General features: G+C 31.8%; 2 protein-coding genes and 1 long non-coding RNA gene across 3 annotated transcripts in view; 2 read left to right on the top strand and 1 right to left on the bottom strand.

Moving 5' to 3' along the window:
• Positions 1–32658: 32658 nt before the first annotated feature.
• LOC112749143 (uncharacterized) lies at positions 32659–34970 on the bottom strand. Its single transcript, XM_025797411.1, has 2 exons — positions 34757–34970; positions 32659–33104 (listed from the first exon to the last, which is right to left on the bottom strand). Exons 1-2 carry the CDS (start codon positions 34968–34970, stop codon positions 32659–32661), a joined length of 660 nt encoding a protein of 219 aa, XP_025653196.1.
• Positions 34971–41908: 6938 nt separating this feature from the next.
• On the top strand, positions 41909–44989 carry LOC140179553 (uncharacterized). Its single transcript, XR_011873072.1, has 4 exons — positions 41909–42073; positions 42165–42219; positions 42348–42462; positions 44699–44989. It is a non-coding gene; the product is annotated as an uncharacterized lncRNA (long non-coding RNA).
• Positions 44990–69810: 24821 nt separating this feature from the next.
• LOC112751078 (uncharacterized) overlaps positions 69811–72089 on the top strand; it is a 3754-nt gene continuing 1475 nt past the window's right edge. The window contains exons 1-3 of the mRNA XM_025800096.3: positions 69811–70773; positions 71071–71285; positions 71786–72068. Coding sequence (XP_025655881.1) covers positions 70444–70773; positions 71071–71285; positions 71786–72068 — 828 coding nt within the window. The 5' untranslated portion in view covers positions 69811–70443. The remainder of the gene's footprint in view (positions 70774–71070; positions 71286–71785; positions 72069–72089) is intronic.

Here is a 72089-nt window from a genome sequence, read left to right as displayed (position 1 = left end):
GAGTTCAATTAAGAAGTTAATTTTTTAAGTTACAATTTTTTTAATTTATTTTTATTTTAAATTTTAAATTTTAAATTTTAAATTTTAAATTTAAAAAAATAAAAATAAAAAATTAATTTACAATAAAAAAATAAACTAATATTAATTAAAGTTAATTTTCATATATTTATTCATCAATTTTATATTGTGTTGACTTATTTATTTGTTCTAGAATATTCTACTACACAAATATTTATGTAAATCACATTATGGGCTTGATTATATATATACTATAAGAAAATGAAATATTTGTAACAAAAATTTTCTAACAAATTTAAAATTGTTATAAAAAATTAATTTTTGTAACAAAAATTAGTGATTGTTATATAATAATAATATTTTGTAACAACAATACAATTTGTTACAAAATGTTTTGATATTTTGTAATAATTTGATTTTTTTGTTACAAATTATTTTGGCTTTTATAACGAATCGGTGTGTTGTTGCAAATATTCAAAATATTTTGTAACAAAATATTCATTTGTTTTAAAAACTCCAATTATTTTGTAATAAAAAATTAATTTGTCACAAAATTCAATATTGTTTGTAACAAGTTATTTATTTGTCACAAAATATAAGAATTTTTGTAACTAAAAAAATTATTTTAAAATGCTAAAATATTTAAAATAATTTTATTTTGTTTCCAAAATTTAAGTTTTTAAAATATTATTTGTATTAATTAATTATTTTTTATGAAAAATCAAAGATTAAATGATTAATTTTTAAAAATGGTATATATTATTTTATATTTTTTATAAAATTAATATATAATTTTTATTAATAATCAAGTGTTAAATGTTGATTAGAAATTAATTTTTAAATTAAAAAATTATTGTTAAATACAAATAAAAATCGTCCTAGGGCTTGTGGGTTTGGGATTTGTACGTAAATCGTGCTAGGGGTAGAGGGTTAGGAAGAAACACGTAAATCGTGCCAGGGTAGAGTGTTTTAGGTTAAAATGCATAAATCATCCTAGGCTAGGACGATTTACGTGTTATTCGTAACACAAAGTGAGCTGGGACGATTTATGCCTTATTCACGTATGCAATTCATGCATAAATCGTCCCAGGGTTCAATGATTTATGTATTCATTAAAACACACAACCCTAGGACGATTTATATATTATATGGTTTAGGAGATTCACGTTCAAAAAAACTATTTAGAGGAATCATGTAATATAGAAGCCCAAATATTTTATTTAAATAAAAAACCCTTAGATCTTTACTTAATAAATTATTAATTTAAGTATAAAATAAAAAGAACGGTAATTTAGGATAACTAAGCAAAATTTTATTAATTGAGGTGTGCCAATAGTCCTTCTCTCCATATAATAATAGATAAATATTCAAATAAAAACTACACTTATAAAAGAGGTAATTTATCATTCTTATTTTAAATATGTTTCACAACAATTAATTGGCTTCATTATTAACTATTTAAATGATGATATAATTGAGTAATGCATAGTTGAAAAAATATTATCAGCAATATATAATTATCTTTGATGAACTAATAATAAATAAATAAAAAATATTGAAAGAGTTCAATACCTTACTTAATTGGGTCTTGTGAAGATGAATGTTAGTCTACTAAAATATCCTAGTTTGGTTGTGGATTAAATCTCTATGTCGTAAGGTCTAAATAATAGGTTGGTTTATTATCGTGGTCAGTGACTTGATAGGTATTTTTAGTTCTATGTTTGTTTTATTTTGGTTTGATTTTGTAAAAAATTGATATGATTGCCTATGTAATTGTTATATTCCTGTTAAAATAGTTTTTAGAAAATAATGTTACTATAAGCATTCACTGAATATCATAATCAATCAAGCTACTCCCCCACAGCTCCAAGAAGGATATTAAATTGAACCATAGCAGGAGAATTTTAACATATACGATTAAAGATAAATGAACAAATTGTAGGCTAGTTAGACTATCCCAAATATTATAAAATCATCCTAAAATTGTAGCTGTGGGCTTGTTTAATCAACTTGCCCACCTCAAAAAAAAAAAAAAAAAGAAAGAAGAATGAAGTCAAGCTTGATTGCGTACCCATAAACAACTTAAATATTCAAATTTCTGCCTGGAGCTTGTTTGGTTTGGGTTGGGCTTCCCAGCCTGAACTTTGTCCAAAAATATTTTAAATTTCTAACAAATGAATGACCAAAAAAAAAAAATTCTAACAATAGATTTCTTGATTTAAACCATAAATGTCTACTCATTCATTAATTTATTAAAACAATGTTACGTCCATAGGGAAAATGACATTGTTATAAAGAAATATTAGGGCAAAAAACCCTAATAAGCCAAGGGTAGTTTTAAATTACGCATATAAACCAAAATGAAAATCGTTTCAGCAATGAGCCAATGCATAATTTAATGTAATTCGAACCAGCCTGGTTCAAACTACATTCACAAGTAAATCGAACCAACCTAGTTCGAATTAGGGTGGAAAATAGTTGTACATAATTCGAACCAATGTGGTTCGAACTCTATATGCTCATAAATCGAACAAGGCTAGTTCGAATTAAGCAAATGATAACGAACCAAGTAATTCGAACCAACCTGGTTCGAATTACTCACTTTTTGGCTCCAATAGTAATTCAAACCCACCTAGTTCGAATTACTCATTATTCGGCTATATAAGGAGTTCGAATCAGCCTCATTCGAACCATTGCTCCTTTCTACTACCCCACCAAATCCCAGAGAAAACGACACAGATTCGATCCGACAAAGACCTGATCGGAATACTCTGCCGATGGGGGACGATCCGGCAAGGTTATATCGGTTGGACGGAGTTGCTCATATAGTCGGGGTCATCAACGACGAGGTTAGTACATAAAAAACTTCGTGCTAGCGGTATATGTGAGTTAGTAGTTTTGCATGCGGTTTTAGTGGCGGTTTATGTTAGCAATCGAAGTGGTATTGCTAGTGGTTTAGTTGAGAGGTTTTGCATGCGGGTTAGATGGTGGTTTAGTTGGTGGTTTATGTAAGTGGTTTATGTTAGTGGTTTATGTTAGTTGTTTTATGTTACATGTTTTACGTTAGCGGTAGGTGTTGGTTGTTTTATGTTGGTGGTTTAGTTGGTGGTTTATGTTAGTTGTTTTATGTTAGTGGTTTGTGTTAGTTATTTTATGTTAGCTGTTTTATGTTAGTAGTTTACGTTAGTTGTTTTATGTTAGTGGTTTATGTTGGTTGTTTTATGTTGGTGGTTTATGTTAGTTGTTTTATGTTAGTGGTTTGTGCTAGTTGTTTTATGTTAGCTGTTTTATGTTAATGGTTTAAGTTTAGCTGTTTTATGTTAGTGGATTTAGTTGTGTGGTTTTATGGTAGTTGTTTTCCATGTGGTTCTCGTTAATGGATTGTTATGCGGTTTTATTTTGTATGATGTTTTGTTGATGATTTATCGTGTTGGTTATGTTTGTCGTTGGTTATGAAGCTGGTTCTAACAATGCGGTGCATGTATTGCGCAGCTGCATCAGGAGCATGCGGCGACAGCAGGGCATGCGACTCGATGACAGATACGTTCCGTACTTGCAGATGGCCGGATTATACCATCTTGCCAGGCTAAACGATAGATGGTTCCGCTTAGATGAGGCCCTTGTCAGTGCCTTTGTCGAGCGATGGCGTCCGGAGACGTACACGTTCCATATGCCGTTCGGAGAGTGCACGATCACACTTCAGGACATGGCGTACCAGTTGGGTTTGCCAGTGGACGGGCGTTACGTGAGTGGCTGCCTATCAGAATTCCATATATACATCCAGGGTGGCCGTCCAGCTTGGGTGTGGTTCCAGGAGTTGCTTGGAGTGGTTCCTCCTCCCAGCCAGGTTCAGAAGTACGCAGTAAACTGCAGCTAGTTCCAGGAGACTTTTGGAGAATGCCCCGAGGGAGCCGATGACAAGACTGTGCGGCGATATGCCTGTGCGTACATCATGATGTTGTTGGGGACGCAGCTGTTTGCCGACAAGTCCGGCAACCGCATTCACATCAGATGGCTTCCCTACGTAGCTAGGCTTGAGGAGATGGGTACCTACAGCTGAAGGTCTGCAGCACTGGCATGGTTGTACCGGTGCATGTGCCGAGTGGTGAACAGACATGTGGTCAAGTTAGCGGGCCAACTACAGCTACTTCAGTCTTGGATCTTCTGGCGATTTCCTCGGTTTAGGCCTGCAGGGTATGAGACGTTCAGCTGGCCATTGGCCTCGAGGTACTCTATTCAGCCTTCTCTACGTGTCGAATGCAGATGGAGGTAACCACCCTCCGTCAGGAGCCTCAAGCGCAGCCTTGATGCCGTTATGCCTATCCGATATAACCAGCAGACCCGGCTGCGGTGTCACGTGCTGTCGAAGGTGGGAGAGAAAGAATGTCCAAGACTCTGCATTCTCACCCTCAACTAGTGCGAAAGCAACAGGTAGAATGTTGGAGTTGCCGTCTTGTACAATCGCGATGAGCAACGTTCCCCCATACTTGCCATACAGATGGGTGCCGTCAATGCTAACTAGCGGCTTGCAATGACGGAATGCCTCGATGCACGGTGGAAACGTCCAGAAAAATCTGTGAAAATATGCTTGAGACTCGTCTACTTGTCCACCAACTCGAACGGGACTCGTCCTTAGGACTGCTGGTGCACGAAATTGTGATGTCCAGGCTCGAACAATCCCTGGCAACGTGAGCAACTTGGTGCGCGTAATCGTGATTACACACTCATAATTTGTCACAACTTCGATACAACTAACCAGCAAGTGCACTGGGTCGTCCAAGTAATACCTTACGTGAGTAAGGGTCGAATCCCACGGAGATTGTTGGTATGAAGCAAGCTATGGTCACCTTGTAAATCTCAGTCAGGCAGATATAAAGTGATAATGGTGTTTTCGAATATTATATAATAAAATAGGGATAGAGATACTTATGTAAATCATTGGTAGGAATTTCAGATAAGCGAATGGAGATACTTTCGTTCCTCTGAACCTCTGCTTTCCTGCTATCTTCATCCAATCAGTCTTACTCCTTTCCATGGCTGGCTTTATGCAAGGGCATCACCGTTGTCAGTGGCTACATCCCCTCCTCTCAGTGAATAATATGCTCACGCACCCTGTCACGGCACGGCTATTCATCTGTCAGTTCTCGATCATGCTGGAATAGGATTCACCCTCCTTTTGCGTCTGTCACTAACGCCCAACAATCGCGAGTTTGAAGCTCGTCACAGTCATTCAATCATTGAATCCTACTCAGAATACCACAGACAAGGTTTAGACTTTCCGGATTCTCTTGAATGCCGCCATCATTCTAGCTTACGCCACGAAGATTCTGGTTAGGAGATCTAAGAGATATTCATTCTAGCTTATTTCATGTAGAACAGAAGTGTTTGTCAGGCACGCGTTCATAGGGGAGAAGGATGATGAGCGTCACACATAATCATCACCTTCATCACGTTCTTGGGTGCGAATGGATATCTTAGAAGCGAAATAAGATGAATTGAATAGAAAACAGAAGTACTTTGCATTAATCTTTGAGGAACAGCACAGCTCCACACCTTAATCTATGGAGTGTAGAAACTCTACCGTTGAAAATACATAAGTGGAAGGTCCAGGCATGGCCGAGATGGCCAGCCCCCTAAAACGTGATCAATAGTCTCCTAAGATGAACTATGGAATAAAACTGAGACCAAAGATACCTAATACAATAGTAAGAGGTCCTATTTATAATAAACTAGCTACTAGGGTTTACATGAGTAAGTAATTGATGCATAAATCCACTTTCTGGGCCCACTTGGTGTGTGTTTGGGCTGAGCCTGAGTGTTGCACGTGCAGAGACCATTTGTGGAGTTGAACGCCAGTTTCTGTGCCAGTTTGGGCGTTCAACTCTGGTTTTGGATCCTTTTCTGGCGCTGGACGCCAGATTTGTGCAGAAGGCTGGCGTTGAACGCCAGTTTACGTCATCTATTCTTGGTTAAAGTATGGACTATTATATATTGATGGAAAGCCCTGGATGTCTACTTTTCAAAGCAATTGGAAGCGCGCCATTTCGAGTTCTGTACCTCCAGAAAATCTACTTTGAGTGCAGGGAGGTCAGAATCCAACAGCATCAGTAGTCCTTTTTCAACCTCTGAATCTGATTTCTGCTCAAGTCCCTCAATTTCAGTCAGAAAATACCTGAAATCACAGAAAAACACACAAACTCATAGTAAAGTCCAGAAAAGTGAATTTAACATAAAAACTAATGAAAACATCCCTAAAAGTAACTAGATCCTACTAAAAACATACTAAAAACAATGCCAAAAAGCGTATAAATTATCCGCTCATCACAACACCAAACTTAAATTGTTGCTTGTCCCCAAGCAACTGAAAATCAAATAGGATAAAAAGAAGAGAATATACTATAAATTCCAAACTATCAATGAAACAGAGCTTCAATCATATGAGCGGGACTTATAGCTTTTTGCCTCTTGAATAGTTTTGGCATCTCACTTTATCCATTGAAGTTTAGAATGATTGGTATCTATAGAAACTTCAGATTTCGAATAGTGTTATTGACTCTCCTAGTTCAGTATGATGATTCTTGAACACAGCTTCTTTATGAGTCTTGGCCGTGGCCCTAAGCACTTTGTTTTCCAGTATTACCACCGGATACATAAATGCCACAGACACATAATTGGGTGAACCTTTTCAGATTGTGACTCAGCTTTGCTAAAGTCCCCAATTAGAGGTGTCCAGGGTTCTTAAGCACACTCTTCTTTTGCTTTGGACCTTGACTTTAACCACTCAGTCTCAAGTTTTCACTTGACACCTACACGCCACAAGCACATAGTTAGGGACAGCTTGGTTTAGCCGCTTAGACCAGGATTTTATTCCTTTAGGTCCTCCTATCCACTGATGCTCAAAGTCTTGGGATCCTTTTTATTTGCCCTTGCCTTTTGGTTTTAAGGGTTATTGGCTTTTTCTGCTTGCTTTTTCTTTTTCTTTCTATTTTTTTTCACCTATTTTTTTTTTCTGCAAGCTTTGTTCTTTGCTGCTTTTTTCTTGCTTCAAGAATCATTTTTATGATTTTTCAGATTATCAAATAACATGTCTCCTAGTCATCATTCTTTCAAGAGCCAACATATTTAACATTCTTAAACGACAACTTCAAAAGACATATGCACTGTTCAAGCATACATTCAGAAAACAAGAAGCATTGTCACCACATCAATATAATTAAGCTAAGTTCAAGGATAAATTCGAAACTCATGTACTTCTTGTTCTTTTGAATTAAAACATTTTTCATTTAAGAGAGGTGATAGATTCATAGGACATTCATAACTTTAAGACATAGTTACTAACTACTAATGATCATGTAATGAAGACACAAACATAGATAAGCACATAACATAGAGAACGAAAAACAGAAGAAATAAGAACAAGGAATGAATCCACCTTAGTGATGGTGGCATTTCCTTCTTGAGGAACCAATAATGTCCTTGAGCTCTTCTATGTCTCTTCCTTGTCTTTGTTGCTCCTCCCTCATTGCTTTTTGATCTTCTCTTATTTCATGGAGCATGATGGAGTGCTCTTGATGTTCCACCCTTAGTTGTCCCATATTGGAACTCAATTCTCCTAGGGAGGTGTTGATTTGCTCCCAATAGTTTTGTGGAGGAAAGTGCATTTGAGGCATTTCCGGAATCTCATGGTGATGAGCTTCTTGTGCCTCTTGAGCTCCATGACTGGGCTCTCTTGCTTGCTCCATTTTTTTCTTAGTGATGGGCTTGTCCTCTTTGATGAGGATATCTCCCTCTATGTCAATCCCAGCTGAATTGCATAGGTGGCAAATGAGGTGAGGAAAGGCTAACCTTGCCATAGTGGAGGACTTGTCAGCCACCTTGTAGAGTTCTTGAGGTATAATCTCATGAACTTCCACCTCTTCTCCAATCATGATGCTATGGATCATGATGGCCCGGTCTATAGTAACTTCAGACCGGTTGCTAGTGGGAATGATTGAGCATTGAATAAACTCCAACCATCCTCTAGCTATAGGCTTGAGGTCCAATCTTCTTAGTTGAACCGGCTTGCCTTTGGAGTCAATCTTCCATTGAGCTCCTTCTACACATATGTCCATAAGGACTTGGTCCAACCTTTGATCAAAGTTGACTCTCCTTGTGTAGGGGCGTGTGTTCTCTTCCATGTATGGCAAGTTGAACGCCAACCTCACATTCTCCGGACTAAAATCTAAGTATTTCCCCCGAACCATTGTAACATAGTTCTTTGGATCTGGGTTCTTACTTTGATCATGGTTCTTGGTGATCCATGCATTGGCATAGAACTCTTGAACCATTAGGATGCCGACTTGTTGGATGGGATTTGTTAGAACTTCCCAACCTCTTCTTTGAATTTCATGTCGGATCTCCGGATACTCATTTCTTTTGAGTTTAAAAGGGACCTCAGGGATCACCTTCTTCTTGGCCACAACATCATAGAAGTGGTCTTGATGGGTTTTGGAGATGAACCTTTCCATCTCCCATGACTCGGATGTGGAAGCTTTTATCTTCCCTTTCCCTCTTCTAGAGGATTCTCCGGTCTTAGATGCCATCAATGGTAATGGAAAAACAAAAAGCTTATGCTTTTACCACACCAAACTTAGAATATTGCTCGCCCTCGAGCAATAAACAAAAGAATAGAAGAAGAAGAAGAAGAAATATGGGGAGGGAGAGGGAGATGTGGTTTCGGCCAAGAGGAGTGTAGAGGGGTGTGTTGTGTGAATTTGATGAAGAATGGAGGTCTTTATATAGGGAAGGGAGGGGGGGTGAAGGTTCGGCCATATGGGTGGGTTTGGGTGGGAAATTGGTTTTGAATTTTTGAAGGTAGGTGGAGTTTATGAAGTAGGTTTATGGGGAAGAGTGGATGGATGTGAGTGGTGAAGAGGTGATGGGGAAGAGAGTTTGAGGTGATTGGTGAAGGGTTTTTGGGGAAGAGTGTTTATGGGGTTGTGTGAAAGAGAGTGGTGAGAAGAAGTGAGTGGAGGTAGGTGGGGATCTTGTGGGGTCCACAGATCCTGAGTGGATCCTGTGGGGTCCACAGATCCTGAGTGGATCCTGTGGAGTCCACAGATCCTGAGGTGTTCAAGGATTTACATCCCTGCACCCATTAGGCATGTAAAAATGCCTTTGTACCCAACTCTGGGCGTTCAGCGCCAGGTTGGTGGCCATTTTGGGCGTTCAACGCCCATTTGTGTGCCATTTCTGGCGTTGAACGCCAGAACCATGCCTGTTCTGGCGTTCAGCGCCCAGAAGCTGCCCATTTTGGGCGTTCAGCGCCAGAACCATGCTCTGTTCTAGCGCTGAACGCCAGACAGATGCTCCTCCAGGGTGTGATTTTTCTTCTGCTATTTTTGATTCCGTTTTCAATTTTTCTATTTATTTTGTGACTCCACATGATCATGAACCTAAGAAAACATGAAAAACAATAAAAATAAGAATTATATGAACATTTGGTTGCCTCCCAACAAGCGCTTCTTTAATGTCAATAGCTTGACAGTGGGCTCTCATGGAGCCTCACAGATGTGCAGAGCTTTGTTGAGACTCTCCAACACCAAACTTAGAGTTTGGATATGGGAGTTCAACACCAAACTTAGAGTTTGGTTGTGGCCTCCCAACACCAAACTTAGAGTTTGACTGTGGGGGCTCTGGTTGACTCTGCTTTGAGAGAAGCTTTTCAAGCTTCCTCTCCATGGTTGCAGAGGGAGATCCTTGAGTTTTGAATACAAGGGAGTTCTCATTCCATTGAAGGACTACTTCACCTCTGTCAACATCAATCACAGCTCTTGCTGTGGCCAGGAAAGGTCTTCCTAGGATGATGGATTCATCCTCTTCCTTTCCAGTATCCAGGACTATGAAATCAGCAGGGATGTAAAGGCCCTCAACCTTTACTAAAACGTCCTCTACTTGTCCATAAGCCTGTTTTCTTGAACTGTCTGCCATCTCTAATGAGATTTTAGCAGCTTGCACCCCATAGATTCCCAGTTTCTCTATTACAGAGAGGGGCATGAGGTTTATTCATGAACCAAGGTCACATAGAGCCTTAAAGATCATAGTGCCTATGGTACAGGGTATTATGAACTTTCCAGGATCCTGTCTCTTTTGAGGTAATGTCAGTTGATCCAGATCTCTTAGTTCATTGATGAACAAGGGAGGTTCAACTTCCCAAGTATCAATGCCAAATAATTTGGCATTCAGCTTCATGATTGCACCAAGAAACTTGACAGTTTGCTCTTCAGTAACATCCTCATTCTCTTCAGAAGAGGAATACTCATCAGAGCTCATGAAGGGCATAAGGAGGGTTAATGGAATCTCTATGGTCTCTAGATGAGTCTCAGATTCCTTTGGTTCCTCAGAGGGAAGCTCCTTATTGATCACTGGACGTCCCAGGAGGTCTTCCTCCTTGGGATTCACGTCCTCTCCTCTCCTCACAGGTTCGGCCATGGTGCTTATGTCAATGGCCTTGCACTCTCCTTTTGGGTTCTCTTCTGTATTGCTTGAGAGAGTACTAGGAGGGATTTCAGTGATCCTTTTACTCAGCTGGCCCACTTGTGCTTCCAGATTTCTAATGGAAGACCTTGTTTCATTCATGAAACTTACAGTGGCCTTAGATAGATCAGAGACTAGATTTGCTAAATTAGAAGCATTTTGTTCAGAGTTCTCTGTCTGTTGCTGAGTTGATGATGGAAAAGGTTTGCTATTGCTAAACCTGTTTCTTCCACCATTATTAAAGCCTTGTTGGGGCTTTTGATCCTTCCATGAGAAATTTGGATGATTTCTCCATGTTGAGTTATAGGTGTTTCCATAAGGTTCACCTAAGTAGTTCACCTCTGCTATTGCAGGGTTCTCAGGATCATAGGCTTCTTCTTCAGAAGATGCCTCTTGAGTACTGTTGGATGCAGCTTGCATTCCATGCAGACTCTGAGAAATCATATTGACTTGCTGAGTCAATATTTTGTTCTGAGCCAATATGGCATTCAGAGTATCAACTTCAAGAACTCCCTTCTTCATAGGCGTCCCATTGCTTACAGGATTCCTTTCAGAAGTGTACATGAACTGGTTATTAGCAACCATGTCAATGAGTTCTTGAGCTTCTGCAGGCGTTTTCTTTAGGTGAATGGATCCACCTGCAGAGGTATCCAATGACATCTTAGATAACTCAGACAGACCATCATAGAATATATCCAGGATGGTCCATTCTGAGAGCATGTCAGAAGGACACTTTTTGGTCAACTGTTTGTATCTTTTCCAAGCTTCATAGAGGGATTCACCTTCTTTCTGTCTGAAGGTTTGAACATCAGCTCTAAGCTTGCTCAGCTTTTGAGGAGGAAAGTACTTGGCTAAGAAAGCCGTGACCAGCTTATCCCAAGAGTTCAGGCTGTCTTTAGGTTGAGAATCCAACCATAATCTAGCTCTGTCTCTTACAGCAAAAGGGAAAAGCATGAGCCTGTAGACTTCAGAATCTACTCCATTAGTCTTAACAGTATCACATATCTGCAAGAATTCAGTTAAGAACTGAAAAGGATCTTCAGATGGAAGTCCATGAAACTTGCAGTTCTGCTGCATCAGAGAAACTAATTGAGGTTTCAGCTCAAAGTTGTTTGCTCCAATGGCAGGAATGGAGATGCTTCTTCCATGTAAATTGGAATTAGGTGCAGTAAAGTCACCAAGCATTCTCCTTGCATTGTTGTTGGGTTCAGCTGCCATCTCCTTTACTTGTTCGAAATTTTCAATCAAGTTGTCTCTGGATTGTTGTAATTTAGCTTCTCTTAATTTTCTCTTCAGAGTCCTTTCGGGTTCTGGATCAGCTTCAACAAGAATGCCTTTTTCTCTGTCCCTGCTCATAAGAAAGAGGAGAGAAAAAGAAAGGAAGAGGAATCCTCTATGTCACAGTAAAGAGGTTCCTTATTGTTAGTAGAAAAGAAGAAGAAGAAATTCGAACACAGATAGAGGAGGGGGTTCGAATTTGGTGATGATGTGGGGAAGAGATGTTAGTAGATGAATAAATAAATAGAATAGGATGAGAGAGAAGGAGGGATTTTTCGAAAATTATTTTTGAAAAGGAGTTAGTGATTTTTGAAAATAGTTTTTGAAAAATATTTAGTAAATTTTTTTTTCGAAAAAGTTTTAAAATAAAAAATAAAAGTAATTAGTTAATAAATAAAAAAAAAAGAAATTTTTGAAAAAGAGGAAGGATATTTTCGAAAATTAGAGAGAGAGAGTTAGTTAGGTAGTTTTGAAAAAGTTAAGAAACAAACAAAAAGTTAGTTAGTTAGTTGGAACAAATTTTGAAAAGATAAGAAGTTAGGAAGTTAGAAAAGATATTTTGAAAAGATATTTTTGAAAAAGATGAGATAAGAAGATATTTTTGAAAAGATAGGATAGGAATTAGTTTTTGAAAAAGATTTGATTTTTTTAAAATCTCAATTAATGACTTGATTCATAAGAAATCACAAGATATGATTCTAGAACTTAAGGTTTGAATCTTTCTTAACAAGCAAGTAACAAACTTCAAATTTTTGAATCAAAACATTAATTGATTATGTTATTTTCGAAAATTTGGTATCAAAATAAGAAAAAGATTTTTGAAAAATATTTTTGAAATTTTCGAAAATAACTAAGAATTTTGAAAAAGATTTGATTTTTGAAAAAGATAAGATTTTCAAATTGAAAATTTGATTTGACTCATAAGAAACAATTTGATTTTAAAAATTTTTGAAAAAGTCAATCCAAATTTTCGAATTTGATGAGAGAAAAAGGGAAAGATATTTTTTTATATTTGAATTTTTATGATGCAAGAGAAAAACACTAAAAGGATGCAATGCATGAAATTTTTAGATCAAAACAATGAATGCATGCAAGAATGCTATGAATGTCAAGATGAACACCAAGAACATTATGAAGATCATGATGAACATCAAGAACACATTTTTGAAAAATTTTTAATGCAAAGAAAACATGTAAGATACCAAACTTAGAAATCTTTCATGTTTAGACTCTAACAAACGAAAAATGCACATGAAAAACAACTAAAGATGCAAAACAAGAAAACATCAAGATCAAACAAGAAGACTTACCAAGAACAACTTGAAGATCATGAAGAACACTATGAATGCATGATATTTTCGAAAAATGCAAGATGCACATGCAATTGACACCAAACTTATAACATGACTCAAGACTCAAACAAGAAACAGAAAAATATTTTTGATTTTTATGATTTTCTAATTTTTTTTTTGGATTTTTTCGAAAATTATATGAAAAAGAAAAAATAAGGATTCCAAAATTTTTAACATGAATTCCAAGAATCTTGCATTCTTAGTCTAAAGCTTCAGTCCAGGAATTAGACATGGCTCACTAGCCAGCCAAGCTTTCAATGAAAGCTCCGGTCCAAAACACTAGACATGGCCAATGGCCAGCCAAGCTTCAGCATGTAAATCAGGAACAGCAGCAGGTGGATTAGCAACAACTAGCTTGCTCTTGATAACAAATTGCAAGCCTCAGTCCAAATGAATTTAGACATGACTTTACAGCCAGCCAGGCTTCACATGCTTCATGAAACACTAGAATTCATTCTTTAAAAATTTTGAATAAAAATTTTTGAAAACATTTTTATATTATTTTTTTTTTTTTAAAACAAAGGAGAAAATTTTGAAATATTTTTTGAAAATTTTTTGAAAAGAAAAAAAAAATAAAATTACCTAATCTGAGCAACAAGATGAACCGTCAGTTGTCCAAACTCAAACAATCCCCGGCAACGGCGCCAAAAACTTGGTGCACGAAATTGTGATGTCCAGGCTCGAACAATCCCTGGCAACGTGAGCAACTTGGTGCGCGTAATCGTGATTACACACTCATAATTTGTCACAACTTCGATACAACTAACCAGCAAGTGCACTGGGTCGTCCAAGTAATACCTTACGTGAGTAAGGGTCAAATCCCACGGAGATTGTTGGTATGAAGCAAGCTATGGTCACCTTGTAAATCTCAGTCAGGCAGATATAAAGTGATAATGGTGTTTTCGAATATTATATAATAAAATAGGGATAGAGATACTTATGTAAATCATTGGTAGGAATTTCAGATAAGCGAATGGAGATACTTTCGTTCCTCTGAACCTCTGCTTTCCTGCTATCTTCATCCAATCAGTCTTACTCCTTTCCATGGCTGGCTTTATGCAAGGGCATCACCGTTGTCAGTGGCTACATCCCCTCCTCTCAGTGAATAATATGCTCACGCACCCTGTCACGGCACGGCTATTCATCTGTCGGTTCTCGATCATGCTGGGATAGGATTCACCCTCCTTTTGCGTCTGTCACTAACGCCCAACAATCGCGAGTTTGAAGCTCGTCACAGTCATTCAATCATTGAATCCTACTCAGAATACCACAGACAAGGTTTAGACTTTCCGGATTCTCTTGAATTCCGCCATCATTCTAGCTTACGCCACGAAGATTCTGGTTAGGAGATCTAAGAGATATTCATTCTAGCTTATTTCATGTAGAACAGAAGTGTTTGTCAGGCACGCGTTCATAGGGGAGAAGGATGATGAGCGTCACACATAATCATCACCTTCATCACGTTCTTGGGTGCGAATGGATATCTTAGAAGCGAAATAAGATGAATTGAATAGAAAACAGAAGTACTTTGCATTAATCTTTGAGGAACAGCACAGCTCCACACCTTAATCTATGGAGTGTAGAAACTCTACCGTTGAAAATACATAAGTGGAAGGTCCAGGCATGGCCGAGATGGCCAGCCCCCTAAAACGTGATCAATAGTCTCCTAAGATGAACTATGGAATAAAACTGAGACCAAAGATACCTAATACAATAGTAAGAGGTCCTATTTATAATAAACTAGCTACTAGGGTTTACATGAGTAAGTAATTGATGCATAAATCCACTTTCTGGGCCCACTTGGTGTGTGTTTGGGCTGAGCCTGAGTGTTGCACGTGCAGAGGCCATTTGTGGAGTTGAACGCCAGTTTCTGTGCCAGTTTGGGCGTTCAACTCTGGTTTTGGATCCTTTTCTGGCGCTGGACGCCAGATTTGGGCAGAAGGCTGGCGTTGAACGCCAGTTTATGTCATCTATTCTTGGCCAAAGTATGGACTATTATATATTGCTGGAAAGCCCTGGATGTCTAATTTTCAACGCAATTAAAAGCGCGCCATTTCGAGTTCTGTAGCTCCAGAAAATCCACTTTGAGTGCAGGGAGGTCAGAATCCAACAGCATCAGTAGTCCTTTTTCAACCTCTGAATCTGATTTCTGCTCAAGTCCCTCAATTTCAGTCAGAAAATACCTGAAATCACAGAAAAACACACAAACTCATAGTAAAGTCCAGAAATGTGAATTTAACATAAAAACTAATGAAAACATCCCTAAAAGTAAATAGATCCTACTAAAAACATACTAAAAACAATGCCAAAAAGCGTATAAATTATCCGCCATCAACTGCAACAGTACCAGGCATCGTCAACTGGACTCCCAACACCCACCTAGGGAGCTCGTTGTATGACTCATCCCAGTCACCGTAGATGAGGGCAATAGCCTTCTGCTTCGCCAACCAGACCCTCCTGTAAGTCGGCCTAAACCCAAAGTGTGATGCCGTGGCATTTAGGAGCACCTTAATGCTGACGGATGCATCAGCCCTAACCATTGGTATAATAAACGCCGATATCACATGATAATCCAAACTGCTGTGGTCACTTGAGATGGAGGTGGCAAGACAAATGTGAGGTCCATTGTACCGTTTGACCTCCCAAATGCCCTTGCGCTGCCGGAGACTCAGTCGAATCAACCATGTGCACCCATTCCCAAACTCAGAATACTTGCCCACGTACCGGCGATAATCAGACTCCACTACCTTGTACTGTACCCCTCGCCGGATGCTGTAAGTCTTCACACTTAACAAGGCCTCATCTTTATCCTGAAATTGCTGACCAACCTGGAACTCTGTCAGACCAGCAGTCCCTTCCGCATCTCTAGCTCCGAATCGAACAGAGTGCCCAGAAACCCCCTCCTGCCTCATGGCATCCAAGTCCAAAGAGGAAAAATGTGGTGGATACTGCTGTGTGCCAGAGCTAGAACCACCTACCGCCAATGCAGGCTCACTCGCTCCAACATCATCGCCGCTGTCATCATCAATCATATCCGGCTCGATGTCATCCTCCTCTGCATCACCCAACAATCCGTCTCCAACGCCAAGCGGTGCAACGCCCTGTAAAGCGTTCGGCAGAAATTCTCTTGATCCTGCCTCGTCGCCTACGCTGCCATTGAGATCAACAGCAAAAGACGGGGAGGCGACAATCAGACTCCACTACCTTGTACTGTACCCCTCGCCGGATGCTGTAAGTCTTCACACTTAACAAGGCCTCATCTTTATCCTGAAATTGCTGACCAACCTGGAACTCTGTCAGACCAGCAGTCCCTTCCGCATCTCTAGCTCCGAATCCAACAGAGTGCCCAGAAACCCCCTCCTGCCTCATGGCATCCAAGTCCAAAGAGGAAAAATGTGGTGGATACTGCTGTGTGCCAGAGCTAGAACCACCTACCGCCAATGCAGGCTCACTCGCTCCAACATCATCGCCGCTGTCATCATCAATCATATCCGGCTCGATGTCATCCTCCTCTGCATCACCCAACAATCCGTCTCCAACGCCAAGCGGTGCAACGCCCTGTAAAGCGTTCGGCAGAAATTCTCTTGATCCTGCCTCGTCGCCTACGCTGCCATTGAGATCAACAGCAAAAGACGGGGAGGCGACAGGTTGGACCGCTGGCTCGTACACAGGGACGGAGGAAGAAGCAACGGCAGGCCTGGAACTAGAACCGGCTGCCGTGGCTAAAGTGGTGGTATTCCGGTTCGAACCCCCTGAGCTGGATACCACATCAACCAGCTTTGCCAACAATTCTGGTGTCCTCACCTCCGGAAACTGCCGCCGACAAAGAAACATGACTTGCAAGTCCTCATCACTACCAATCGTGAAACAATAATACTTCACGGTATCCTGGAGGACCGTGATTGGAATGCGATAGAAAAACTTCTTAACCCGCTTCGCACCTTCCAGACCAAGTTTCATCAGTACAGATCTAACAAGGTCATCATAGCTCGTCGTAGGACTCACGACAATACAGAGAGGATCCTTATTTGTGAACTTCACACCGGAACGAGTTTTCCTCTTAATGGATCCTCTGTGGTGAACCAAAACAACAAAACTCTCCTCACTAGCCATCTTACACCCTCTAATGACAGCAACTCACGTTTACAACCATATATATACAGCTCTGTCTCTCACTAATTCGAACCAGCCTCCATCGAATTTTGGTCTGTGTAATTCGAACCAGTTTGGTTCGAATTACTTTGGGCAGCTTCTCTCTCTATAATTCGAACTAGCATGGTTCGAATTACGTGCGTTGCTAGTTCGAACCAACCTGGTTCGATTTAGGTTGATCGTTTTGTTAGTAATTCGAACTGCTCTGGTTCGAATTACGTGCTTTACTAGTTCGAACCAACCTAGTTCGATTTAGGTTGATCGTTTTATTAGTAATTCGAACTGCTATGGTTCGATTTATTACTAAATGCAGTTCGAACAATCTTGATTCGATTTATATTAAAATGTGGTTTGGCTCATTACTAAAACAATTTTGATTTTGGCTGATTTACGTAAATTCTAAGTTGCATTGGCTTATTAGCGTTTTTTGCCCGAAATATTATTTATACACTGTCAGATTGTCTACTGAGGTTCTTTGTAATTGATATGCAAGCTCAATCAGCTAGAGATATGAAGGAGACCTTTCTGAAGGTCACAAACATACTGTATGCTTAAATTTTTATTTTTTATTTTTACTCTTAGAGAAAATAATGCTTTCTTTTTTTCTTTAAAATGACTAAATGATATTTTTTTTCTCTAGTTGTTAAATATAAATTATTTTTTCTTGTAATTAAGATTAAAGTAATGTATATTTTAGTCTATTTGACCAAAATATACTTTTTTAATAATAATAATAATATATATTAATTTATTTAGGTACTAAAATTTTATTTTTGAAAGAAAAAAAGAAAAAAGTGAGATGTACTTATATTATATGAGTATTTTTTTTTGTTGGAATAGACTAAATTAATTGAACTTAGTTATCGTTTCGAGATATTACCTAAAACGAATAATATTTTGGGTTTAAACGTGAAGTGTAAATGACTAGATTGAGAGTTTTGATTTATTTGTCAAAATTATGGTGAAAATACCTGTAAAGAAGTGTAATACTTAAGTTAACAAGAATTTTAACAAATTTTGTGTTGATTGAAAAAATACCTGAATTTTGAAGTATTTATAGAATAGAAAAGGTAACTTAATCATCCTTTGAGGACAAGTTCAAATGATTATGGATGATTATTCGCTTATTCCATGTCTGAGGTAGTTAATCGAAGTAGTAGAGAAAAAATCTAACCTGCTTTCCAAATTGAGTCGAATATCAGTTGTAGTAACCCGTATCTTAGTCCAAATTCAACCCATGTAGATGAGGTCATACGGACTGGATTTGTTGCTGTTGGACCGAATTGTAGGTAGCAACCCAAATTGAGAATTGATTATCACTGAGTAATTTAGTGGACTGAACTTGTATCCTTAGATTCAAGTGTGAATAGTTACCAAAAATGCTTGATCATATAATATGATCGTATATTTAAATTATATTTTTTTCCCTCGTATTATTAAGAATCTTGGATTTCACAAATAAGTTATTAACATTTTACATTTTTACTCTCTTAACTTAGGTCAAATTGTTACTAAAATGCATCCTTTGATTTGTAAAATATTTATCAACAATGTAAATTTAATTATAGACTGGTTAAAAAATAATTTGGATAAAATGTAAACCTTATATAATTATTTTTAGACTTGGTTTGTTAAAATTTTTATTTTTTAAAAAATTGTAACATCTGTATTCGATAAATTAAATTAAAAATAGTTTTTAATAACTACAATTTATAACAAGTGCGTTTAGTTTTTAAAATTTAAAATATTATAATAAACATTAATGTAAAAATTAAATTTGGATATTAATTAATGTATGAGATTATATTAGACTTTTAAATTTTGATAATCACAAGTCATTTTAAAAAATAAATCATTTAGGTGCTTTAAAATTACTTTTATATTTTAAAAGTTACAAACACAAATATATGATACTTTTAATTTATCAAACACAAAATAAAAAATTGTGTAAACACCTCTTTAAAAAATTTTATCAAACTAAATCTTATTTTATCCTCGAAGATATCCTAAAAGCTATTAGTCTATCATATTTGCAGAGCGACAAGTAAAATTTCGCAATCAAATCAAATTTAGTATTTGAGAATTTCTTCTGTGTTTGAGAATATCTTCTTCAAAAAGTACAAGATTCTTTTAGATTAAATGGCACTGCCACCAACTTTAATTTGAATAGCAGCCTTTTTTCAGAAGATTTGCAAGCAAGTAAATGGAGAGAATATGAGCAGATCCTTTCTCAAGAAAAGTTGTTATGGTTTCAAAAATCGAGATGCAATTGGATAGAATTTGGAGACCGTAATATTAAATATTTTCATAGCACGGCCATGGCTAGAAGACACAGAAATAAAATTAATTCTTTTATGGATGATAATGGAAATTGGGCTTCGAACAGCTCCACTCTTGAAGTTATGGCTACTACTTTCTATGTGAATCTTTATTAGGATGACACTCCGAAAAGTTCTTTTATTTTAAATCATGTTTTTTCTTCCTTGAATAATTATGAGATCAATTTTTTTGGTAACAATGTTACTAATTAAGAGGTTAAGGAGTTCATCTTTCAAATGGGCAGCCTGAAAGCATCAGATAAGAATAGCATTCAGGCCATCTTCTAATAACATCAATGAAAAGTGATGGAAACTTATTTATGTCTGCTGGTGCATAATATCTTCTCTAATCTTCATAAGATTGAGGAGATCAATAAAACTCTTATTACCCTTATTCCCAAGGTGGAGTCGGTTACTAACATGAAACAAATGCATCCAATTAGTATGTGTAATGTCTCATACAAAGTTGTTACAAAGATTCTTGCCAACAGATTGAGAAAAGTAATGGAAAAATTTGTCCACCCCAATTAGTATAGTTTTGTCTCGGGAAGACATAACTCAAATAATATTGTTATTACTTAAGTGTTACATTCCATGAGACTCAAGAATGGATCTAAAGATTGGATGGCAATAAAGATTAATTTAGAAAAAGTTTATGATAAACTCAAATAGAGCTTCATCAATGATACTCTTCAAGATGTTGGTCTCCCTTAAAATTTCATTGATCTGGTTGTTTATTGTATTTCTACTCCCAAGATGCGAATTCTTTAAAACGGGGAAGCCTTAGAAGAATTCTCTCCTACTAAAGGGATCCGTCAAGGAGACCCTATCTCGTCCTATATCTTTGTCCTATGCTTGGAAAGAATTTCTCAGCTTATTACTTCTGCAATAAATTTGGGGTTTTGGAAGCCTATTTATCTCAAGAAGGATGGCCCAAAGCTATCTCATCTATATTTTGCAGACAATCTCATTTTTTTTATGAAGCTAGCGTAGAACTGGTTGAGGTTATTAACAAAGTCTTGGATGCTTTTTGCTCTAGCTCGGGACAGAAAGTCAATAATGAGAAAACTCATATCTTCTTCTTCGCTAATATGGATAATAGTGTCAGAAGTAAAATCAGCAACTCCCTACAATCTTCAAGAACTGATGATCTTGGTAAATACTTAGAAATTTCTCTCCTTCACTCTAAAGTGTCAAAGAATACTTATAGTGAGATTACTGATAAGCTGAATACTAGGCTCAACAATTGGAAGGCTTCGTCTTTGTCCTTGGCTAGAAGGACAACACTGGTGAAATTTATTTTATCTTCTTTACCTAGTTATATAATGCAAACTGCTATTTTATTAGTTACTATTTGTGACATAATTGATCGTAAATGTAGGTTTTTTCTTTGGGGTGAAACTGATTAATCAAAGAGGGTTCACCTTATTAGTTGGAAGAAGATATCTAGTTCCAAAGAATTAGGAGACTTTGAAATTAGACATGCAAAGGATCTCAATCATGCTTTCATGATGAAGATGGGATGGGGTCTAGTAGAAAAGAAGGACTCCTTATGGGTCAGAATGCTGAGATCTAAATATAACTGTGGAGAAGATCTGCTCTAAAGGGTCTCTAGAAAAAATAAAACTTCCAACCTGTGAAAAGGCATATGCACAACCTGAAATGTTGTGAAAAGAAATTATAGTTAGCGTATTGAGGAGAGAACAAACATCAATTTTTGAAAACATAATTGGGTGCCAGAACTTGAAAAACTTGAGCATCATGCAACTCAGGTAATCAGTCCTTTAGATGCTTGTTGTAATTTGACGGATTTTCTTACTGTTTCAGGATCCTGGGACTTGACGAAGCTCAACGAATGGCTCTTGGATTCAGTAGTCAAGAGGATGCCACGACACCTCCATTGCCATGGAAATGAATGGATAACTTTGCATGGTCTGGTACATCGAATGGTTCTTTCTTCCTCAAATCAGCATACAAATCAATTATTGATGATGCAACACCCTCGAATGAGCTCTTTAAATTGGTTTAGATATGGAGAGAAACTCAAAGAATCAAATCCTTCCTCTGATTAGCAGCCCACAACGTGCTTCTAACGAATGTAGAATGGAAAAGAAAATATATGTCAAATTCTATCTAATGCCTGATTTGCAATGCAATGGATGAAGACATTTTTCACGTGCTTAGAGATTGCTCGTTTGTCAAAGCGGTCTGGAACTTCTTTGAGACTCACGACATTGTTACTGTTTTTTTCAACCCGACTATTAGAGATTGATTCTTTGTCAATTTATCTAATGCAACTGAGTAGTCATGTATCTTTGGAGTGGCAAGCTCATCTCTTTGGTTCTTTCGTAATAAACATATTTTTGAAGATAAGAGGATGCACCCAATAGCAATTTTTGAAGTTATTAAATCCCGTGAAAAAGAGATGTTGAATATCATGAGAAAAAGCTCACAACTAAAGAGAAATCATAATATAGCTATAAGCATGATAAAATGGTATTCTCCTATAGAGAATTGCATGAAGTTGAACGTGAATGGATCTTTTTTCAATCGAGAAAATAATGCAGCTTGTGGAAGAGTATTTGGCAACCACCTTGGTAGATTTATTGTTGGCTTCTCTTGCAATTTAGGTAGCTGCTCCATCACACAAGTTGAGCTCTGTGACATTTTGAAGGGGCTGCAAATTACAGTAGTAAATGAATTCTCTCATGTTCTCATTGAGGCTGATTCGACCATAGCTATTAATTTTATAAGAGAAAGTTGTACTAATTTTCCTCCTTACAAATCTCTTCTTGATCATATAAACTTGTTAAGTAATTACATTCATAAGGTTGAATGAAAGCATACCCTAAGAAAAGCGAATAACGTAGCTGATACTCTTGTTAAAAAAAGACAATACCTTCTTCTTAGTCTTCATCTCTTTGATGCTTCGTCTCCTGATATTAAAAATTCTCCCCTATTATATAGTTATAATTTTTTAAAGACGAGAGACTTTTGCTAACTTTTTGTGTGTTTTTTTGGAGTCTTTGACTCCTTGTCTATAAAAAAAAATTAAATTAAGTATTTATTAAATTTATTATTAAAATAAATATTTAAATTAATTTTTTAAAAATTTTAGATTAAATACTTTAGTCTTTTAATAATTTTTACTTATTCTAAAAGTCTATAAAAATATCATTTTAAAGGTAAATTAATTTATTTTATAATGATATTTTTTGAAAAGGTAATTATTTTATAATAAATTTATTAAACATTTATTGTTTATATTTAAAAATAAAAGAAAAATTAATCTTCCGTCTAACAAACATAGGTTTTTGAAAACTTCTAAAATAATAAAAAGTTATTAAAAATAAAAATATCTACTCTGAATTTTATCAGGACCACTTTGGATTTTTTAATGTTTACTCTTTTCGGAATAAAATTTTTTATATGCTAGTAATAAATATTTAACACCATGGTATATTCTGTCTTCCATTCTTTCTCATTTTATAGAAAAAGTTCACTAATGATGAGAATTTTCTGAGTTGTCCTAAACAACTTTAAATGCTACTGCTTTATTATTTTACGTCTTAAGAACAAATAAATTAATTTATGTGTATATTAAAATTAATTATTAAAATTATTATTAATATAAAATATATATATTAAAATATAAAAATATATTAAAAATAAATTAAATTATATATATTTATACACAAATATATTAGTGATTAATTTTAACGCGTACGAATAATATTTTTTTATTAATATATGTATTGCCTTAGAAACAATAGTGAAAAAAGATAGACAATATACTTTCTAGTTTCTACACGGTGATAGGCTTTTAGCATCCTATTTAAGTATTTAGGTCTTTTTCTAAATTTTAAAAGAAAATGTTGCAGATATATCAATAATTAGGATTTTTTTTTTTCCTTTCTTTCACTTCTTTAGATTCTCTTAATAAGAACTTGACTTTCCAAATCGACCCGATTAGATTCTTAAATGGGATAAAATTCTTTCAATAATTACAAAAAAAAACTCAAATCCAAATACTCTAATTAAGAAATTAAAACATCTGTAACTTTTACAAGTCCAACAAAAGAGTTTTTTTTTTTTAAATGACAATTAAGGATTTAACTAAAAAATGACACTAAGGATTTAGACGAGTTTTGTAAGTATTATTTATACAGTTGGTTCATATGAGGTGGAATATTTCTTTACAAAGCCTCCAGAATATGCTGTATGGAACCCGAAAATATTCTCGTAAATGTTTGTCATTATAGTCTTAGCATGATCTTGACATTGTAAAGTTTAACAACCCCAAAACCTTAAGGGCCCCATATATATTGATAACCTCAGTATAGATCATCACATGTCCAATCCCAGTTTCACCATTTACCCTCCTCTTCTATAATTGTCCTATCTTCCTCGGTTTTCAACAAAGGGTTTGGGCCCACCATTACTCAAATTATTTGTTCTCTGCTATCAATTTAGTGGTGTCCCTCTTGATTGAGACATGGCTTATATATTTCTCCCAATCCAATTCATTCCAACAGAAAGTTTTTCAAGTATTTAGTTTTAATAATTTTAGTTATTGTTCTTGCTTGCAAAATAGATTGGCCCTGATGATGGATGATTGCTGAATTATCATTTCGGTGGCTGAACATTTAATCTTTGAATTTGAGCTTTTTTCTCAACGTGACGTAAGAGTGTGAGCAAATAAAAAAGGGAGGAGTGTACCTGCAAAGACACTCCAAAGTTTAAGTCAGTATCTTGTATTGTTCGAACTTAGTGAAAAAAATACTTTACCTTGCTTTATATGGTGGGTTTCTCGTCCGTTACGCTTTTGGCGTTAACGTCGGTTTTGATATGATGAGTAACGTAAGCGATTGTTGTGCCGTTTGAACGTCGGTTATGATAGGAACATTAAGCCGACCGAGTTATTGCTCCTGAGTGCCGAGCTATAACGGGTAATGCTCGACTAAGGCGGGAATGTTTATTGTTTGATTTATAGGTCATGAATGCCGAATTATAATGGGCGATACCAAGTTTAGGGGTGGCAAGCGGGGAAGCCCGCCCCGCCCCGCCTAGTGAGGCGGTCCCAGAATCCCAACCCGCCCCGCCTAATGGCAGGCTGGCGGGCTAAGCCCGCCAAATATTCTCTTTTTTTTTTTTTACTTTTAACTATTATAATTTCTAAAAGTATAAACAAATTATAATTTTTGTATTCACAAACATTAAAGTCTTTGTAATTATAAATATCTAATAAACATGATTATAAACCAAGTTTTCATCCAAAACATAATTATAAATATTGTTTTCAAAGCAAAATAAACATAATCCAAAACATAATTAACAATATTGTCTCTAAAACAAAACAAACATAATTTAAAACACTCAATTTTCATCTTCATTCTCTTGTAAGTTGGGTTGGGGGAAGTTGGGTTTTGGTAAAAAAATTGTAAAAATACCCCTTACTAAAAAAATACTAAACCCGGCGGGGAAGCCCGCCCCGCCCCGCCAAAGCCCGCCAAAACCCGCGGTTTAAGCGGGCTTTTGCTATTTGGCGGTCCCAATTTTCCAGCCCGGCCCGCCTTTTTTGGCGGGTTACGCGGGGCGGCCCGGCGGGTTTAGGCCCGTTTGCCACCCATAACCAAGTTATAATTCGTATTAATAGTTGCCATATCACAACCCCCAAGCTTAGCCTGAGGAGAATTTTTAATGAAGCAGGTTGAGCTTCTCGATGAGTTATAATTCGGTTGGACAGGTTACTGGGTGAGCCCCCAATTCAACATACTTCATTAAAAAATTATTATTGTTATGATGTGGGGGTTCGTGTCCTTGTTTTGCTGAGGAGAGAGAAACATTGATGAACGCATTAAAGTCTTGTTGCCTTTCCAAAATGGCTGCGTTGTTTGATGTGATTTAGGTAGCAGTTTCATTATTCGAAGCGTTTTTTGTGGTTAACTGGCTTTACTGGTTACTATCTGAAGTTATACTCTTGGTATCTATTGGTGTTTGGTTTTATCTTCTTTGATAACAAAATGAGTAAGAGAGGTATGTATGCTTTTTCTTTTTCCTTCTGATTTACTACTTCGTTCTTCTTCTCTTCTTGTTTGTTTGCTATTGTTTCTTAATGGGGTTTGAGAAGGAGAAAAAGGGTGAGATTGACTGGTCCTACGACTGGGTTAGTGAGGATGTGAAGTCCCGAATCTCCTTATTTCGTGATGAGGCTGCTGTAAAGGAGGTGAATGCAGGAAAAGTTGTTAGGGCCGGTTTTGGGGTTCAGGTTGAGTTGTTGCCATGTAGTGATGATGATAGGGTGTATCATCGGGGCCAGGGTTTCGAATTCTTTTACATGCACAACTGCGTTTTAGAGGAATTGAGGGTTAAATTACCATTTATGGAGTTTGAGTGTCAAGTTTTGACACAGTTAAACTGTGCTGCGTCTCAACTTCATCCTAATGGCTGGGCGTTCTTACGTTCCTTTGAGATTCTGATGGAATATCTCGAGGAATCTCCATCAGTGGAGTTGTTCTTTTCTTTATTTCAAGCGAAGGGGGTGTGGAAAGGGGGTTGGATAAATTTCAATAGCACCCCTGGGTTTGGAATATTCAAGTTGTATAAATCCTCTTTTAAGGATTTTAAGGAAATGTACCTTAAGGTTAGGAACTTAGAGAAAGATTTTCCCTTTTATGTTGATGAGAATCTGGCAGAGAGGTTTCCTTTGTGGTGGTGCTCAAAATCGCAAAATATACTCGGGTCGGAGGTTATATCGCCGAGAAATGTGTGTTTGATTGAGTTTTTGGTTGAGGGTATTGATCGTAAGGAGTTGATATCTATGTATGAGTTACTCAAGTGGGAAGAGGATAAAGGTGCTGTCATAGAGTACTTGGGTGAGTTTGGGGTTTTCTATTTGTGCATATTAACTTCGTATGAGTTTCTGACTGATGGTGTATTTGTTTTGCAGGTGGTAAATACCCTGGAGTTTTAGCTGCTTCCCTTAGGTCACGTTTTAAAAGTAAAAATCTGGAAAAGGAAGTGTCGTCGTCGAATCGTGAAAAAAGGGGGAGCGGCCAAAGAAGTTGACCATAGATGAAGTTGGATCTATGATTTTTTATTGTAAAAGCAAATATCAGAATGATGGAGGGACAGAGTTGGTATACACTTTAGTTTAAAAGAATGAGATAAAGATTATTATATACAATAATATTGGTGATCCTTTGGATTCAAAGGTTCAGGTAGGCTAGCCTCGTTAAAACCTCTCCAAGCAAAACCCTTTGAGAAAAATCTTGGTAGTAGGAAAAAGAGTACAAGCCTGTCCCTGATTTTTAACTGTAAAACTTCTTTAGAGAGAAAATATTCCAGGTATTAGGTAGTGTTGTACCATTCATTGATTCTAGTCTGTATGCTCCGTTGCCGAGGACTTCTTTAACTCGGTACGGGCCGTCCCAGTTCGCTGCGAGTTTTCTATGGGATGGAGGTCTCCGTGCCGTTTCTGTCTTTTGAAGAACTAGCTCGCCTGTTTGAAATGATCGGTTTCTTACCGATTTATTATGTCATCAAGCAATTGTTTGTTGATCCGCGCGTTGTCAAAGTGTTGCTGTTTCCCTTATTTCTTTAATGAGATCTAACTTGGCTCGCCGAGCTTCATCTTGGTTACCGAGCTGAGTTCTGACGGAGCTTTGCGAGATCTCTAGAGGTATCATAGCTTCAGAGCCATACACTAGCCGAAATGGTGTCTCTTTTATTGATGATTGTGGTGTTGTATTGTATCCCAAAGGATTTCAGGTATTAGTTCGGCCCAAAGTCCTTTGGCATCATCTAACTTTTTCTTTAATGCATGCAGTATGACCTTATTTGCGGCCTCTGCTAATCCGTTTGTCTAAGGATGTTTAACGGAGGCAAAATGTTGCTTGACCTTAAGGTTCTGCAAAAAGGATTGAAATTTGTGGTCGGCGAACTGGCGACCATTGTCAGTGATGATATGGTGAGGAATGCCGAAGCGGCAAATAATATTTTTCCAAGTGAAAGAAATCATTTGTTGTGATGTGATTTTGGCTAAAGGTTGGGCTTCAACCCACTTTGAGAAATAATCAATTGCAACGATTAAAAATTTTATCTGTTGATGAGCGGATAATTTATACGCTTTTTGGCATTGTTTTTAGGTAGTTTTTAGCATGTTTTAGTTACTTTTTATTATATTTTTATTAGTTTTTATGCAAAAATCATATTTCTGGACTTTACTATGAGTTTGTGTATTTTTCTGTAATTTCAGGTATTTTCTGGCTAAAATTGAGGGACTTGAGCAAAAATCTGATTCAGAGGCTGAGAAAGGACTGCAGATGCTGTTGGATTCTGACCTCCCTACACTCAAACACGTTTTTATGGAGCTACAGAAGTCCAATTGACGCGTTCTCAATTGGGCTGGAAAGCTAACATCTTGGGCTTTTCAGAAATATATAATAGTTTATACTTTGCTCGAGATTTGATGGCCCAAACTTGCGTTCAATGCCAGCCAGAGACCCTTTTCTGGCGTAAAACGCCGGAACTGGCACCAGAACTGGAGTTAAACACCCAAACTGGCATCCAAGCTGGCGTTTAACTCTAGAAAAGGCCTATGCACGTGTAAAGCTCAATGCTCAGCCCAAGCACACACCAAGTGGGCCCCGAAAGTGAATTTCTGCACTATCTGCACTTAGTTACTTATTTTCTATAATCCTTAGTAACTAGTTTAGTATAAATAGCACTTTTTACTATTGTATTCTTATCTTATGCCATTTTTCACATTTGGAGGCTGGCCACACGATCATGCCAAGACATTTTTTTCTTATGTATTTTCTACGGTGGAGTTTCTACACCTCATAGATTAAGGTGCGAAGCTCTGCTGTTCTTCATGAATTAATGAAAGTACTATTGTTTCTCTTTCAATTCACGCATGTCTCTTCTCCAAGATATACTCTCGTTCTTAATTCAGTTAAGTCAAAATAAAGGGGTGACCCGTGACAATCACCCACTATCTTCATTACTCGCTTAGCCAAGATCCGTGTGCCTGACAACCACAAGCGGTCTACATGATGTTCAACGTAGTCATTAGACGACAGGTGGAGTATAATCTCTTAGGCCTCTGGTTTGTGACTTTGACTTGCATCTCCTGACAACAGAGCAGTTGAACTCATAGAGATCAGAACCTTCGTGATAAAGGCTAGAACAAACAAGCTTCAAACTCACGAATGTTGGGCGTAGTGACAGTGTGCAAAAGGATAGAGATATCCTATTCCGACACAAGTGAGAACCGATAGATGATTAGCTGTGCGGTAGCTGTGCCTGATATTTTTCATCCGAGACGAGAGATCCGACAGATGATTAGCCGTACAGAAGCCGTGCCTGGACTATTTTCACTGAGAGGACGGATGGTAGCCATTGACAACGGTGATCCACCAACATACAGCTTGCCATGGAAGGGAGCACGCATGATTGGATGAAGACAATAGGAAAGCAGAGGTTCAGAAGCAACAAAGCATCTCCAAACACTTATATGAAATTCCCACCAATGAATTACATAAGTATCTTTACTTTAATTTACGTTTTATTTATCTTTCAATGATCAAAACTCATAACCAATTGAATCCGCCTGACTAAGATTTACAGGATGACCATAGCTTGCTTCAAGCTGGCAATCTCTGTGGGATCGACCCTTACTCGTGTAAGGTTTTATTACTTGGACGACCCAGTGCACTTGCTGGTTATTTGTACCAGAGTTGTGAAAAGTGTGATCACAATTCCGTGCACCACCTATCCCGGTGCCGTTGGAAACGGACCGAGGATATCCAGCCCCCATTGATGGAAGGGCCAACTTACGTCGGAATAATGCAGGTGCTCGGTAGGGATGTGTATGAGTGGTGCATGTTTCTGGAAATTTCACAAGTCTGAACCTTATTCTTGCTATCATGTTGTAAGGTCGGCCAAAAGAAACTGGAGCGGAGGATTTTTTAGGCTAAACTCCGAGCTCCCGTATGTGTTTCGCAAATTCCTTCATGTGCTTCGGACAATGCTAGATCAGCTTCAGCTTTGGTAAGGCATTTTAGTAACGGGCGAGTATATCCTCGGCAGTATAAAGTCCCATTGAGTAATGTGAAAAAAGATGCTTGTCTCCGGAACCGTTTTGCGTTGTTGACCTTATCTGGTACATGACCTGTTTTCAGATATTGTATGCAGTCGTCTTGCCAATCTTGTTCCTGTGTAACACTTAACACATCTGTTAGGCTAACACTTGGAGAGGTAATAATGGATTGCTGCAATGTGGATAAGTCGGATTGTGTGCTACCGAGTTTAGATAATATGTCGGCCCTTTGGTTTTGTTCTCGTGGTATGTGTTGTATTTCAAATTTTGAAAATTTTGAAGTCAAATCTTTTACTAGCAATAAGTATTTAGAAAGGAGAGGGTCCCTTACTTGAAAAAGGTCGTTTACCCGTTGTACTACCTATAGGGAGTCGCAGTATACCTTTATAGCGGAGATGTGGAGATATAAACAAAGTCAGAGTCCTGCAATGAGGGCTTCGTATTCTGATTGATTATTACTAGCTTTGAAAGATAGGTGTAAGGAATGTTCGAGAATAAAGCCATCGTCAGCTTCCAGACGGATTTCGGCACCACAGCCCTCATTGTTGGATGAGCCGTCGACGTATAAGATCCACTCTGTTGTATGGTTGCCCTCTGAAGGTATAGTAAGTTCTACAATTAAATCGGCCAGGAATTGTGACTTAATCGGTCCTCTTGATTGGTACCTGATGTCGAACTCCGACAATTCTATTGACCATTTAATAAGTCTGCCTGCAATTTCTGGTTTATGTAGCACTTGGCGTAATGGGTGATCGGTCCTGACATAGATGACATGACTTTAGAAATAAGGTCGGAGTCTTCTTGCTGAGAATATTAATGCTAAAGCCAGCTTTTCGATTCTAGGATAGTTGAGCTCGGCGTGTTGGAGAGTTTTACTGACAAAGTATACTGGATGTTGAGTTTTGTCCCTTTCTATAACAAGAGCGGAGCTTATCGCCCAATCAGTGACTGATAAATACAAGAATAAATCTTCCCCTTGAAATGGTTTTTGTAAAATCAGCGGTTGTGAGAGGGTTGTTTTTAGTGTGTTGAAAGCTCTCTCACAATCGTCGTTCCATTGAAATTTGTTTTTCTTTTTTATTGTTTGGAAAAAAGGAATAGATTTTGAAGCTAAGCATGGGACAAATCTCGATAGTGCGGCGAGCCTTCCGGTGAGGCGTTGGACTTCTTTTACTATTTTTAGGCTTGTCATATCCACAACTGCTCGGCATTTGTCAGGATTCGCCTCAATGCCCCTGTTTGTTACTAAAAAACCTAGGAACTTTCCACCTTGAACTGCGAAGGCGCATTTCTCTGGGTTTAGACGCATGTTGTAGTTGCGTATTTGGCCGAAGATTTCTGATAAGTCGTCAATATGGTTTTTGCCGGTCTTCGTCTTGGCAACCATGTTGTCGACATATACCTCTATATTTCTGCCGATCTGTTTGGCGAAGACTTTGTCCATAAGACGCTGGTAAGTTGCTCCTGCATTCTTTAGTCCAAAGGGCATAACTTTATAGCAGTAGTTACCGAATTCAGTGATAAATGCCGTTTTATTCTGATCATATAGATGCATGAGGATTTGATTATAACCCGAATAGGCATCCATGAAACTCAAGGTAGCATAACTGGAAGCGTTATCTACCAAAGAATCTATGGATGGTAAAGGATAAGAATCTTTCGGGCAAGCTTTGTTTAAGTCAGTAAAGTCGACGCACATGCGCTACTTACCGTTTTGTTTCCTTACCATTACCACGTTTGGCAATCAAGTAGTAAATCTGATTTCTTTGATGTTTTCTGCATTGATCAGCTTTTGAATTTCCTCTAATGATGCTTTTTTCTTTTCATCGCCGAGTTTTCTTTTCTTCTGTTGCATTGGTCGTACGGACGGGTTTATAGCTAATTTATGGCTGATGATTTATGGATCGATGCCGGGCATGTCAGAGGGCGTCCATGCGAATAGGTCGGCTTGTTCTTGTAGAAAGGTCGTGATGGCCTTTAACTCCACCGCATCTATTGATGTACCTACATAAGTATATTTGTTAGGATCATGATTGAAATACACTTTCTGTAAGTCACCTGATGGTGTTGGTCGCTCAAGAAAGTCGGCTCTTGGATCAGGGTCAGCTAATGCCGAGCTATTAGCGACGTGGTGGAGGTTGTTGACTTGTTGCTTGGAACGATTTGGTAGCTTCATGCTGATTTTGTAACATTGGCGTGCCTCTTTATGATCCCCATGGATTGTTACGACTTGATCGTCCTGCAAAGGGAACTTAACACACAGGTGAACTGTAGATACAATGGCGCCAAACTTGTTCAAAAAAGGTCGGCCAAGTATGAGATTATATGGGCTAAAGCAGTCTACTACTAAATATTGAATGTCACATGTTTTGGAAAGAGGATGCTCACCCAGTGTGGTTTGTAACCACACTGATCCTAATATTGGAACTCGTTCACCCGAGAAACCGACAAGGTCTCCTCTTGTTGATTGGAGGATGTTGTCGCTGAGCTTCATTTTTTGGAATGTTGAGTAGAATAGAATGCCGGTGCTGCTTCCGGGATCCAGGAGTACTTTCCTTACCAACAGATCCCCCAATTGTAGAGCGATGATGACAGGATCATCTAGGTTATGTATGCTTGAATCAAAGTCGGCGTGTGTGAATGTCACTCGCAGAAGCTAGGTTGCGACGCTGGCTTCGTGCTGAGGGCCACCCACCGAGCATATAGCCCGGAATGATCTCTTCTTGGCCGAGCTTGAGGGTCCTCCACTGGCGTATCCCCCTGAAATACAATTGATTATACGTCGGGGCTTTTTATATTGGCTTGAGGATGACTTTTCTTTTCCTCGGTGTTGTTGTTATGACCAATCATCGTTGCTGGAAGGTGTGGTACGTTTTTGAATGTGACCTCCAATGTACTTGTCAAGATGGCCTTGCCGAGCTAATCATTCCAAGAGATCTTTTGCCACCACACAGTCATCAGTGGTGTGGCCATGCTTCTGGTGGAAAGCACAATATTTAGATTTGTCTACATTCCTAGTTTCCTGGTAAGTGCCGGCCTTCCTTGGTGGCTTGATGATTTTTGAATTCAGAATTTCTTTGATTATATCCTCTCGCTTAGTGTTGAACTGTGCATAAGAATCAAAACGAGGTTTTAGTTTAAAACCTTTCTTACTACTCGGAGCTTTATCCTCGTCTCTGTAATTTGCTCTGTCAGACTTTCGAGCTTGTCTGAGTTCTTCGATATTGATTTGGCCTTTGGCTTTCTCACGGAATTCGGCAAGGGTCTTTGGTTTGGCCACCGCAATTGTTTCTTGGAACTTCCCAGGTCGGAGGCCGCTTTTGATTGCATGCAGATGGACCTCGGGATGGAGGTCAGGTATGCTGATGGCTGATGATTAGACTTTTGTGTGGTCTAGAATTCACAATTGAAGTCTCGTTGTAAAGTATAGCTTCTAAACCAACAATAATCCTTTCATACAAAAATTTGGCTGTCACAAGTAACAAACCCCTAAATTTATAAACCGAAGTATTGAACCTCGGGTCGTTCTCCCTAGGAATTGCAAACAAGTGTTCTTGTTATTGGTTATGAGTTGTATATTTTGGGATTTTGGATAAGAAACATGAAAAGTAAATGGAAATGAAATTCAAATAACAAAAGGTCTTGGCAAGGTTTGGTGGTCAAGAATCTCTATCCCTATCACTAACCACAACATGAAAATTGGCAAGGATCAACTCCATTAAGTCATCCTCTAACTAATAAAGGAAAGTCAAATGAGCTATGTCAATCCAAGTCCATAAGTCTTAGTTCTCCACCAATTTAATTAGTGAGATCTAGAGTTAATGGCTCTCAATCGTCAATCACTTGGACATTAGCAACTCAAGAGTTCCTAAGTTACCTTCCCATGCCAAGAACAATAAAATCTACTCTAAAATCTAACCAAGCATTTCATCAAACACTTGAAAGGCATAAAAGAAAAGCATAGTAAATTGCAAGAATTAAAGGAATCTACAACTACAAAAGTAAGAGATTAACAATAGAAAGACAAAATAATAGAAAGGTAAACTCATAACTAAAAGAGAGAGATCTAACTAGAATAGCAAGAGATCAACAATAGAAAAGGAAAATAATCATGAAACAACAAAGAACTTACCAATTGCATTGAAGAAGAAATGTAGAGCTACAAAAGAAAGTTCATAAACTACAACTAACAATACAAAGGAATTATAAGATAAGAAGAATTCTACAACTACAAAAGAACAATTAGGTAAGAGAAAGGAAAATTAGAAGAGGAGAAGAAGTAGATCTAGATCTAAACCTAATCCTAACTCTAGAGAGAAGTGAGAGCTTCTCTCTCTAGAAATTAACTCTCCCTCCAAAAATTAAACTAAAATAAAATAATGTGTGAAAGTATGTTAATTCTCCTTCAATCATTGGCTTAAATAGCATCAGAAATGAGTTGGATTGGGTCCACAAGGCTTTAGAATTCGTTGGCCATGAGTTGCGTTAAGTAAATCATGTGCACCCATTGGCGTGTACGAGTACCATGCGTGTGCGCGCCCCTATTCGTGATGTAATTATGGCAAATTTTATATCGTTTTGAAGCCTCAGATGTTAGCTTTCCAACGAAACTAGAACTGCATCATTTGGACCTCTGTAGCTCAAGTTATGGTCGATTAAGTGCGAAGAGGTCGGCTTGACAGCTTTTGCGATTCCTTCATTTCTTCATGAGTTCTCCATTTTTACATGCTTTTCTTTCATTCCCTTGATCTAGTCTTTGCCTCCTAAATCTGAAATCACTTAACAAACATATCAAGGCATATAATGGAATCAAAGGTAAATCAATATTAAACAATTAAGGGCCTAAAAATCATGTTTTCACTCTTAAGCACATTTAAAGGAGAATTTACAAAACCATGCTATTTCATTGGATAAATGTGGGTAAAGATGATAAAACCCTCTAAATTCAACATAAGATAAACCCTACAAATGGGGTTTATTAATGGCGACTTTGGTGAAGCGAGTCATATAGTCCTTCAAACTTTCATTTTGCCTCTGCTTAATAGTGTTCAGATAATTCGAGTCATGCAGATAAATTGCGGATCCAGCGAAGTGTTCTTCAAATAGCTTGGCCAGCTGCTGAAATCGTGAGATAGAACCTGCAAACAAAGCAGAAAGCCAATCAAGTGCAGGACCGTCTAAATAATTCGAAAAACAACGGCATAAAACAGTATCTGATACACCGTTAACGATCATTATTGATCGAAATTTCTTGAGGAACTTCTTCGGATCTCCGAGCCCATCATAAGGTGTGAGTGTCAATGGCAGGGTGAATCTTCGTGGAAGTTTGAAGTTTATCACTTCTAGTGTGAAGGGTCCCACAAGTTCGTCGGGCTATTCATTTTCATCTTCAGGTTGGGCTTCTTCAACTCGGATGGTCTCCGAAACATGGGAAGGATCAGAATGATGTTCGTTGTCTTCTGGTTGTTGCCGATGAATGTTGTTATTCTCGATACGGGCGTTGTTCATATCGGCGATTTGGGCAGCCATTCTTTGATTCTCCTCTGCCATACGCTGATTAGCTTGTTGCAGCTCGGTTACCATCCGCAGAAGTTCGGATGGGGAAGGAGGTAGTACGTCAGTCATGAGTGTAAGTGAAGGTAGCAGGACCAAAAGAAAAGACTTATTTCTTCGGCCCCACAGTGGGCGCCAATTGTTCTTGCTTGCGAAATAGATCGGCCCCTGATGATGGATGATTGTCGAGCTATCACCTCGGTGACTGAACGTCCAATCCTTGAACCCGAGCTTTCTTCTCAACGTGACGTAAGAGTGCGAGCAAATAAGAGAGGGGGAGGGGGGAGTGTACCTGCAAAGGCACTCCAAAGTTATCTTGTATTGTTTGAACTTAATGAAGAAAATACTTTACCTTGCTTTATATAGTGGGTTTCTCATCCGTTATGCTTTTGGCGTTAACGTCGATTTTGATATGATGAGTAACGTAAGCGATTGTTGTGCTGTTTGAACGTCGATTATGATAGAACATTAACCCGACCGAGTTATTGCTCCTGAGTGCCGAGCTATAACGGGTAATGCTCGGCTAAGACGGAAATATTTATTGTTTGATTTATAGGTCATAAATGCCGAATTATAACGGACAATACCAAATTATAATTCGTATTGATAGCTTCCATATCAGTTACTAATTCCAATCATAAAATATATACATGGTTGAAATAACCGTAAAACTGCTGGCATACTTGGAATTTTTTCATACCAACATCTATAAGATGGTATAAATTAGTAAGATGAAATGGACTTTTTTTATTTATTTATTGTCTTCTTATATCTATTATTCTCAAATACGTTGAACTAATTTTTTGTAATTTTTTTATAGAATTAAAAATAAGATTGTTATATGGAAAGTTATACAATTTTTACTAATATTTTTATAGAGTTTATAATGCATATATGATTATGATAACAATAGTAGTTATACACATATTGTTAAAATTTAAATTAATTTTTTAATATTTTAAACTTATAATACATTATTAAATAATAAAAAATATTACTTTTATTTTAACAATATTTTTAAAAATACCATAATTACTATAAACACTATAACATGGATAATTTTTATGTTATCATCAATATAATTCCAGCCCACAAATCTAGTATCTAATTATCTATAACACAATCAATCAAATGAAATCGAATTTCAAGCTTATCTCCTTTCATCAGCCAATCGTCAAATACAAACGAACTTTATAACTTACCTTTAAAAAGAAAACATTTAACATAAAAAATAATAGTGCAGTGCTTTGATCATCTCAAAGCCTACGTAAAAACAACACCATTGGATGGAGTGATTTCAATAAAATAAACAAATCAATCCTTTTACCTAGCCTTATTATTAAATCCAACTAAACATGATCATTTTTTTAATTAATTTTTGTCCAAAAGGATCCTAACCTAATCCATGATAATTCGGTAGGTTCTCATCAGAAACATGGTAACAATTGTGCTAAGTTTTGGTGACTTAGCTAGGGGCATGGGAAAAAGAATGAGCATGTGCATTATCATGAGGCCTCGCCTCCCCCAAAATTTTTAGAAATTATATTTATATATGAGATATATATTTAAAAAAATAAAAAATATTATATAATTTAATATTTTTATATGTATTATCTTTTATTATGTGATAAATTTATATTTTAATTGTTTAATTTACTAATATTTTTTATTTAACTAATTTAATATCATATGCTCAAGTCTTTATAACTTTTAAATTAGTTTTTATATAATCATCTTTATATTTATTTAAAAAAATCATTTATTTATTTTATATTAACATATTTAAAATTTATATTATTATATTAATAATAACTTACGTAGTTATATTTTGGTAATCACATTATATACTTTATTTAGGTATTTTTTTTATAAAAAATATTTATTTTTTTTCTAAATTTACGTTGTTGAAAGAAAAACTTTATAAAAATATTTATATCTTCTATTCTATAAATGTATTGTGTCTTTCAAATAATCAATAGTTTATCATTTATTTTCAATTTTTTAAAAATTTTTAAAAGAATTAATTTTAATTAATAAAATATGTGATCATTTTTAACTAAACACGCTATAAATTATTGATACTTTATAATTTTATAATGTATTATTGATATTGTTATATTTTTTTATGTAATTATCATATTAAAAATAAAATTATAAAAAAAATTATAATTATATATATATATATATATATATATAGGTAATTTTTTTGAAAAACTAACTCTAATAATTATATATTAATTATTTTTATAAAATAAAAAAAAATTATCTAAAATTTGACCCTCCATACTAAATTTTATGGATTCGTCCCTATACATTACATGCAGAAACTTGATCCAGCAACAAGCCCTTGAGAGTTGAGACGCTACACTTGAAAATCCCCAATTATTGGCATCATAGTGCTAATTTCCGCATTTCAACTTCCAGTAATGTAAGTTTAGGTGATATCAAATATGTAAAGTATGACTCCAGTTTTTTCGGAAGTGCCAGAGGAATAAATTATTGGAAAAGTATGGAGAGCCAATGGAATATTCGTATAATGCGTATAATAGAGGTTTAGGGAGTATTAGAGATATAATTATTAATGTTACATTTTTTCATCAGTGTAAGCCTCTCGAATGAGTGGTATCATGACATGGTATTAGAGCTTTAGATTTGAAAAGTCAAGAGTTCGATCGTTGGTGAACCCCAAAATTAGCCGGATGGTTATTCTGAGTATTATGGATGATGTTCATTTTATAACTCATATAACCCATTGTACACATTGTACAAATAAACCATTGGCTCCAGCAGGATTTTAAATTATTTTTATAAATAAGTTCAACTAAGTTTTTTCTTTTAAATTTTTCGATTAGTTTTTATTGTGCCAATAAATTATTAGATCAACTTAATTGAACTCAAATTGTGTTTGATTTTGACAATAGAATAAAATAAGATATTAAAAACAAGACACAAAAGACAAAAATAAAAAAATTAGTGTTTTTTATTTTTATTTTTTTGTAATAAACTGAATAATAAGATATAACAAATAATAAAAATTCAATTTACCTTCATTTTTTTTCTTCACACAAAATTTAGAATAAAAAATATAATTATGAAAATTTGATAGTGATAATAAAAAAAATAAGCTGTGTTTTCGCTAAGTGTCTCTGTATCATTTCTATCAAGAATAACACTGTTAACACAAAAATTTGACAGTTCAGATAGCTCGACGATGATCGTTTGACCTAAAGGTAAATCGATAATATGTAAATCGAGATATCATAGCATGTGAATTGTTCCACAAGAATATAGGTCGAAGTATCACAACATGGTTGTTCTATAAAAGTGTGAGTACAAGGATTTGACTTATCGTAGAAGGAGTCGAGTTTAGAAATAAGATAATTGTATGAAGGTCTCATCTAGAAGCACTCTATGGAACGTAGGGCTTGAAGACCAAGATAAGAGAAGACGTGGGACATTGAATTCGAGAGTCAAGATTCTTCATAGTTAAGGCAATCCGAAAAATAGAAAGAAGCTAGATCGTAGGAAGAGAAAAACATTCTACTAATCTATCCTTGTGGTATATGAATAGAAGAAAGGTAGAAGTGAAAAAGAGACTTCAAGTGAAAACACTATATATAATATCACACAAAATTCTACACATCCACAGTCACGCTGACGTCATAGAGATCTATGAAGTGTAGATGCATGCGAGTGTCTGGAGTCAATTTTCTTTGTTCATTTTGTCTTTATTATTTTAACTTTCTCTTTCATTTCATTTTATCGTTTTTAATTCCTTTTTTAATTTATTTCAATAGTTTATTTTAAACTTCAATTTGTTTGTTATTTCAGTTATAGTTCTTATTTATTCCACTTTTTTCTTCTTGTTATTCTGTTTTATGTTAAATTTATCACAAATATTTTGACATATACATTTTCGATACCTACCCTAAGTAATTTTCAGGTCGAGCTCACTCTTTTTTTAGAGGAGTCGTATCTGCTCTCCGAATTGAAATCTTGATACAAGTTTGATTTGACACTCTGTCAAAGTTATCAAAAATCAACTGAAACAAATACAGAATTCACTAATACAATCCTAAAATACAATATTTATATTCATGTTTTACTTAACAAATACAATTTTATATTTTGTGTCTATATCTCAATGTCCTATTTTTATAAATAAATACAGTCTTAATTATCAAAATAACTTAGTTACATAGCATATTTTTTTAACACATAAAAAAATGATTCGCTAATTATTGAATAATCTATAAATCAAATTCAAATGATATCACGAAGAAATATAAACCGAAGGTGATTAGTTTTGACAAATCTCTAGTTCATTCTTAAATATATAAACTAGTTTATGTTCTCGTGCGCTACAGAAAATAATACATAAAATTATATAAAAAATTTTTATTAAAAAATTAAATAAAAAATATATATAGTAATTATTTTTATAAATATTTTATAATTTAAAAATATTAAAAATAATTAATATTTATTTTAACTAATTTAAATTAGTTGAATAGCCATTTCGTTTGTCCGCTTAAGTAAGTATTCAAAATTTAAATCTCATCTTATATGTGTAAAATCTATTAGTTAGCGACAGATGTAATATCCTAACTAATGAATCCATTATGCTTATGCCATAATCGGCTATTAGCTAAAACATTAGCGTAACCTTTAACCTTTAATTTAACGTATCAATAGTATTAACAATACATAAAAATAGGGGTTTGTGAGCCAAATTTTTTTTATACCATAATAAAATTGGTAAAATAGAATTAGTATGAAAAGATTTAAATAAGAATCTCGAATTCAATTAATACGAATTATACAATACATAATGATTATCCGAAATCAAAATTCGTACCTTAGTTGACGACAGTCCCAATTTTTTGATCCATTCTTTCTGACCAATTCAAAACTCAATTAATCCCTCACCAATCCAAACTTCAATCAACATTATTCAATCTAATTTCATTCAATTTACACAATGTTCATGCTAGAATTTCACATAAATTAGGAAAAAATAGAGGAAAAAAGCTCTTTTACCTCAATCTACATTAATATGAGTTAAAATTTCGCTAGAATTTGAGTTTGAACTTTCTCTAAAGCATAAAAATCACAAACTCAATATCGCACACCCCAAAATGCGAAAATAGTGAAAAATAGAGAAATAGAGGGAAGTTCTCGTGATTACTCACCACAAAAGTGGTATAGAAACGTAGAGCAAGATGAGAGCGATGCGTAAGCACAAATGAGTCGTCGATCGGATCTCCGATTTGTGAAAAAAAGTGGATTTAAAGGTGAAGGTAGGGTTCTTCTTCTCTTCCTCTCCTCACTCTCAAACTCTCTATCTCTCTTGTGGAGGAAAATAAATGAAAAAATGGAATGAAGTCATGTCTTTTACCCCTTAAATGAGGAGTATTTTTGTCTTTTTGCCCATTGGTCCTACCTAGAGACAAAATTTTAAATATATATGTTCTGGTTTGTATTCTAAATATTTTTTTGATCATTTTTACAATTTTATTTCTCTCATACGCAGTACTAGACAGACTTAAGCATGTACAGTTAATTATAATACAGGTACGTATCTTTTCATAAATAATTATATTTTTTCACTCAAAATAATTTTCTAAGTTCAAATTTTATCTGTAAATTTTTAAATTATGAAATTTAAATTTTTAACCCAAATCGAGTGTTTTCAGACCCTCTTATCTTAATTTTAATTATATAATTGGTTAGTAAATTTCTCGGATCTTACAGCAAATCCTTAATAAATAGAGTATTAATACGTGGTGGATTAGTCTTCGACCTGTCGAGTTAGGAATTCCGTAGAAAAAATTGTATTTGTCTTTAAAATAGAACAATTTCTCATTAATAGCAATACTTATGGAGTTTTGTCTTTGTTCAAATTTACTTGGGATAATTTTATTTGTTGGTATCGTATTCATTCTTGAAGTCAAATAAAACAATATGATCAACATTGTTACTTGTTAAAACTTCACATTTTATGACATGATTTTTAAATTTTTAAATTTTCAAATTTATATACTTCTATCATTACAAAAGTTATTAGATTGATTAATATTTCTTGTTAACATGGTGTGCCAAAACACCATCGTGGAGTATTAGTTACTGTAAAGAAAAATCTATAACAACTTTTGTTATTCAATATATAATTTATTGTATTAAAAAATAAATTAGTATTTTCTGAATTGGTAATTACATTTTCTTCTAATTTCTTACACCATTTTATTTGATAATATTTACCATTAAAAAATAACAAATGACCATACTATCTTACAATATGATGTACAAAATAATTTCTTATCTTAAAATTAATTCTAGTTAGTGAGATAAAATTTAAAATATTTTTTATTTTCTTACTTGTAAACCCCGCTAAAATTAATAAATAATTAGTCAATAAATTAAATTTTAATTAAAAAAATTAAAAATATAAATCTAATATCAAAATAGGATAGAGCTCTTCAAAACGAGAATTTTGACACTAATTTCAAAAAATTTGGCCCAAAATTAGACCGAATGGGTCGAACCGGACCTAAAACTGGACCCGTGGGTCCAACCGGACCCATAACTTAAAAGGGGAAGAAGCTCCTTCTCCCCCATTCAGCAACAACAACACCGAACAGATTTGGAGAGAGGAGAACTCACCCAAACCCTCGTCAACCCTTTAATCCACCATAACTTCCCCGTTTGAGCTCCGATCGCCGCACCGTTCGTGGCCACGCGTCCAGCGCGTCAAGTTTTATATTGCTGTCAGATTAATTGCACCAGTAAACTCTAATTTCATTTCAAAATCTCTACCCCTTTTTTATTCTTGAAATTGAGCTTTGTAATGAGATTTTGCCAAATTCGGTGTTCTAGGTCAGATTTAATTTGCGGAGCTCATTGGGTTTAAGTTGCTATGCGTGTAGGTACGGTAAGGATCATCTAAATCTTAGTTAATTTTTGATTTTATTATATGAAACTTGAATTTGGAATGTGTGTGTGTGTGTGTGTGTTAGGTATGAATTAAGTATATATATGTGCATTGGAATTGAATTGTAGGCATTTGGAAGCTTGGTGGTGATTGGAGCTAAGATTTTGGTTGGTTTCTTAAGCTTGAGGGGTTGTGGTTGTGACTAGTGTGGCTGTCTTGGACTAAATATGGTGATCGGCCAAGGTATGGTTTAGGTTTTGCACATTTAATATATAAGGTTTTGTGAAAACTTAGGCTAGAGCCTTATAGGATAAGTTGAAATGGTTAAATGCATTAAATGATTAGTTTTTTATGTTGATGGATAAGTGGATGTTGAGTTTGTGATGAGGAATATGGTTAGTTTATGCTGTTTCTTGAGATTTGGTTATTATTGAATGTGTATATATACATATACTAGTATAATGATGATAGATGAAGGATTTATGGATATGGAAATGTAAAGATATGGTTGTGATTGAGTGGTGTTTACTTGGACTTGTTGGTATTGACATGATGAATAATGTTGTAATGATGGTTGAAGAATTTCATGATGATGATAATATGTGTATGTATAGTAATATGTTAGTTTGTGGCTAAAACTTGTAAAATTAGGTGAAAAATGATATTATTAAGCTAAGGTTGCAAAAATTGTTGTGCTATGTTAAGGGTTGGTTATATTGATGGTTATCGTATGTTAAGTTGAGTAGAAATGAGTTTTGAAAGGAAAATGTGGTTTTGGTAAAAATGAGGTTTGGGTGTAATTTGATAAAAAGTGATTTTTGATGAATTTTGGTAGTCCATAACTTGCTCCTCAAATTTTGGATGGAAATACGGTTTGTTTCAAATGAAAGATAGTTTTGCAAGTTGTTGAACGATATAAATTTTGTGAAAAACGGAATTTTGTAGAGAAAGTTATGGACTATGGAAGTTTGGTGTGAAAAATGTGTATGCAGGTGGCTAAATTCTGGTTTTGCAGCTTTCTGGGCAATCTGTTATTTTTTTGGAAAAACGTACATCCACGCATACGCGTGGCCCACGCGCATGCGTGGCATGGCATTTTAAACTGCGCAAGCGCGAGTAGTCCATGCATGCGCGCGATGGGCTAACATGCATGACCACGCGTACGCATGACCCACGTGTACGCGTGACATGACGTTCTCACCTACGGGTATGCATGGTAAGGGAATGCGCGCGCGTGCTACCTTTTCATACTACCACGCACACGCGTGTTCCACGCGCACGCGCGGCCCCTGCTTCTTGTAAAATTGGATTTTTGTGTTTTAAACCAAATTTTTTACTTCTAAACCTTCATTTTCACCCTTTTAAATATAAGGTATAGTACTAAGTCCAGTAGCTAGTTGAAGATAGAAAATAAGGTAACTTAGGAATGAAGAAAAGGAAAAACATGAGGATTTATAGGAAAAAGAGATGGATATTAAATGAAGTTATGATGCCATGGCTTTGATGAATGATTAAATAAAGATTATGAAAATGAAATGGCTTATGAATGACGTTATCTGAGATATGAATTTTCCTAGGTAACAGAACCGTGGCTTGCCACCATGTGTTCCAGGTTGAATCTCGATACTCTGTTGACACTATAAGGTAACTTGGGAATGAAGAAAAGGGAAAACATGAAGATTTATAAGAAAAAGAGATGGATATTAAATGAAGTTATGATGCCATGGCTTTGATGAATGATTAAATAAAGATTATGAACATGAAATGGCTTATGAATGATGTTATCTGAGATACGAGTTTTCTTGGGTAACAGAACCGTGGCTTGCCACCACATGTTCCAGGTTAAATCTCGATACTCTGTTGACCCTACGTCGTAAAGGTGATCGGGCACGTATAAATTCCCGGGTATGGATATTCCCAATTGAGTGATATATAAATGAATGTTTGAATGATGAATGAATGTGGAATCTATGCATAGACTCATGGGGATGCGCGACAGGTGACAGTCTAAGGTTTTCGGACTTGTCGGGTTGGCTGGATAATCAACAGATGAGCCTCATTAGCCATAGGACAGGCATGCATTATGTGCATTTGTTTGTTTTGTCTGCTATGCATTATCTAGGATTGCCTAGCTGAATATATACCCTGCTAACTGCTATATTTGTTATTTGCACTACCTGTTTCCTACTTGTGCGTGAAACTATTTGTTTGTTTGTCTCTGCTGATTCATGGATGATGGAGGATCGAAGGAAGTATGGAATGGTTTGGTGTTTATGTTAGGTTTGAAGTGAGTAAGTTTAGGGTACTTAGATCACCTACCCTTGTTTACGGCTTCTGCTTAGAAATTAAGTTTTACAATTGTATGACGGAGTTCTAGGATTGCCTCTGCCATTTCTAGGACCTTATTTATTATGCGTGTGGCACCTTTACCATGTTGAGAACCTCCGGTTCTCACCCCATACTGTGTTGTTGTTTTCAGATGCAGGTCGAGAGGCTCCTCGCTAGGCGTCTGGATCCCTGAAGCGGAGTAGTTTCCTGGGTTATTTTGGGCTTTCTGTTTGTATATATATGTATTTAAGTACTTAGCTTGCTCTTCGAGAAACTTGTTATTTTGTTCCTCATAGAGGTTGAGGGAGAGTTAGGGTCTTATTTTATATTTTGAGTGTTATGGGATACCTGTATATGTATGTATGTATGTATGTATATATATATATATATTCTCCGGCCAGCCTTGACTTCGCAGGCTGAGTCAGGAGCTAGTTATGCTGTATTCTTGGCTTTCTTTTACTCTTCCACTTACTCATATCACTACATCAAATACGACACTTAGCGGCGGTTGCTGGAGCCGTTTTGCGGCGGTTTTTAACCGCTGTCAAACATATTGTGGCGGTTAAACCAAACGAGGGAAGATAGGCCGCGGGTAAACAATTAGTGGTGGTTTTAGCTAACCGCTGGAATAACCGCCGCTAAACGTCTATCAATTTTATGGCGATTTGCAACCACCGCTAAATAGCAAATAATCAAAAATAGCATTTGTTTTGCAGCGGTTCTAAACCGTCACCAAATTTTAGTATTTCCGTTCATAGTTATTAGAATCGGACCGGACTGTCCGATGGTCCAACCGACTCAATCATTAAACCCGCGCCTCCACCAATAGACCCACAACGTGTGGATCACTGTAGAACCTGGAACTTGGAAGAAGGAAAAGCTTTAATAATGTCATGTTACCACCAAGCCAAATGTCTCTTCAATGTATATAGTGCTAATAATTATATATATCATATGAACACATTTGATTGCCACACAATTTTTTGTTGTATACTTTATATCTGATCATAGTTATTATAGGCACCTTATATATTGGGTAAAATGCACAATTAAATCAAATGGAGGACCAAATTATACAATTCTACCAAATTGAAAAATATTACCAGGATCTCCCAAAAGCACATTCTTATGTGATTCGAATTAGTCTCATTCGAATTAGACAAACCAACACTAATTCGAATTACACCTATTCGAATTTGTCCAATTTGAATTATGCTTACATGTAGTCTTAGGGTAGTTCAAATCAGGGTGATTCGAATTATGCACGCTAGGACGTCCCTAGTAATTCGAATGGGTCTGCTTCGAATTAATTTTGGACCATAGTAGGTCGAATTAATTTACATCTATTTATATATGATCCAAGCGTATATAAAGAGTACAATAAAGAGTATATTAAATAATATCCATAATGAATTCAATAAAGAGTACTTTCAATCATAAATAAAAAAATAATAATTATAAATATTTTTTATAAATTATTAAAAATTAAATATTTTCTAAAAATATTTATTGAGATTTAGAATTTAGTCTTTAATATTTAAAATTAGTGAAATATTTACCAAAAATATTATATTTTGTTGGTCAGTTAGCATTATTGAATCTATTAACTACGATAATATGCATATGATTGATTGGTTTTCATATAAAAATATTTTTATTCTATTTAGTATTTAATTTTGATAAAATATTAATTAATTTTGAATTTAGTTATTATGAATTCTTATATCTAAGAATACAAGTTAAGATTGTTATTAAAAAAATTTAAATTTTTTATTTTAATAAATGCTCAACAAATTATTAAAATAAAAAAATTAAAAATTAAAATTTTAATTTTGGTAAAATTATAAAGTTTTGAATTTTTAATGACTTGTAAAAAATATTTTTAATTATTATTTTTAATATTTTATAAAAAATATTTATAATTATTATTTTTAGAAAATATTTTATTTTTAATAGTTCAGAGTATGATTTTATTTTATTCTTTTACATCCATGTTTGAATGCAAATTTAAATGCCAATAAAGTAAACAAGAAAATCTTGTTGGTAAATTTGTTCACATGAGTTAACATATATAGCTTATTTAACTTGTGATTTTTTTTTTATGTAAAACGAATGTAGAAAAAGTGTTACAAGTTTAAGTAACAATGATTTAAACATATGTAGTTTAAGATAGTAGTGTTTACTTAACTAGATTATACTCAGATGGTTATTACTAAAGAAAACATTGCAATATGTGGTAATACGCATTTTGCGGCGGTTTAAACAAAATCGCTGCAAAATGTAAAACAATAACTCACCCAACAATACATATAGCGGCGATTTTCGAAAAGACACCACTAAATGCAAGCCTGATTTAAATATAGCGGCGGTTCGAGAAAAATCGCCACTAAATGTAGTCTTGATTGCATCCCCAACCAATAACCGCCACTATATGTGCCGCATGTTGCTATTTTGTGGCGGTTTTATAAAACCGCACGCTAGTAATTCTATATCCTGAGCGTTGCGCGTTTTATTTTGCGATTTTATTTTATCCGTTTTTTAAGGCTCCTAGTATATCATGTTTTCCACTACTATAAATAAATATTTTCTGATTAGAGGTCCATAACACCACACTACCTCTATTCTACGACTTAAGCGTAAAACTCTGTGTAGTAGGGTGTTATATTACTCAAATTTAAATTTAAATTTAAAAATTGATTACTCATCTATTTTTAATTTCAATAACAAAAATAAAATTAGTTATGTACAAAATATTTAATATTTAATAATTGCAATCATTTAAATTTTAGTTACCAAAAATTAGGTTAAAAATTATTTATAAACTTAATCATCGATAAGACTAATGTATAATTTATTGAAGATTAATTTATTGTCCAAAAGTTTTTTCATAAACTTTGTAGTATTTGAAAAGTTTTTTCATAATCTATTATTTATTATGTACAAAGTTTATTTAATTATTTATACTATTTATATATTTTTTTACTATTAATAAATAAGTAAGTATTTACACTATTATGCTTATTGTCTTAGATGATGACTTAAGTTACTTATTTTGTATGTTAAATAATATTTTGTACCTTAAATTCATTAAATATTAAGATGAGAAAATTATGCAATAAATTATATAAATAGTCATTACAAAAAAAAATTATTTATTATATATAATGATCTTTGATATTTGTAATGTTATGTATATATTAGAATTATCTATTTTAATTATGTGAGTGATTATTGTTATTTTCACTTTTTTATTACATTAGTAAATAATATTCAAAACTAAAAAAAAAAATTCAATTAAAAAAATATCTTATAAATATATCCAATTTTTACATATATTAAATATTATAACATTAAATAATATAGTATTTATTAAAACAATGACTCAAAATATTAATCCAAGATATACTTGAGTCTAGTAAGGCCTTAGTGAAAGCAAGATCAACCTAGGTCTATTGATAGGGTCCCAAATCCGACTAGGTTCATTACCTTAAAGGTCCAATATAGATGAAGTCAACGTGTTTTCTCTCAAATCGGCTCAAGTTGAATCTATGTTGCTAATTATATAGGTATGGTAATGGGTACTCAGAAAAGTGTGACAAACCCCCTTTCCATCCTTTACTCCTATTTAAAAAAAAATATCTCGTCCTTTCTCTGTCTTTGCAAGTCGCTGTTTAATTACCCTTATAGAAAACGCATATCTCCTCGGATATCTACAAATACTCTTTGAAATTTTTTTTAAAAAATTAACACAAAGAGCATAGTATAATAATCATAAATAATCAATTCAATATAATTCAATACAATTCACAACATATTCATTATGAAAATTAATATTTCAAAAGGAAAAAACATAAAAACATATTCCAACATAATAACATAGCATAACTTTTGGGGATGATATTGAACGACGTAGTGATGGATTTGAGAGGCAGAGAAAATAAGTTAGAGAGAGAGAGAATCAATGCTGAGAATGAATTTGGAAGAAAAAGAAAATATTCGAGTTGGAGGCAGAAATTAGGGTTACTAAATTAAAGAAATGGATTTATATATATATAAATTAAAAATTTTATATTCGGATAGATTTAATGGGTCTCATGAGATGGGTACTTATATCTGTGTCCCTATCCATTTCGGAGGCGGGACATGGTCACAGTGGCGGAGCTTGAAACAATTTTGGGAGGCCAGATAGAAGATAATTGTCAAGATGCTTTTGATATGGACCCATTTAAGATAAGTTTGTCTAACCTCATCTCTCTGATTTGGGTGATATTGCCAAATTTAAAGCCGTTTTTCCGGGTTTCGTTCCAAAGAATTAAGGTCAAACTCATCAGATGCAACTTTTTGAACTTTTGAAGGTTGTATCTCACTTTCTTCATGATTCATTAAAGTAGAAGAACTATTTACAGGTGTTGCTATTGTAAAAGTTGTATGTTCTCCTTCTTGAATATTAGCCTTCCTCTTAAAAAATGCATCAATTCTTTGATTTTTTATGATTATTTTATATAAAAATTTGAATATATATCCTTTAAAATATGTAAAAAAGAAGTTAGAAGAACACATATTAAAATTTATAATATTTATTAAATTTTTTTATCAATTTATACAAATACAATAATATCAATACTTATTGAATATTCTAATATTTTTTATCATATAAAAAATTAAATCAAATAAATAGTAAAATATAAAATAATATTAAATTACATAAATAAAAAATACATAATTTTTTATATTTGAACTCAAAGGTAGAGGGAGTGTTGCTTATTGAATAGAGAGCTGTGAAATGTGAATACACTCAATTCAGTCCAAATCCAATATATTTTGAATATTTAAAACTAAAAATTATTGTGCAATAAAAGCAAGAGATGAAGATTGAACTTTGGTATTTTAAGTCAATAAAATATTTGAGCCAACTGAACTATTTTTTATTTTTTGAAGTATTACTAATTTTTTTAACAAAAGTTGGGGGGCCATGGCCCCTTGTCTCAACTAAGCTCCGCCCTTGGACGTGGAGATTTCACGGACTCTTATCTAGCCCCAAAATACGAATAATTTCTACAAATACCCGTTTTGACTATTTTTATGATCATCCTATTGCTAGCATTTGATAGTTTGTGACGTGGAGTTATTCCATCCACTCAGTAAATTCTTAGATAATCAAAGTCTAGATTATATCATTCATATAAAGTCACATATATTCTTGTTATAACAATATTAATAGAAGATAAATGGATAAACACTAAATAAGTCACATTTTTCATATATATAACAATAATTAATATTACATATTATAACTTATGAAATCATAATACTTTGAGAAGTGATGTATAGATAACTTAAATGTTAATAAATTTAAAAAAATTTAGAAAAAAATAAAAATATAAAAAAATTGTATGTTGATCCATAAGATTTTTTTTTTAATTTGTCCATAGTCTATGATTAATAACTTTGAAAAAACATATATATTATTTATCTTATATATTTTTTATTTTATGGAGATTTATAATTTTTTATCAATAATATTAGTGGTTATAGAGAGATTTTTATTTTTAAATAAAATTATAAAAAAATTAAAAATAAAATTAGTTGCTATTTTTCTGACAATTTATTTAGTTTTTATCTTAAATTAAAATTAAATTATATATTTAATTTATATTCATTTATTTATCCTAATAATTGTATATAATAGATAATATATTTAAGCATGTTTTGAAAGAAACTATTTAATTTTATATAATTGAAAGTTAACTATGAAATTGAGACTAAAATGAAGTGAAATACGATAAACATATGAAGAGTAAAGGTAAACAATAAAAAATAAGGTAATAAAATAATTTAAAAAAAAGACAGAAAAAATAATGTGTATAGTCGATAAAAATATCCTGTAAAAAAATTTAATATAATCAATGAATATAAGATGATAGACAAAAAAATTAAGATATATTTTTATTAAAAAATTTCAAAAAAAGCATTATGAAGAAGAACCAATTAATTAAGTTCTATAAAAATATTATAAAAAATTTAAAATATTAGTAAATAAAATAGTAATTCTTTTAAGAACTAATAATCAAAATACATGAAAGCACATTCTCATTCATATATATAGAAAATAATAAGAGAATAATTTAAATTATATTTATTTATTTATTTTATTTTTATTTATTATTTATTAAATAATTTAATATTTATCTTGATCAAATCAAATAATATAATTGATTAGTTATAATTAATGTTGTTTATTTTAGTGGTATAATTGAAACATATTAAAACTCTAAAGATAAAATTAAAATTAAATATTAAGGATAAAATTAAAACAAAATAGCATTTGCTATCTTATAATTTTTAAAATAAAAATTTTATTTATATATCTTTAAAATACATCACTTTAATACAATGATATTTTTTATTAAAAATAAACATTATGGTAAATATCTCACATATATTTCTTAGTAAACTATATACAAATATTATTTTGAAGTATATCACTTTTATTATATGAAAATAATTTAGATACCTTTAAATGTGATTATGATAATTAACTAAGTATTATATATTTTTTACTAATTTATATTTAATAATTTACTTCTTATAATACATTTAATAATGTAACAACTAGTTTGTTATATCTATAAAATTTTTAATTATAGTAAAAATATAAGATATGATACAGAAAAAAAAAACTAAAATGACATAAATTTTTTACTTAAAAATATATTTTTTGTTCATTTTTTATATACGTGTCTATTTTTTTCAATTCATAAATTTTAATTGATATAAATTAATGACAGTTAAGTATACAAAAAAAATAGCAATCAATAAAAAAAATAAAATTTAAGTAACACAAACATGTTTTAAAAAATTAAAATAAAATAAAGGCTTTCAATTATGATGATTAATTATAATCATATATATTTACTTCAAGATTTATACTTCGAAAACTCAGAATATTAATATCTTGTATTTTTTATTTTCTCAATTTTTAACTATCACAAACATCAGTTGCTCTCTAATAATGACAATCTTTTTAAAAATATAAACATAATTAAACAATCTTAAAAATATATAATAATTTTCAAAATAACAAAAAAAAATACAATTACCTAAAATATAACATTTGTATAGTAACTAAAATTTAATTGCCAATATAAAAATTATATATAATATCATATCAAAATCAAATAAGTGTTTACTCAAAGAATTTAATATTTATATAATATGACAAAATAAATTAAAATTTTAGTTTAACCATACTAAACACTCAAGTTTAAATTTTCATAAATCAAATTTTATTTCTTTTTGTCAAAGTGCATTATGCAATAAAAAAAAATTCATAAGAACATTATTGATACTTAAATAATAGAAATAAGATCATATTAATTATATTTATACAATAATATAAAATTATAAAATTTAATAATATTCATCTTATATATATATATATATATATATATATCAGAAAATAATCTATTCATAAATAAAAAAGTAAAAAAAAAATCTTAAAAGTTAAATATGCATATAAAAAATAAATTATAACTTTTAAAAGTTATCTCTATAATTTGTTACATAAATAGTAAAATTTTAAAAATTATGTATCTACATAAATTAAATTTTATTAAATTATAAGTTATCTAGATATTTGATCAAATTAATTAATTTGTAATTAATTTAATTTAATAATTTAGAAAAAATTGAATAAAACTTTTTAAAAATATGCCAATCTAAATAATTTAAATTGAAGATAAAAAATATAACCAAATTATATAATAATAATATAATATTCCTAAAATTTTTTTATAACAAATCTAATGTCAAAATATTTATTATTGTCTGTGGTATAATCTAATTTTACAATTATTTAAACTTTATTTTTATGAAAAAATTATATTATTTATTTAAAAAAACAAAAAATATTTACTCCCTATTATAATTTAAATAGAATATAAAATAGATATTAAACCAATTTCTTTTAATAATTACTTAGCCCACAAATATCCATCAGAGACATGAAATTTAAGAGCATAAATATAACACTTACACCCTTTACACTAACACGATAAGATAATCATCATAAGTCTTTTTAGCACAAATTAAACAGAATAACATATAATAATAAAGAAACAATCAAATAAAAAAAAGTTATAGAACACCTATCATGTTGTTTTACGACTGATAGTATTGAAAAAATTTTAACTATTTATTCTTTTATTAATAATTTTTTTATCTATTCTGTATTTCATCTACGAATATGCCAAGAACCAAACCTATGCTTAAACCTTTCAAAATATCATATATTCTTGTCAAATACAATATTATTATACGTCATCCATACACACTAAAGAATTGAAAATAATAAAATTATCCATTTTTTTTATAAAAACTACTGAATGGAAGAACCGTTGGTAAAAAGATGAGATTCTCTTGTAATATATATGACTTTTTATGAAGATAAAATAAAAATGAAAGGCATAGAATAATATTATGTATATTTAAGTTAATTATAATTGTCGTAACATAACCGATAAACAATAACAATTGATACGGATTGGATATATTTTGAGTATAGTATACGTTTTATTATTTTATATGAAACAATATTAGTTTTAATTTATATATTTATTATTGGATATTAAAAATAGAAAGTATTTGTATTGTTAGTATTTTTTTTATTTTTCTCAACTCCAACCGTGATTAGGCCTAAAAGTTTGCCCACCTCATTAGGAATAAATGTAATCTATTCAGTTTTTATCTAATAGTGCTATACATTGGTATAATCATAGAAGAATTAATTTTAGCGAGTTAACAATATGGTGTTTAGTTATTACAGGAGTATTTTTATACATAGAATTATCAATCAATTACGTATAGCTTCTGATGAAAATAATATATTTAACATAGATGTTGTTTGTTAGGTAAAAGATAACGGATTGACAAAAAAATAAAATAATTAAAAAATATCTTGATTGTCTATTTTATTCATAGATTTATTATTTTAATAATTAATAGATTTATCAAATCAATTAATTAATACACATAATTAGTATAATTAATTTAGTTTAATAAATTAAAAAATAAATTAAAAATATTAACAAAATATTAAAAGAAATAAATTAAAAAATACTACTAAATCAAATTGATGTAAATTAATAATAAATTATGTGATATTAAATATCTAATAATCAAATCAATTAGTTGATATAGTTAATTTATTATTATAAATTATATTTAATGAGTTAAAAGAAATAAATCGCTAAACACTCTCAAAAGCATGACATGTCATCTCCATCATTAAGTGCAGAAATCTTATTTTTATATAATAAAATAGATAATAAATAGAATAGATGAAAATATAACATGTGACATATTTTAATTATAAAATTAGTAATATATAATAGATTTTTTATGAATTCTTATTGCTTATTTGTTGTTAATTTTTATATTATTACTTAATAATTTTCGCTTATGAAACTATCAACTACCTAATATTATGGTTTAGTTAATAAGAATGATGATATTAATATTTTTTTCTAAGTCTTGTTATTATTTATAATTAGAAAATAGTCATAAATAAATTTATTTTCTTAATGAATGTTAAAATTTTGTTGTGAAATTCTATATTACCTTTAAAATTTTAGTGTAATTGAGTCTAATTCCTACATTTTGAAATGAATTTACTTGAGAAAATTAAAATTTAAATCACATTATTATTACAAAATTACTTTATTGACATAATTAGTGGTACTTACTTAAACAATTAAATTTAGCTTCTAATGATATTAAAATTAACTTATTTTATTGTCTTGTGTCTTCAAATAATTCACAAGATTGACATAAAAATCTAACAACTGAAAAAAAATCATTATAATGGATATATTTATTTTAAGAAATATATTTTTCTATCCAATACTATAAAAATACATTGGCCATATTTTCCATCGAGAGTGATAGAATGCGTAAATTGAGATATTTTCGAGCTATAGTATTCGTTAAACAAACAATCAACGAAACACTTATCCATGCCTTCTCATTTTGAGTCATAAAAAAAGAAAAGAAGATTTGAAATAACAAGAGCGATAAAAATAATAATTCTTATATTGTATGTGGCCAAACCCTAGACCAGAAGACCATCATTTTCTAACAAAATTAATATGTATTTATTTCATTCAATTTGAATAAGTAAGAAATCATCTTATTTTAGTTTAGTTCTTAATTCACATGTTTTAAATTTGACTCAATATATATGATTTGATTTGATTTAATTATTAGTTAAAAATATCTCAATTACCTATTTTATTCATAGATTTATTATTTTAATGACTAATTAATTAATTAATTAATATACATAATAAATTTGATTTAATAAATCAAAATATACTAATAGAATATTAAAAGAAATAATTAGAAAATACTACCAAAATATATTGATATAAATGATAATAAATGGTGTAATATTTAAATATTCAATTAAATTAATTAGTTCGTTGATGTAGTTAATTTATTGTAATAACTTATATTTAATGAGTTAAAAGAAATAAATCGAAAAATACTCTTAGAAGTATGTCATCTTAGCTTTATTATTAAGTGTAGAAATTTAATTTTTATATAATAGAATAGATAGATAAATATAACAGTACTTTTTAATGTGTGCATTTTAAGATGTGTTTTCTTTTCAGTAAATTTTATCACAAACACATCAAACTCTTAAGGAGTTAAGGCAGGGTATGCAAGTTTGGACAGTTTCCACGGCCAAAAAGAGGGGGAAAAAAACATAAACACGATAAGGAAGTGACCACCAAGAATGGTGATAATTGATGATATCTCATAATTAAGTAGGTTTCAAACTTTCATGTGATGAATGCTTTTTGAAGGGCCCATTCTGCATGTTGAGTATTGCACAAGATTCATCTACATACATTATTGTATATTGTCGAGTGATATATGTGATGCAACAAAGAGGAACAACTGTTGGTCAACACTTTCATTCAATTATTATTTACATACAGATATAATTGTAATATTAATAATATGACCGTGAATGAGAGATTCATACTTCATTTTGAAGTTTAGTTCTCTTTTGAAGAACACGACTTGCTTGCTTGGTCCAACTTTTGTTAATGAAGAGGATTTCTTGATTTGGTTGTCTGGCTTTAAATGCCAAATTGCAAGACAACAAATCTCATGTAACCATGATACTAGAAAGATAAAAAAAATAGTTGTTTTTTACTTTTTTTTTATCAAACATTTTTTCTCATGTAATTGACTATAAAGCGAAGCATTATCTGTATCTATTATGGGACTTCCATTCGCTAGTGTAAAATTATGTTAAAATTTATATTATTATATGATAAATCAAATTCATCTTACTATATCAAAATAGGGTGTTAGATAAACAAAAAAAACAACCATAATTTATTTTATTTAATATTCATTAATTGTTGTTCTGATCAAAATATTGTTCCCTTATTATCCCGTGTATTCACTATAAAGTACTTTTCAAATTAATTTTTCATTATGTTTATCTGAATATGAAATCATACATAATAATGAATAATATTAAAAATAGATACAAGCAATCACTATAGATAAATGGGATCCCCCAATTAGTAGGCTATGAACTAAATTTGGTATTGTTATGACTCTCAAAGAGTAGTTAGGCTTTTTAGAATCTTCAAAAATTATTTCTCAAATGTTGCTGTGATAATATTGAATGGTAAATAGAATAAAGTAAAAGCTACTATTAATTAGTAAAAGTTATAAGAGTAGTGTTAGATAAAGGTACACTCATATTTTAAAATAATGATAAAAAATAATAGTTGAGATAAAATTCAAACATTGCAATCCTACTTTTTTTTAAGGAAAAAAAAAACCTTGTAAACTTATCAAAAATATAAACAAAACGTTATAAATAATTAAGGGAATTATGATAATGAAAAATATTCCATAAACATTAGAAATCAGCCAAAAATAATAATTATTATGTATTTATATATTTATATTTATTGTTTTATATATTTTTCTGATAAAGTATCAACTACAAAAATAATTACACTTTTATTTCATATAAAATAAGTCTTTCATAAAAGAATAATCTAATTTATTCACAATATCAAAATTAAACTTTTTATGAACAACAAAAATTAACTATCATTATATTTTTATTCTTATTTTGATTATTAATAGAAATATAAATATAATTATAAATATTATATTATCGATAGAATTTGATTATAACTGTAAATTTAAATTAATTATATTAGTCATAAAATGTAACTTCATTATTTAAGTTAATATATCTCTATATAAGTGCTTAACTGGTAATTATCTTTAGAATTAATCTCTACATACAAGCTTTTTTTACTATACAAGTCTTACAACTCCCTAATATTTCTTATTCCTAAAATGCGCCTCTTATGACACGTATGTTTCACGCACTTTCTTAACAGATTTTCTAATCAATCAATGCGCAAATATATAACTTTCTTTTTCGAAAGGATTTCGTTTCCTTTTTTGAATTCCTTCTGCATTTTTTTGCCTTCTCTCTTCGATCTCTTTCGTGCGTTTTTCTCTCCCTTCTCCTTCGCTGTTTACGTAAGTTTCTCTCTCTGTTTTCTTTCTTTGTTTTTCTCGTTTTCCATTGTTTCTGAAATCAAGCTCTGAAATCGTTTTGAAGATAATGGATAATTCAACTTCAGATTGTCAGCTGAACCAGAACGAAGTGGATTTTGAATTTGAATCCAATGAAGTTCCTAAGGTATGGTTTAATTGTAGTTAATAATTGAATCTGAATTTGAATCTAGTTAGTAGTTTATGATTGTGTAACTGAATAATGCGTAAACCTTGTCTGTGAAATTTGCTGTTCATTATTTCTTATTTGAATTGAATCTAATGTACTAGTTATGATGAATTTTCTGCATTTTATATCAGACGTTCGAGTGTATGTAAATCAGGAATATTTGGGTATATTTACAGTTTATGACTTTTTATCTCACTAGGGGTGAATTGTCTTATTGTTTTAGTTGAATTGTTTTAGTTTCTGTTTAATGATGATTCATGAATATGATTTTTGTCATTTTTTATGATGGTTTTATAGTTGCATTTGCATTCTATAGTTTATGCTTGTTTTAATATGGTATATTTTTTGTGTATTTTGCAGCTCCTCTGTGGTATTTGTGAACAGTTTGTTCTCTACATACAAGTGTTTCTCATACAAGTCTTCTCTTCTTTTTATTATTTTGAATCCAATCAAGTGGCTGAGGTGTGGTTCAATACAGAAGAAAAATGCAGCATTAGAGGAAATATTTTTCTGTACAAAAATGTTATTTGTACACTAAAATTAGTCACCAATGTATTTGTGTATAAATACATGTGTGGTTTAATTTATTTTCAATATATATTTGTATTCCAGTATATATTTTATACTGGTGGTTGACTTTAGTGGCTGATTTTAGTGTACACGTAGCATAACTCATTTCTGTATTTGCAGCAAATTTGGGTGTAAAATGGCGATATTTGAGTGTAACACGAAGATATTTGGGTGTATTTTTATTTTGATAAGTTCTGCATAATTTAGAACTCTTTCTCTTCCTCTTCCTCATCTTCTGCTGCTTCTTTTTTTTTCATCATCATCACCATCTTCTTCTTTTTTTCTTATTCATCTTTTCCTTTTTGTTTTACCTTCTCAAGTTTCTTCTTGTTTTACTCTATTAACAAGAATAAAAACAAAAAAAAATCAAACAAAGAAAAAGAAGAAACACATAATGCTCCAAAATTACTTGGAAGAGGATGAACTTACATTCATTTAACTATAAGAACGAAAGAAATAAGAAAACGAAGAAGAAAAAAATGCAGTATTAGAGAAAATATTTTCTATACAAAAATGCTATTGGTACACTAAAATCAGCCACTAAAATCATCCACCAATGTATTTGTGTATAAATAATTAAATACATGTGTGATTTAATTTATTTTCAATGTATATTTGTATTCCAGTATATATTTTATACTGGTGGCTGCTTTTGGTGGTTGATTTTAGTGTAAATGTAGCATAACTCATTTCTACATTTGCAGCAAATTTGAGTGTAAAACGAAAATATTTGGGTGTAACACGAAGATATTTGGATGTATTTTAAGAAATTTTGGGTATTTTCTTATTCTGATAAATTCTGCATAATTTAGAACTCTTTCTCTTCCTCCTCCTCATCTTCTGCTGCTTCTTTATTTTTTTTATCATCATCACCATTTTCTTCTTCTTTTTTCTTTTATTCATCTTTTACTTTTTGTTTTACCTTCTCAAGTTTCTTCTTGTTTTACTCTCTTAACAAGAATAAAAACAAAAAAAATCAAACAAAGAAGAAAAAAAATACATAATGCTCTAAAATTACATGAAAAATGATGAATTTACATTCATTTAACTAAAAGAAAGAAAGAAATAAGGAAAAGAAGAAGAAGAAAAAAATTCAGTATTAGAGGAAACATTTTTTTGTACAAAAATGCTATTTGTACACTAAAATCAGCCACCAATATATTTGTGTATAAATACATGTGTGGTTTATTTTATTTTCAATGTATATTTGTATTCCAGTATGTATTTTATACTGGTGGCTGACTTTGGTAACTGATTTTAGTGTACACGTAGCATAACTCATTTCTGTATTTGCAGCAAATTTGGGTGTAAAACGAATATATTTGGGTGTATTTTAAGAAATTTTGGGTATATTTTTATTCTGATAAGTTCTGCATAATTCAAAACTCTTCTTCTTCCTCTTCCTCATCTTTTGCTGGTTCTTTTTTTTTCATCATCATCACCATCTTCTTCTTCTTTTTTTTCTTATTCATCTTTTTTTTTTGTTTTACCTTCTCAAGTTTCTTCTTGTTTTACTTTCTTAACAAGAATAAAAACAAAAAAATCAAACAAAGAAGAAGAAGAAACACATAATGCTGCAAAATTACTTGGAAGATGGTGAACTTATATTCATTTAACTAAAAGAAAGAAAGAAATAAGAAAAAGAATAAGAAGAAAAAAAATGAACTTTTAGAGGAAACATTTTTCTGTACCAAAATGCTATTTGTACACTAAAATCAGCTACTAAAATCATTCACCAATATATTTGTGTATAAATACATGTGTGATTTAATTTATTTTCAATGTATATTTATATTTCAGTACGTATTTTATACTGGTGGCTGACTTTGGTGGTTGATTTTAGTGTACGCGTAGCATAACTCATTTCTGTATTTGTAACAAATTTTTTGGTGTAAAACGAAGATATTTGGGTGTAACACAAAGATATTTGGGTGTAAAATGAAGATATTTAGGTGTATTGTTATTCTGATAAGTTCTACATAATTCAGAACTCTTCCTCTTCCTCCTCCTCCTCCTCATCTTCTACTATTTCTTCTTCTTCATCTTTTTATTTCATATTCTCATAATTCTTTTTAGGAGAAAAAAATCAAATAAATAAGAAAAAAATACATAATGTTGCAAAATCAAAAGAAGAAGGAGGAGAAACACGACGATGAAGATAAAACACGTGAGGAAAAAGAAGGAGAAACACAAAGAAGAAAGAGAAGAAGAAGGAAGAAGAGGAGGAGGAGGAGAAACGCGAAGAAAAAATGACAGTTGTAATTTTTATCAAAGAAGAAGGAGAGTCGTTCATAATAGTGAAGGATAGCTTTAAAAACGTGATGCTCGTATTAACACGTTTTTGTGGGTGAGTGTAGCTTCTATTGGGTTTAACCCAACTAGTAAAACTTATAAGTAAAAAAGATTTGTATGTATAACATAACTGTTATCTTTATATTTATGTATCCTATAAAATTATAATGTCTATGTCACTGAAAAATTATCACATATATCATTAATTGAAATTGTTAAATTTAAAAGAAAAATTAAAAGTAAATTATTGATTAATAAAAAAATATCGATACCTTTATAAAAAATAAAGTTACTAACAAATCCCTAAAAACTAAACAAATTTATTAGAGAAAGTATAGTTTCATCCATTTAATTAAAATCCAAACCCATTTTCTACTTCTTCGACTAGCTGTCATAATTTCTTTCCTAAACCTTAATATATATATATATATATATATATATATATATATATATTGAATTAATCTCTACATACAAGTGTTTTGCATTTACAAGCTTTACAAGTTTGAACGAAACTCACATATTAAACGTGCTGTTATGTTACGTGCCTTTTTAACAGAATTTTAAATCAATTTAAATCAATTAACGCACGAAGATTTCGTTTCTTTTTTTGAATTTCTTGTCAAATTTGTTGGATCTCCTTCGTGCGTTCTCTCTTTACTTCGTTTTTTTCGATTTTCATGGTTTCTGAAATCAAACTTTGAAATCATTTTGAAGATAATGAAACTTCAGAAATACACCCAAATGATTACATAAATACACCCAAATAATTACAGAAATACACCCAAACGGTTACAAAAATACACCCAAACGGTAACAGAAATGATTACAGAAATACACCCAAACAGTTATAGAAATACAACCAAAGGATTACAGAAATACACCCAAAGGATTTAAGAAATACACCCAAAATAGGGGGAGACAGTATATTTCTTCTTGAAATCTTTTAATGTTTTGCTGGTTAAGGATGAGGCACATGGCAGAGACAATCTAAAAGAAAAACCTAATTTGTCGACTTTTCTAAAAATGATGGAAAAAAGAATAGACCCTTTAACAAGAGAAAAAATCTTCTATGATGAATTGAATAATTATTGGAACTCTCAAAATGAAGAAAAAAAAAACTAAGCAATGGAATTCTAAACAGGGCGGAAGTTCTAGATAAGGAATTTATGCCATTGGATATATTCCAAAAACGAATTAGATTATGCAATGAAGAGACTCAAACAAAAAACTTACCTAAACTATATGATCCTTTCTTGAATGGACCCTGTCGTGGCCGAATGAACAATTTTTTGTTATCCTCAATTAATAATATGGGGGGGGTAGGGCTAAGCGGAGCGAAAAGGGTTTCCTATGAGATGGGAAATGAAAACTATTAGTCCCACAGGGGGTTTGTGAATAAGTGATTGTCTGATAATGAGCAAGGAATATCCGTCTTTCTGCTAAACAGGATGTATTGAACTCATAATTCATTAGATACTTTTTATGAATGTCAACTAAGTATCGTAAGTAAATTGCTCCCGATTGTTCAATCATTTGATAACCAGAGTTATTCTTTGATAAAGGATCAACAGTAAAACAGTACCTTGAATAATGTTTTTTCTTTTTTTCCAGTGAATCAATAAACCATAGCCATCCACAGGTTTGAGCGTTGCCGGTAGATCTCCTATTCCGAAAAACGAGTCGCAGAAACACTTAATCGTCAACTTAGAAGTTAATGATCCATCATTGCAATCATGTTAATGGCAAAGGGAAGCCACGTGTACAACATCTACAAGCCCAAAGAACTTATTAATTTCAAGCACAACAAAAAACACTTACCTAACACTAATTTTTTTCAACACTAGAGTTGTGAATTGCAGTTACTTTGAACGGCGAACATGGCGTCAAGGAAGAAGTGGCGGAAAGGAAGGGGTGCGTGTTTTTTTTTTATTTGGAGCAATTTGTATAACTTGTAAGTCAAAAAGACTTGTATGTATAGCAGGCCTCATATATATTTATCTTTCAATCCGAAAAAAATCAAAGATTAATCTGTTTTAAATAAGAATTTTATTAAAAATATTAACTAATAAAAGATTGCATAGACAAAATAAAATTTCAACTCCTAATATTTATTTAAGTTAATAATATTAAAAAGATAATATTTAATATTTTTTATATAACATAATATTTATAATTTCATATGTATAGCATTTGTAATTATATATTTATTATATTTAAAATTATATAATTGTTTTTAGTATTAATTAATGAATATTAAATAATATAATTTTAGATTATTTAAATTATTTTTTATTATCTCCTAAATATTATTATATTTAAATAAATTAATAAACTAACTAATAAATTGCTAACGAATTATAGTTTAAATAATATAATTTTTTCATTCTCACCTAAAAGTCTTTAGTTTGAATTTCATTTCTAACTTTGAAAAAAGAAAAACAATTAGCCAATAAATTAACTCAACTTAATTCCGTTAGTATATATCTAGTGTATTCTAATCTATTTATTATGAATATAACAAAAAATAGTGTAATTAGATATTTTTTAAATATTTTTTATTTAATTTTTGACAGAAGATAAAAATAAAAAATAAATAATTCTTTTAATTTTATGAATAACTAATACTTGAAAATAAATATTTAAATTAATTAAATAATAATAAATTCTTAAAAAATTTGACTAAAAATTAAAATTAAATTAAAAAAAAAACTAGTATTTCTGAACAAGAAATAATGTGTGTTTGGAAACCAAGTGGCATAGTCAAGAAATTAGGACGTTTGGGGATAAAAGAACAAGTGAGCAAGTGAGAGTGGCAGGCAATGATGGGTGGTGAGTTGTTTGGGATACAGAGTATTTAATATCACGTGTCCCACCTACTTGTGCTTTGCACGTGTCAATTCCCATTTCCCATCTCCTAACCAAATACCTACTCCCTCCGGCTAATTATTTTCAAGCTCCATTCCTTCATTCAAAACCTTATCAAATAGAGGAATTCCTCAACGTCTATCATCCCAAGAAATTTTAGATGTGAATCAATATTTTTTCTATTAAAGGGTAAAATGATTTAATTTGGTTTATTTAAGATTTTATTCATATTAGTTACTTATAAAATTTTTATCTTGATTTCATTATGTCAATGATAATGTGTTCTTATATACTATACACTACATGACATATTAATAAAGTCTATCAGTATGGTATATATATAATCACAAAATAATTTGTTAACGAGAGACATATCATGTGTTATTTGATGTGTTTAGTAGCAGATACTTAAATTGGATGAGAATAATACTTGCAAGGAATTTCAACGAATAAGGTAATCAAAATCTAAAAGGTATAAAAATTAGAATAAAATAATATATTACAAAATAGGTATAAATCTAATATTTATATATATCTCCTGTAAAATTAAGGAAAGATTTATATAAATCTTTTTATCGAATTTGGCAGGATATGATTGATTTAAGTGTCTTCGATTCAACAAAAAAAAAATATTAAATCATAATTTTGATTTTACAATTAAAATTTGAGGCTAATTTTTTTTTATATTGGGAGAGTGTGTGAGTTGTGTTTGGTTATGGTGTATACAGGTGTTAGACACGGGTGTGGGACAGGGAGAAATCGGACCGTTCGAGTTCTTTATTAAAAAATTCGTTAATCACAAATCGGATCATCCGATTAGTTTTTGTTTTTGTTTATTTTATTTAACATAAAATCGGACCCTCCGTTTATATTTTTTGTTTTTTTTTTTTAAAAAATCTGAAAATGGACCGTCCATTAACAATGTTTTTTTTTTTTATTTTTCCTTTAAAAAAAAACGGACCCTCCGTTTTCAGTGTTTTTTTTTTTTTTAAATCAAAACGGACCGTCCGAGTTTTATAAAATAATTATTTTTTTGTAGATTTCCTCTAATCGGACCGTCTGAAATTCTGAATTCCTTACTCTAAATCGCTCGGTCCGATTTCAACCTTCTGACACCACATGCAAAAAAAGCACCCATATTCTCCATAATAGGGTTACACCCCACACCTTCCTCCATATTAAAAATAAAAACCTAAAATTTGACTCCTTAGTTTCTAAAGTTAAAAATAGAGAAAAAAAATATTTGCCATTAAATTTTTCGCTTTTTCTCATATGTCCTTTCCATCAATTTTAAACTTTTAAAATATTCATTATACCTAATATCTCCTATTTTCACTAGTTGTTATATGGATATCACCCATAGCAATCGTATAAAAATATATGTATTTACGCCACTGCCATGCATTTGATTATTTTAAAAATTGATTATTTTATTAAAATAGATATAAAATAATATATGATAAATATACATAAATATATAATATTTATTTTTTTATTTTTCAGATCTTCCGATCAGCATATCCGCAGTGTTTATCCGAATTCGATCCAAAAATTGTGGATATGAATCCGATCTGCAAGGCTATCGGATCGGATCGAATCTAATTCGCACACTATTAGAATTGGATTACGGATTTTGTATAGGTATCCGTATATCCGCGTATTCGCAAAAAAAATAAATATTTTTTTATATTTTATTTCAACTAATAATTATTTTATATGTTATATTATTTTAATTTATTATTTAAGAAAAATATGTTTAATATTATTTTAAAAATAAATATATTCAAAAAAATAGAAAAATAATTTTTATTGATATTTTTTAATAAAAATAAGCTTTTAAAAATATTTTTACGTTTTGCGAAAATATCCGATATCCAATTCGATCCGCAAATGTGTGGATTGGATCGAATCCAAACTTAAAAATTATGAATATTATATCTGATTCAATCCAATAATTTTAGTACAAATTAAATAGATATTTTAACCATATCCGATCGAATCTGATCCGCATTCAACCTTAATTCCCCTTACTATTATTAGTTATTACTATTGAGTTGAAACCTTGTCATATCACACGTATCAAATGATTTGAGTACACACAGAATATGTTGTTGTTGCAGAAGAATTTATTAAGATCTTTCAAGAACTCATAAGGATCTTTCATGTTGATCTCTCATATTCTTTGGTGAGGTTATTCTCTACCAATAGTTATAATAATTAATTGTTTATTTATTAGTTATATCTTTTTTAGAACCAATTTAATTAGGTATCTTTTAAAAATTGTACAATATTTACCTTTTTATTACAATAATTTTAAAAAAAATTAAAACAAACACATCTAAAAATTATAAATATAAATAGATTGTCACAAAAAAAATTATAAATAGATTTAGTGTCTTTTTAAAATTAAATACACATTCAAAATACAAATTAAATAAAACTGAAATTTAAAATTTAAATTTAAATTTTAAATTTCTATTTCAGATTTAATATATTTAATTATTAATATATTATAATTTAAATATACATCAAAAAATTAAATTAGTTAGAATTCAAAATTTCGAATTTAAAATTCTAAAATAAATCTTAAACCATCTTAAATCACTAGTAAAATCTTTGCTCCGTAAAGATCCAGAGCTGCAGCGCCTCCCCCTTCATCTGTGGCCGCTTTCGTCTTTTCCCGCGTTACGCACTCCTCTGCGACGATCTCCTCCTTCGGCGACGCGCTCCTACCCGCGACGCGCACTTCCCTTGCGCACACCCCACGCCTCCTTCAACGATGGGCTCCTCCCCGCTCCTGGTCTCCTCTCTCACCACGCACAACCATCCCCTTCTCCCGCGCCTCCCCCTATCTCCTCCCCACGTCGCACTCCTTCTGTCTCTGGTAGTTCTGCTTGCAAAATTTAAAAAAAAAATGGTTGAATTTATTCATGAAAATATATTATCCTTTTTTTTCGCTTAATAAAAAGTTATATTTTTTAAAATTTATATATAATATTGGAAGTGTCTTTGTTTTTTTTTTTTCTTTTTTTTAAATGTATTTGTGATTATAATTTTTTTTTGCACTCATATATTTGATTTGGGAGTTGTAATATTAACCTAATTTAGATGTGTCAATACTTAATTTTGGATGTGTTTATGTTGTTCATTATGTTCTTATGTACATATATAAATTTTTTTTACATGAGTTTTGGATGTGTTGATGAAATATTTAGAATGTATTCTTATAATTTTGGATGTGTATTTGAGATTAATTTTTTGTGTGTTTAATATGTAATTTAGAACTACAATGACAATAATTTAGATGTGTTAATACATAATTTTAAATGTGTTTATGTTATTTATTTAATTTTAGATGTGTTTTTGACATGAGTTTTGAATGTTTTGAATAAAAAAAAATAATTAAAGTGAGTTTAATTGATTTTAAAAACTTCACTGACTTTTTAAAAATTAGTACACGAAAAGTTGTTACGAGTTTTATGGTTTGGTTTGTAAAAAATTAATATATTACAAGTGGTTACAAATTTTACGATGATAAATATTTAAAATAAAAGTAGTTCCTTAAAAATAAGAAATATAATTAATTAAAAAATTAAAATAATAAAATATTAAATTTAAAGGCTGAATAAATGTTAAATTTTGTTCTACAGATAGCATTTTCCTTTTAGAACAAATAATTTATGAAAAGTGAAAATCAAAACATACATAATAGAGAAAAACATGATAGCGCAATTAATTTATTCTTAATTTTCTAAATAACTAAATAAATAATGCATGTTTAGAAATTTGACCTTTTGGATAACCTTTAATCTCACAAGTATTTATATTGTACTTATGGACAGTTAAATGCTAAATTAGTAATTTAGTAAGGTTACATTCTACCAAATACAGCCATTTTGCAAAAATATTATATTTATTTATTTAAACATAATATTTATTGATACTTATCTGACACAAATATTTGTTATATTCAATCGTATTTTGATAAAAATATAATTTTTTTTGATATATTTAGACACACTTAAATATCATTACGTATCAGTATATTATTCAATTTTATTTTTAATATATATTTTTAAAATAAATTTAAAAATAATATATATTATTATTTATTAAAATAAAAATATTTTAAATAAATAAAATAAAATATTAAAAATAATTAAAAAATTAATTTATATTTTAATATTAATAAAATATTAATATATATTATTATAATTTATTTAAAAATTATTATATATATATATTTTTGTGTGTTATAAAATTTTAAAATTTATATACCTACATATTTTATATTGTATTATATCTTGTCTCTGTATCAATATTCTTGATTATAGATAACAATTAATTGACATGGAGAATTTTGGTTTAATTAAATTTATAAACCAATACCGATGGAGTAGTATTTCATCGTCCTTATCCGTATCACACAAACAGATGTGAGACTAAAGTTTGACTAGAAACTAATAAGAGGCTTAAGAGCCACACCCCACAATCTTGGAAATAGATGATTTAATTTGTCATTTAAAAAGTTAGTAATCAAATTAATTCTTCCTTAATTAATAAGAGTCACATTTTTTAAAAATAAAAGCCTTAATTGATCATTTTAAAGAAAAAAAAATTCATAAATTGAATTTTCTCCTTTAATCCCAAAATAAGTATCTTCTCATTATCCATTGAATGATTCTTTTATTCAATACTAGTAACTAGTATATGATTTGAATGATTGTTTTTTAATAGGTAACAAGTTTCTTATCATTCAATAAGATTGATTGCTACATTAATAAAAAAAATTGATGATTTAGTTAAAATGTGAACAGATGATAAAAACTTTCTGAATTTTTTATATATAGTATATTCAATAGTAAGGAAAAAAATTATCCTTTCAATAACTTTTATTATTTCTTTTATGATAATCTTACCTAATATATTTAAAATAAATGTCGTCAATATCCATAAAAAAAATTGTTAATTAATGTAAAGTGGTCATTATTTGACCTCAAATTTAATGTTACATAATGACATAGTCAAAATATTAATTTTTTTTATGAATCATAGTCAAAATATTAAATGATGAACATATCCAAATTTCAGTTTCTAAATTCAGTTTCCAACACATTTTAGTTTACCAAGTTTATTTACAAATTCTCATATAAGCATGTAGATATAGTGATATAAGAATTTTAAAAAATTTTAAAGACTTTTATGTATTTATAAAATAATAATAAAGATTGATTTATCTAAATTTTTTGAATAGAATCTAACATATAATTTATGATGTAATAAAATAAAAAGATTAAGAACTAATTTAGTAAATAACATTTGTTTTTTAAAGACTTAATAGATTGACTAAAACATATTTGGGACTAAAGACTAATTTTTGGAGTTCATTATTAATTTATTATTATAATTGATTTATAGTCTAGTTCAATCTAAAAATTAATTAAAAAATAAAAAATAAAAAATAAAAAATGTCTCGTATTTATAAACTTTATAAACACCGTACTTGATAGAATCACAAATTGCGATAATAGTTAAAAAAAAAAAAAAGGGAATATGCCATATGTACGACACTAGAACCTCAAATAAAATGTGCTGTGCATGAGTTAAAGGCAAATTACCAATCCTCCAAGGCTCCAACTAATGCAAGAAACTTACCCCCAAAAAATATATGTAATAAATTAATATCCACTAAAATCACATTCCTTAACCCCACCGCAGGCAAAGCCAAATTAATGAATCACTAAAAAAAAAATTAGTATATGCACGTAAAAAAAATCTGTCACTAAAATCACTGTGTATTTATATATATATATATATATATATATATAGAATAAAATATATTTTTTTATTTTTAAAATTTATTAAAAATTATAAAAATATTTTTAAAATTATTTTATTTTAATTCTATCTTATAAAATTTTTATTTGTATCAAATATATCTCTACTAGTTAAATTTTTAAAATTTTTTAGAGTAATCCAACAATTATGTATGATAATTATATTTTTATTTGCTTGTATTAAAATTTATTCTTGTAAAATTATTATCGAATTGATCATAAATTGTTTAAAAAATTAGTAGTCAATAATATATTTGATACAAATTAAAAATTTTTAGAACAAAATTAAAACAAAGTAAAACTTAGAGATATTTTTTAAAATGAATAAAATATATTTTTTATCCCTTAAATTTGTCAAAAGTTTTAAAAATATCCATAAATTTTATTTTATTTTAATTTTGTCCTAAAATTTTTTTATTTACATCAAATATACCTCCAATAGCTAAATATTTAAAAAAATTAAAATCAATATAATGATAATGCATGAAAAATATATTTAATTTGCTTGTGTTGAGGGTTGTTCTCATGAAATTGTTATTGAATTAGTCTTAAATTTTTTGAAAAATTAGCTGCCAGAAATATATTTAATGCAAATAAAAAGTTTTTGGGACAAAATTAAAACAAAATAAACTTTAAGAATATTTTTAAAATTTTTGTCAAACTTTAAAGACAAAAAATATATTTTAACTTTTTAAAATTTTTAATAAACTTTAAAAATAAAAAATATACTTTACTTTGATTTATAAATACATGTTATTCAATTTATTTTAAAATGTATATTTTAATATATTTTTATATTAATAACTAATTTAATGATATTTTTTTTGTATATTTAGCATAATTATTAGCAAAATAAAAATAAAATAAAAAAACAAATGCTAGTTCCCCAAAGGTGGCACCAAATTTCTATGCCCTCATTTGAGTCATTTCATTCATTCCTCTTTTGTTATGTGTAGCAATTGACAAACACAACACACACTGCTTGAAAATAAAAATTGAAGTTTTCTGACTTTCTCTTTCATTTCCCCCTTCTCTCTCTCTGTTCTATCCTTCACGCATATATTCCTTCAAATTCGTTTGCTTTCTTTCTTTTTCTCTCACTCAATCATCAACAACGCACACACACTCTGTTCTTCTTATCTTTGCTTTCACACATTCTCTGTACCACACTCTGTTTCTTTGATCTCTCTTTCATCTTCACCTTTAAACTCTTCCAAGTTTCCTGGGTCTCTTTTTTCTTTTCATCTCATCATCAGTCTTACGCACTGTGATTGTATTCTTATGTTGAATTAGTATTTGGTTGCTGAGACAAAAAAATAAAAAAATAAAAAAAAATTAAAATCAGAGTGGTCCAGTGCATCGCTTTCTGATCCTCTGTTTTCCGAGAACATTTCTTCTGAGTTTTGAGTCTTACACAAGTCGACCCAGTTCTGAATTTTTCAGTTCTTAGAACTAAAAACTTGAAAAGATAATATTTTTGAATTTGGGTGCTTCTTGCTGCTGCTTTTTTTTTTCTCCTGTGAGCAAACGGGGTTTGAGAACATGCTTGGAACTGCGCTTCAGTTTGGGGGTGTTGGTGGCGATGATCGGTTTTACATTCCAGTGAAGGCAAGGAAGAACCTGAATCATTGGAAACAAGCTCAGAGAACCAAAGGTGGTGATGGTGGTGAAGTTGAGAGTGGAGATTCAGCTTCAAAAACCAAACTTGTTGCTTTTGAGAATAGCAAATTCAGTGAAGAATCTTTATACCCTTTGAACATGCCACCACCTTCTTCCTCTTCTTCCTCTTCTTCTTCTGTTGATCATGGTAGTAATATTGATAGGTTTATTGAGTCAACAACACCTTTAGTACCAGCTCAGTATTTCTCTAAGGTTTGATCTCGCCCTTTTCTTTATGCAATTATGCAGATTTTTAATTCAATTATCCTTATAGTGTTGTTTTTTTCGCCATTAATTAATCAATTAATTATGGTTTACTTTATTGGACTTGGAAGGTACAACAACCTCAATTTACTATGTTTGATCTTGTTTTCAATATCTAACTATTGGTGTGTGGAATATGAACTCTCACAGAAACAGATACTAGCTTCAGAATCCACTCATGTTTAGAAATTAGAATTCTGAAAGACTTTGTGATTTTGACTTGTTTCTTGGTGTTTTGAGGTGCAGACAACAATGAGAGGTTGGAAGACTTGTGATGTTGAGTATCAATCATACTTCGCCTTGAACGATCTCTGGGAATCGTTTAAGGAGTGGAGCGCATATGGTGCAGGAGTACCCTTGGTGCTTGATCAAAGAGATTCTGTTATACAATATTATGTTCCTTATTTGTCAGCTATTCAGCTGTATGGTCAATCAGCTAAGAAATCAAGTCCCAAGTCAAGGTACTGGAAAAAATTTCATGTTTAGATAGATGCCTAGCTTTCTCTGTCTATATCTGTTATTTATGTGTTTTGTAATGTGATTGTATTGATTTTATGAGATATTGTCTATAAATTATAAAGTAATGCTTTTGTAGCTCTAGTTTTCACAAAAATATGCTCAACATATATAAAGTAAAAGAGATGAACATTTATGTTTGAAATTCGGTAATGGTTGATATTGTAAGAGATACCGGAAATGTAATTGTACTGTTTCATGGCTACTGCTATTTGTTTTTTCAACATGCAGTTCCTTAGATTCGGTTTCATTGATTTGCAATTCTCTTTTCATCCTTTGGATAAAGGATTTCTATCTGCTTAATATCTAAGTTTCTTAATTGTAGTAGGCTTTGTGGATATAAGTCAAACCAGAAGTTCAATGAAATGAATTTTATCTCTGAAGAATGTGCTGCCATGCTTCAGTTTGTAACCAGTTCTAGTTTTCTTTATGTCATTATGTACAGTGGTGAAGATAGTGATGGTGATTACTACAAAGATTCAAGTAGCGATGGAAGCAGTGATTCTGATTTCGGAAAAAGGACCGAACCTTTTCCGGCACAAAGAAGTAATCAATATAGGGGAGGCAATGTTTCTATTCAAATGAGTGGCTTATCTGTCAATGATAAACTCAATGCAATGCAAGAGGGATTTTCGAGTGATGACAGCGAAGGTGGAAACACTCAGGACCTCCTCTTCGAGTATTTCGATCAAGATCCACCATATAGTCGCGAACCGTTGGCTGACAAGGTTGTTACCAATCTTAATTTA

The sequence above is a fragment of the Arachis hypogaea genome, chromosome 15 (assembly GCF_003086295.3).
Source record: "Arachis hypogaea cultivar Tifrunner chromosome 15, arahy.Tifrunner.gnm2.J5K5, whole genome shotgun sequence".
Taxonomy (NCBI): domain Eukaryota; kingdom Viridiplantae; phylum Streptophyta; class Magnoliopsida; order Fabales; family Fabaceae; genus Arachis; species Arachis hypogaea.
The sequence above is the reverse complement of the archived record's forward strand: the minus strand, read 5'-3'. Positions and strand labels throughout refer to the sequence as shown.

Coding starts and splice junctions, on each gene's coding strand:
- LOC112749143 (XM_025797411.1), bottom strand. CDS start 34,970: ATGATCGTTAACGGTGTATCAGATACTGTTTTATGCCGTTGTTTTTCG. Junction 33,105..34,756: donor TAAGCAGAGGCAAAATGAAA/GTTTGAAGGACT, acceptor TCTAATCATCAG/CCATCAGCATACCTGACCTC.